This window comes from Anomalospiza imberbis, chromosome 8 (genome assembly GCF_031753505.1).
Source record: "Anomalospiza imberbis isolate Cuckoo-Finch-1a 21T00152 chromosome 8, ASM3175350v1, whole genome shotgun sequence".
NCBI classification, from domain to species: domain Eukaryota; kingdom Metazoa; phylum Chordata; class Aves; order Passeriformes; family Viduidae; genus Anomalospiza; species Anomalospiza imberbis.
The window spans coordinates 18345659-18417414 of NC_089688.1; the positions used below are offsets into that span (position 1 = coordinate 18345659).

At 44.3% G+C, this 71756-nt stretch overlaps 1 protein-coding gene and 1 long non-coding RNA gene across 3 annotated transcripts; both read right to left on the bottom strand.

The window, feature by feature from the left end:
- Positions 1–14219: 14219 nt before the first annotated feature.
- On the bottom strand, positions 14220–19953 carry LOC137478569 (uncharacterized). Its single transcript, XR_011001659.1, has 3 exons — positions 19385–19953; positions 15227–15308; positions 14220–14899 (listed from the first exon to the last, which is right to left on the bottom strand). It is a non-coding gene; the product is annotated as an uncharacterized lncRNA (long non-coding RNA).
- A 1188-nt stretch (positions 19954–21141) lies between these two features.
- CXCL12 (C-X-C motif chemokine ligand 12) lies at positions 21142–39094 on the bottom strand. Of its 2 annotated transcripts, XM_068197587.1 has the most exons (6): positions 38980–39094; positions 33879–33996; positions 30410–30496; positions 26886–26983; positions 22834–25109; positions 21142–22758 (listed from the first exon to the last, which is right to left on the bottom strand). In XM_068197587.1, the coding sequence occupies exons 1-5, from the start codon at positions 39038–39040 to the stop codon at positions 25078–25080; spliced, it is 396 nt and encodes a 131-aa protein (XP_068053688.1). In that variant the 5' UTR covers positions 39041–39094; the 3' UTR covers positions 21142–22758; positions 22834–25077. The 2 variants fall into 2 exon arrangements, with proteins under 2 accessions (XP_068053688.1, XP_068053689.1); XM_068197588.1 differs by lacking the exon at positions 26886–26983 and having other exon boundaries at positions 38980–39092.
- Positions 39095–71756: the final 32662 nt, after the last annotated feature.

The window sequence follows — 71756 nt, forward strand, 5'->3', positions numbered from 1 at the left end:
CCTCCAGCCAGTTTTTCATTTCTCTCTTGTCACCATCTCATGCACACACTTCACAGTGCTATTGGGAAGAGAAATTCAAGAGACCTACTTCAGTGGCTTACAAGTGTTTATCCCAGGCTATCTCTGCTCTTCAGAAGTCACGCTTCCTCAGCTCCCTATCTCTCCAGCTGGTCAGGAATTCAAGCTGACTCTGGCAAGCCCCTTGAAACATCAGCTGTGGGCACAAGCAGCAGCCCCAGCTGCCTGTGCTCTTATGCATGAAAAAACTTTTCTGAATCAACTTTGCTCTTCTGCATATTATCAGGAAATAGGAATGTTTGTGATTATGTCTGGTAAAAACTAGTGCTGGAGAAATAGTACTGAGTAGGCAGCCTGGGTTTGTGGCAGATAAGCACAAGGAGTTGTACTGATTAGCCAGTGTTTATCCAAGTTATTCCAACTTCTACAGTGAGCAAAATGAAGCTGCAAATCTCTCAAGCCCAATCTTCCTCCAGAGGTTTGTGACTGGTCTGGAAATGCTGCAAATGAAGCCCTGGCTAGAAACAAAAATCTGTATAAAAATACTCTCACTAACCTCAGACTTTGCAGTTTATAGGAGCATGGATAGAGGTTAGAGGACCCTGGTGTGCTAATGCCAGCCTTGTGTAAGGAAATCAGCAGTAGATAATGAGAAAATTCAGAGGAGAGAAGACAGAAAACTGAGCATTTTGAACCTTAGTTGACTTAAAGGAGTAATTTCAGAAGGGGAAAACCTCAGGCTTGCCAAATTGCCTGCGACATCTGCATCAATATCCCAACTCTGGTTATATTCAGAACCAGGTGCTCCTAAGGAAGAGGGAAACTGCCCGCTGGGGGACTTGCTTACTAATTTACTTTATTAGCAGTTGTCTGCCAACATTATAACTGTCCCTAAACTCTTGTTTATAAAAATGCATTAATATAATAGTAAATATTCCCATAGCTTTGAGGAGCATCCTATTTTACTCTGATCCTCTCTATCTCCAGGCACCAAATTCAACATATGGAGAAGCCATTCCTCTAGATACAATCAAATGTTGTGACTCAATTCCACAGTGTATTTGTGCACATCCAGGATGTTCCTGTGTTAAGAGACACAGCAACAGAAGCTCTGTGATGATCTGGCTTCTACACAGCTCTGATAGTCCTGTCTGCTTCTATAACATTCCTATTTTTTATCTCTGCTGTAAAGCAAGTCTCACTATTTTCAGTGTCTTCTTGCCCAACATGTTTTCCTAGGCTGTAATCTCTCTTCCTGCCTCTAATCACACTTCTGATTCCAGAGCTTCCTTTTGGGACAGTGTCCCCAGTGATGGATGCAATAGCTTCATGCTATTGACTGGATTATTGTCCATCCTATCAGCAGTGCTGAAAGGAGTAGTCCTGCAGGCTGTGCACATCAAGCAGCCCATTCTTGGCACAGTGTTGGTACTCTCAGCCTCACAGCTTTCCTTTCACTACAAGGAAATGCTCTTTGGCCTAATGTTTTTCTGTTGGAGCTATGTGAGATAGGAGTATGAGGCCAGTGCAGCAAGCACCCTGGTACTGATAGAATCATAAACTAAAAGAGCACTTTCTTCTTTGGTAGCCTTGCTGCATTCAGAAATGGTTTGAAGGGCTTGGAGGGGAGCCTGGAAACAGGGCCCTCCTGAAGGGGTCACTTTTTCTGTAGCAAGGCTAACTTGTTTTAAGGCCAGCTCTGTAACCCTACAACAGCTTTGGTCAGGTATGTGGGGTTTTTACTTATGGATGACACTTTTTAAAAAGCCCACTCACTTTTTTCTTTCCCTTTCCATGAATCTTATTGAAAAACAGAAGAAAAGAAGAAGACTACAATAATTGTTTCACAAAGCCAAGTGGTATTTTTATGAAACACTATTGACTTCTCCCTCCAGATCTGAAGGGATATTTCATAAACAAAGGCAAGGCAGAGATGAGGGACCTTTGAAATATTTTCTGATCATTTATTAAAGGAATAAGCAGGCCCCAGATCACCTCATCTATACATCCTCTTTGCACGAATCATCCCTGACCTGAACCTCGTCAAACACAGGGACCAGGGGGGGGGAGCACAGACCCTGCCAAAGCTGAGTGGTCTCACTTGAAAATCACTGTATAACTTAACCCATGCCTTCTGACCTGGCAGAAATATATGAATAAGTAAAATAAAATCATTTGCAAGGGAAGAAGGAATAGTCTTATATCCAAGCAGAATCTTACAGTAAGAAAAATAACAATTCTAGACTGCAAATTGCCATGCTGAAATCAGGCAAAAAAGGGATGTGGTTAAAGACTGGGAGCAGAATTTGTGTTCTAGCCTCGGCTCTAGGTTTTACTGTGGATGGTGAAAAACCAGTGAAGGCTGTTCCCAGTCCCTGGAAGGTGGGCAAGGCACACACTGAGGGCAGGGGTGCCCCTGCTGCGGGCGAGCGGCTCCTTCCCGGCAGCGCAGGAAGCCGGGGGTCCCTGCACGGACAGGGGGAGGAGGGGGCTGCAGCAAATGTTTGTATCACCCAGCCAGTCACTGCTACCTTTGTCTGCCTCTGCTGGAGGGGAAAGCTGCCCTTGGGCACCGTGGGGACCACAACTGCTTTAAAGTCTGGGTAGAGGTAACTGTGTCACCACCTGCTTGATTTCCCCAGGTTGTAAAATGATACGTAAACAGCGCAGATTATTTCCATCTGCTGGGGCTGTTGGGAGCAGGAGGCCTTTATGTTCTCTTTACAAGCCTGTGTACTGAGGGCAACTCTAACGGCTGGAGAAGTTCTCCATGAATGGAGGCGCTGCGCTGAGTTACAGCTCATTTTCAGACAGCTCCGTGTCCACTCTCACAAAGACTGCTTTTTTGCCTGAGAAGTTTTTCTATCAGAAAATGTCGTTTCAAGTGAAAGTAGTATTTGTGGGGAGGAAAAAGGGACCTGCTCATCGTGACAGATGTTTTTCAATATTCCAGAGAGATTAAATGAAGCAAAAAGAAAACTTGCCTCCACTTGAGCTTTGGACCAAAATAAAGTTATTTGGCTTCAAAGCATTAATTTGAGATGGAAAAAGCTGCTCTCATCAGTTTTGGGGGTTTGTTTTTTAATCTTTGTTGAGAATGCCTCAAAAATGTTGTTTCCATATCCCTAACTCAATTCTTTCTCTTTAAAATGGTTTAGTAATTTGGTCTGCTGGTTTTGTTCAAACAGGAAGCAAATTGTAAAGCAATTACATTTTCTGCAACAGAACTGGCCTTCCCCTTGGTCACTGCTAGCAGAAGGACACAGAGGTGGATGGCCCAGGCCAAGTGGCTTGCAGATCATCCACCTCAAGCTCTGCTGGAGTGCAGCTCTAAGACCTCAGACAGGAAAGCTAAAAAATACAGCCTGTGTTTCATTTAAAAGGTTCAAGACAGCCCAGCTCCAAAAGTGCTCATGGTGCTTAGCTCTGGCTCCTTTTCATGGTAAGAACCAAACCAAGCTTTAAGCCCAATTCAGTCCTGAGCTTCATTTCAGAACTGTTTGGAGTTGAAAGCTTGGTTTAGACCTGAATCTTATCTGTAACCTTGCCTGCTTCATCAGAAATGCCCACACGGCAGTCCACTCCTTTGTGCTGCCAGCTAGAAAATCAAACTCAGACCCAGCCCTTGTCAGGGCTTCATGAATGGGCTTGCTATGTGCAAGATGGAAAGAGATCTGGGAGCATGGCAGCTGATAGGCAGAGGGAAATAAATGCCTGGAGGATATAGGAAGAGCCCTTAGTAAAGGAGGACTTGTGTTACCTTCATTCCTGGATTGACAAAGAACAGCTTTTGGAAAAGGTGTTAGAGAGGGGAGCAGCTGACAGCCACGGTGGGGCAGAGGTGGAACAAACTGCAAGAGAATGGAGACATTGCTGGGGCTTCTCTGGAATGGAGCCCAGCCCAGCCCCAGCAGGGCAGAAACTGCCTTGGGCGAGAGAACTGCACTTGTGGGTAAAGGGAGAGATCACCTTGTGAGCCCAGAGGGATTTACCCAGTGGCACAAACTAACTCCCAGCTTTGCTTCTGCTCTCTTGCAAACATGTAATGAAGTCAGGAAGCTCAATGCACAGCTTAGCAGTGCAGGACCTTGGTGTTTTACTGGACACTGTGCAAGGGTGACATTAATGTCTGGTTACACTGCCAGCTGTGATGCTGATGAGAAGTGCTGCAAGTGACACTGGCCTTTCACCAGCCATGCAACAGCCTGGATTGCCTGTGTTCCTTACAGCTAAAAATCCATCTGCTTGGTAACCTCTGCCCCTGGGCTATGCACGGCCCTATGGGAGGCACGACAACATTGTGAGAGGGACTGAGGGAGGGGAGAGCAGTCAAGACTCCTGGTGCCATCTATCTGCATCTGCATCACTATCTGCATCTCCATCTGCATCCCCATCTCCATCTGCATCACTTACCTGCCTCAGGGAAGAGTGTAGCCTCCTCTACCCCTCTAATACAAAGACTTGAATAAATGAAGCAAAGGAAAGGAGCAGAAACAAACCTGGGAAGGACTCATATATGCTGCTTTACTGAGCTGCTTTCTCTGCCTAGTTGGTTTGAGCAGTTTGGATGTCTGTCCTATGCTATGGAAAACTCTGTGGTGGCAGATGGAGGATGCAGTGCTCTGAATTTGTGTTTCACACCATTCATCAGAAAGAAGCTGCTCTGGTCCAGATAGGTTTTATTGCTGGGGGTAAAGCCCAAACTATTTGTTCTTCCCATCTCACCTGTGACACTGGATTTTCCAGGTGAGGTGTACCTTTCAATAAGTCTGCAGCCTCATATATGTTCTTCTCTTACCTGAACCCCTCCCATTAATGACCAGTTTGAAACCCATTGCCAGAAGGGGTTTCCAGCATTTTACTTGACTGGTCCTCCAATGAGTATCAGCCAACCACCAGAGCTGGCTGCTAAAGAAATCAGCTTGTTTTCACCTGCCCCTACCACAACCAGAATAAAATGAGAAAATGATTGCTCTGAAAGAAGGAGGCAGTGAAAACAGATGCAAGGCTGAAGTGCTAACTCCTCTGTCAAGTTAATTGTCTGCCTCTTGCAACTCAGCGCAGCTCAGTTTTGAAAGCTCTTATAGAAATCCAATTATGTGTTGGCTGTGGAATTTTTATTGATAAATAACTTACCAGAGCAATGCAAACTGAGGAGAAAGGAGGGTGGTGAAGGGGTGTTATTCCTACAGAAAGAGTGGGGCCATGGGGGAAGCTTAAATTCATGATTGATTTTTAGGCTTTCAAAACTACTCCCATGTGAATTTCACTAGCAAACCCTGCACTGGCAATAAGCCATCAGGAATAAAACCGACCCAAGAAAAAGAAAGATATGTGCAGATGGAAGCTTTATGCAGAGCTCACAGAGAGAACCTGCTTCATTGTGCAGAGTTATTCACTTAACAGGTCTCTGGACACAGGATTTCTTTATGGAGGGCAGTGCTAGGCAAAGCTACTACAGCCTGGTATCTGCCAGCTGGGAGCACTATGGCCCAGTCCTCATTTTGTACACTTTTAAAAGTCAGCCCAGCTTCCAAACAGCAGAGCTGTAATCTGAACCTCATTTTAATTCTGAATTTTGCAGTGTAGTTTCAGTGAGGATGCTGAAGTCAGTAGGAGTTGTGGATGCTCTGGGAACATATGCTCATCTCTGGGTCAGCAATGGACCTCTCTAAGTGGGGAAAGAAAGAAATTATACTGGGAAGGAAAAGACAAGGATTTTGTCATAGAAAGTATTCAGGCTGCCTCAGAAGGGGAAAAGAAAGAAATCAAATGACATCAGCAACCAAAAACGAAAAGTAAGCTTAACCCTGGTACTTTTATAGCAAATAAAAAGTCACACAAGATATGCCATTTTTTTTTTTTTAACAGAAATTTTGAAAGTGAATACTTTGGCCAAAGTTTGTCACTAGGATCTTTCATGTCTAGAAAAACTGCATTGGACTGCCTTCCCCTGTCATCTTTGTTTCTCAATATTTCTTCTTTTTGTCTTATTTATTTTGGTTTTTGCTCCATTTCAGAATAAAGGGTAAATGTGTCTTCTGCTCACCTACCCAATACAAGAACCTGTGGACTGGCTGGAGGCAATGGCCACTCTGAATTCATTTCAGAGGCAATAAGCTACTTAAAGACCATGTGCACAGTTCTCTGTGAATATTTATTTCCATTCTCTTTTGTTTCAGCCCTAGGGACAGGGTGTCTTTTTTGTGATGGAGTAGACCTTGCTGAGACCAATTTGCATTAAAGACCTAGCAGATTGGATGATCACTGGGAATTAATCCAGATTTGAAGACTGTGCAAATGAATGCTGGAAATTTTTCAAATACATCTAGACTTTTTATCTGCTTTCCCTTCTGGTCTGACTGGTGGGAGCTGAAGAATGACCTCCTTTGCAGGATTTCTGCATTTCTTCTTTCATATCTGGCATTCAGACAGAAAATAAGTAGTGCATGAAAATTAAAAGTAAAAAATAACAAGGTTTTCCCAAGTTCAAGGCCTGGATTTAGTGTGAACCATAACTAGGTCATGCCCTGGGCTATTTGCTCCAAGTTTTAGCCTTGAATTCATTTGGTGCTGGGGCAAAGGTCTGGGCCGGCTCTGAGCACTGCATTTGCATTCAGCCGAATGATATTCTCCTGGCCTCACTGGCCTCATTAATCCTGAATGTGACATCGTGTCACCCATGAGCTGACACAAACCACGGAAACTCTTCAAAGGGCAGTGACAGAAAAAAGGGCTTGGATTTCACGTGCTGGTGGGAAACCAAGAGTCACTGTACATGAACCCCTCCCGGGTCATTCCTAAGCCCCCTCCTCCTTTCCTTTCAGAATCAGGTGAGGAGGAAAGTGGGGTCAGGGCAGAGATGTGCTGGGCTGTGGGGCTCAGGAGAGGGAAGAGCTCTTGTTTGGATGCCTGTGCAGCCACCCAGCCAGAGCTGTCCCACCACAGGGTCTGCCAGGGAGCCACCCAGGCCACCGGAGTGGAGTTCTTGTGGATCCCTGTGGAGTTCTTGTGACTAGCACTCGTCTGATAAAGCATCTTGATGGATGTTTATTTCTTGCTTTTATGGATTTTTGCCCTTCTCCCAAGAAAGTAATTATTCAAATTCTATTAAAAATACTACTTGCTTTGAAAATTCCTTTCCACAATTTCTTCATGTTGAAGAAGTGGACACTGAGGACTAATCCAGCAGGGTCTCCTCTCACTGCTTTTTACCCTATTCCAATAGCTTCTTTTTTAAACAAAATTATCAGAAGAAAAATTTGTTGAGATGGATTTTACCCATCAAAAATTAACTGGAAGAACAAAAGTAAAATATTAAGGACTGTTTTTTTGTATTTAAAAGAGACACTCATCATTTTCATGCCTTGCTTAGCTGTGTCTCAACAGGATTTGCATCTGTTTGAAACACTCAGATGCTTTAGCATTCTTACATTAAGGCATTTACTCTCCTAATACCTTTGTGAGGTGAGGACATGCTGTCATCCCTATTTTACCCTGGAGGTAAGGAGAAGGCCTGCAGGAAGGCCCTGGGAGGCAGGGCAGCAGTGGCTGTGGAGTGAGTGTGTGCTGGGCAGCAGTTGGCACAGCCGGGTGACCCCGTCACACCACGCCCTATAGACTCAGCAGCCGGCAGGGGAGCACAGTCCCCCAGGCCACAGGGTCACTCTGCAAAGCAAGATGCCATTCCTCAGGCCAGGCCAGGGCCAGGAGTTACTGCTGCAGCACCTCACAAGCCTCTGTTCCCCCCTAACGGGAGCACTGCTTATTCCTCTGCCGGAGTGCTTTGGGTTGCACAGGCCATGGAGTTCCTCACAGCCGTGGGAGGCTCAGGGCTTTATCGCTCTCCGATCCTTGAGTGCAGATGTGTTTAAGCAATAAGCATCCTCCTTCCAGAGAGGAGTTGTGTTTCTGAGCATCAGGGGAAACAGAGAGCCTATCACAGCTCATACATCATCTCTGGTCCTGGAGGTGAGTTCAAGGCATTCGTATGAGGGTATTTGCTCCTCAGGTTTGTAATGATTCCTGACAGCCCAGCAGTGAAATGCTTTCCAGAGTGGGAGTACAGATGTGGGGTGAGTGGATCTAATTTCTCACAGAGTCTCAGTCGTGTAAATATGTGGATTGAAATACGCAGGGTGATGAAGAGCAGATTACCCAAATACAAGGCTTGCAAGAGGTTTGCCTGTGAGAAAAGCAAGTCTAATAAAAGTGATAGACAGAATAAAGCTGGCTACACATCAGCCACAGGCAAAGCAATGCTCTCCTCTCCCCCTGTAGAGTATCCTATATTCTTTCTGGATGAACCACCCCTTCAGAGGCGTGTAAAACACCTCAGAGCCACGTGAAGGTATTGGGGCTGTTCCAGGCTACAGCAGCTGAGGACCTGGCCATTATCCTACCCACAAGTGAAAGCATCTCCTCTGAATGGCCATTCCTGAAGAACCACTCTGCCATAGCTTGATATCCAGATTAGAGCAGGGATACTAAAAACACTTCAGCCTCAGGAACAATCATTTGAGGAAACTGAGGAGGTTGGTGGTGAAGGGACACATAGATCACAGGAGGAGCAAAGTGATCCAGTCTCAATAAACAGTAAGTGGTGAGAACAGGAAGAGGATATTCACTGAGAGTATGGATGGAAAGTAACTGGAAAGAGACTGAGGCTTTGGCAGTTGATTTAAGAAACTTAGGGAAGGGATGAGATAATTGATTTGGACTGAACTGAACTGTAATAGAACAGTATAAAAATAAAAAATATAATCATCACAGAATTATTTGTTTTTTCTCAAATTATCTTACTGTTTCAATTACCTTTTAGACAAGGCTCCTTTAGAAGGAAAAAGGAAAGTATTTTAATTTTAAAATGGCAACCTGAAGAGCTAAAGTACTTTTGAAATTTGCTTTGTTTTTTTTTCATCTGAAACTTGGATCCAGCCAAACACGGGAATAATTTCCATCCCCTGTGCTATGGTAGTGTTCACTGCAAAAAGGACAAGTGACACCCTGAAGCAGTGAGGGACAGATGTGGAGTGGCTGTTGCCAACACATACTTACCCCAGAGGAGAAGAGCTTCCATCCAGTGGCTGGGAGTGACACAGCAGAGCCCTGGCAGTCACACCTCACGCCCCAGCCCAACGGCAGCATCTGTACAAGAGCAGGCTTGCAAGTGTGTGTCACATGCTGTAACTCTCTACAGCTCCTCTCTTCCTTTCTCTGCATGCCAGTCCACAGTCCAAAATGGAAGGGCAATGTCAGGGACATTAAGGGCCTTTACAGCAATTTTGTCAAACCTGTAATAGAGAAAGGATAAAGGAATGGTAGAAAAAAATGAGAAGGGTTGCTGGTTAGCACATGTGCAGGGCAGACCAGAACTGGAAATAGAACATCTCTTTGGCCTGGCTGTACTAGGTTGTACCTGAATCTAATTCTTCTGTGTGAACTTAATGAGGATGATAAGATTAACCTGAGAAACAACAGCTGAGTGCTGAGCTTAGCCAAAATGTTGCAATAACTCAGTAGTTCTCTGCCCACACAGGATTCTGCTAGTAGATGGTACTTGCTCCTTTTACACATGTAAACTATCTCAGAGCATAATTAGTCCAATTGCTAGCAGTTGTGCATATGGGTTTGTGAAAAAATGGTCTACTACATCATCTGTTTACTTCTAAGCTAAGTGAGCTTTTTAAAAAAAAATGTGGATAACACAATTCTTCAAATGCCTTATCAGCTAGAGCCTAAGAAATGCAGTCTCCCTCAGGCAGCTCTGGTATTTTCTACAGTTTCATGCATCACTGTGAGGAAAAACAGTGATGGAGAGTGAAAAATCAACTATGGAGCCCTTTTCAGCAATAGAGAGCTGTTTGCTGTTGGCTGACATGATGCTCTCTGCCTGTTCTGCAGCAAAACCTGCTGCAGTTCCCCAGTCCTGCGATACTGAATCCAGTCCCTGGTAGCCTCCCCATCTGAGTCTGCAGTGTAATTTCTGGCCACAGCCTTGATGAAATGTCTCTCAAGAAAGAAAACTGTGTGAGGCACTGAATGACTGGCATGAGTGAGACACGACTGACGATTCCAAGCAAACCATTTCACTTCACTTTTCCCAAAGGGAAGATGCTGCCAAAATCAATCTGTTTCCTGAAAAGGTTTTGATCTTCACACAGCTTCAATTTTCCAATGAGAAAACACTTAAATTTCCAGCAGACCTCTAGCATAGCTCTGCCTGGGTGTTTGTAGTGTCCCTTATGCCCCCACTGGAAGGGCTCATATATTTCTCATGTGTCACTTACAAGGACTAAATTATCTCCAATTCTTTGCAGTGCTGTTTCTTCATTAATATTATGGGTAGCACTGTGTAAGGGGTGATTTACATGCCAAGCTCAATAGCAGATTTAATAAAATTCCCTATGCTTTCTAGCTGGAACACCTGGGGTGTGATTTTATTGGCGTGTTAGGTTGCTGGATGCCTTTTACACACATCTTTATACTCATGTAAAATGGATTATATGTCATATATGCATACAAATATACAGATACAAGCACATTTATGTATGTATCAATACTCATGACTTTTATACACACATTTCACTTAGAAAAATTAAATTATAAATGAAGTGAATTAATTATAGTTTCCTGTTTCTTTACAACTGAATGGGCAGTGAGTGTTGACTTGTTCAGTGGCCCTGCTAAAATTTATCTATATATATATGCAAATTTCAGAGCAATAAACTCAGAATTGCTTCTTTATTTTGTTTGTTTTCTTAATGTTCATAGTAGTTGGCTCAGAACCAACTGAACTGAAGCTACAGGGTGACTTGAAAACCAATGTGCTAAACAAAAATTCAGTTCCTGTGCTACTTGCAGCCTGCTCAGCTCCTTGCTCTCCCCACCCTGTCTCACCACCTCCCACTCATGGTGCAGCACCTGCTGACTGCTACCCCTTTTTGCATGTGCCAGGGCTGCCATGGTCTCACTGCTGCATGGGCTGTGACTGTGCAGAAGGACAGACACAAGGAGAGTTCTGGGTGTCTCTTCATCCCAGCTTGGGTGTTTGGAGGGAGATGCTTGTTGCAAGAAACTGAGACACCTGGGTCTGTACTGAAATGGGAACAGAGACCTGGGCATGACCAGGGAGAACCACCAGCACCTGGAAGTTGGAGGCAAGTCTATTTTTCATATCTACAATGCTGCTCTCTTTGGGCTGCTGTGTCCTTTGCTCTGCAGTGTTTAGTTCAGGCACTCTGAAGGGACACTTGCATTTGTGAAAACAAAGAGAAGGGCTGGTCTCCATTTTTGTCCCCAGGACCCAATCCTCTTCCTTTCAGCAGGGGAAAGAGAAGCCATAGTAAATATTCCCTGGATTTCAGTGAATAGGGAATGGGCTGTCCCCAGCTGATGGTTTTGCTGTGTTAGTTCCTGTCTCATATCATACTTAACAGCCTCTTTATAACATGAGCATTTGGGTAGTCCTTCAAAGGGAATGAGAGGTAGTGTTCCAGCCCACTGGAAATACTTAAAGGAGATTTTAAGAGCTTAATATTTGTGTGATGATTTGATGCCTCGTGAGGGCTGACTTAGAACAGAGGCTAGACGAAGTTAAAGAATAAAGTAGGTATTTATTAAAAGGCCTCAATGGATACACCTTGGGCAGCACAAGAGCCCAGCAAGGGCTACACCCAAGATGAACCCAAAATGGACAATCAGTCACCAGGTCATCTGTGGCAAGAACATTTCTCTCTCTCTCTCAAGATTTTTCATAGAGGTACACAGAGAGAAAGAAAGAGAGAACTATTTCTACTCCTTGTTTTTCCTATGTGGAATGTGTTTGGAGAATTGTTAACCTGGGGTGATTGCTTAATTAGAGTCTAGTGAGAATTGTTTGAGCCTGATGGCCAAACAAATCCACCTGTGTCTAGACTCAAGTGAAAGTCACAAGTTGTGAGTTAGATATAGTAGTTAGAAAAAGTATGTAGTTTTAGTATCTTCCTTTATATAGTATATTAATGTATTATAGCATAGTTATAATAAAGAAATCATTCAGCCTTCTGAACTGGAGTCAGACATAATTTCTTCCCACCGGGTTCGCCTGCATTTTACAATAGTCATCCACTTTTATAAGTTCTGATCCATTTGCATATTGGAGTTAATTGTCCAATTATTGCTTTAGGTTATGAAGTCACATCCTTCTTATTTTTCTTTCTTCAGTCCACCATAATTTATGCTCTTGAGCCTGAAATTTGGATCATTTGTCCTTGGTCCCCAGCTAGAGGAGGAATTGTTTTGTCTACCTGCTCTGTGAAGAGAGTTTACTGTCCCCTAATACGAAGTGCAGAACTACACACTAAAGCAGTACAGAATCTCAAAAACATAAAAGCTAAAACCTGAGGCATCAGACTAGCAAAGCAAGGAGTCTGATCAGCTCACCTTGCCTTCCAACCATCTGAGCTGACTGCCTCTCCTGCAGCATCCCAGGTTTGCAAACATCACCTTGCAGTGGCAGGGGAGGTCCAGAAGGAGCTGCTGGGTACGTCTGCCATGGGAGATATCACTCAGTTCATGCCTGCAAACTGACCTGTCTGAAGCAGAGTGGTTTGGACTCTACCAAAGGGGCCTTTGGTGATTTATGCCTGCAGAACTGTGAAGAATTGGAAGAAACCTTTGCCAGACAGCCCTGGATGCTCCTATCTGCTTCTGGAACAGCTTCCAGGAGAAGACATCTCTGAGGGAGCACAGGTTTCCACTGCCCTGCAGCACTGTGGAATGCTGGTCACTGAAGGAATCACCCAGCACTTCATTTCTGTAGGAGTTTTCCTAAATTGCTTCCTCAAACAATTATTTAAAATTATTTGCTTATGCAAGTTTGGACAATGTATTAGAAAATCAGGTCCCAGCTTCCCTAGGAACTTGTGTGAGCAGAGCAACTAAGATTAATTAGAAATAATGGAACAATGCAGAAAGACATTTAGGACCTGATCTGACAGTCTGCTGAAGATGCAGCCCCTGAAAGAAGCAGGGTGGGGGCAAACTGTTCTTACACATCCCAGTTGGTTTTTGGCATCCACCTAAGCAAATCCCATCCTCTCTGAACTGAAAGTCTTCCCTAACTGCAGCCCACCAGCACCTACCTAGAAATGCCTCTTTTCTATAGCAAAACTCTCCTTTATAAATAAATAAAGATCTAAAACAAACAAACAAACAAACAAAACGGCAGAAAAAACAAACACCAAAGCCACACAACTCCTCCCTCAGAATCATTCATGCTCTGGGATATTTTGCTGCACAATCTGCTGAGAATGATTCAGTGCTGAGCACTGCTCCCAGTGCTGTGGAGAAGGGTGATGACACCCATCCACCCTGGAGATCAGGCACACCTCTGGGCTTGAGAAACAGCAAACCTCTCATTTTTGATGGTTTGTTTAGTTACTCATCGTGGTGAATTAATGTGGGCTTTGTCTCATCAGCCTTCTCTGCATTTTACCCTGCAGGGTCACAAAGGTTTCTCCTCTGTGGAAGGACATTTGCCAAAGTCTGAACAACTGGGACTGCAGGATGAAAGCTACTAATAATCTAATTTAATTCCTCTGAAGGCAAGTGTTCAAAGAGTTAGGATCCACAAGTCCTAAGTAACAAGTAAAACAAAGTGATGAAAAGTCCAGGGGGAGGATACTTGGCAAAGTTCTAGGCTTGGTTATAGAATATAATCCAAAATAAGTCCACAGGCTTTGTTCTCCGTGTCATTAAATCCACATACCTGAAACTATTTAGGCCTTTTTTTTAAGCTTTTTTTTTTTTTTCTAGATGGACAAAAAGACTAACTAACAGGCACTTGGATCTGATTTTGCTTTTATAGAGCCTGGTGTGTAAGATGAGAAAACACTAGAGATAAACTAGATAAACTCTCTGTGTTAGAAAACCCCAAGAATTTGATCCTGTATAAGATTTCTTATACAGATATAGTGCTTTCAAAGCAGTTTCACAGATACAGCAAATTCAGGAGACAGGCAAAATAAAATATATACTCTTCTCAGTTTGGAATAAAATTGCATTAAAAACTATTTATTCAGCATGCAATGAAATGGGAAAAACCCCACCACGGGTGACCCACATGTCCATCCTGCACAGAACATCTCCTGTGTTTCTGAGTCCTGACTTTACAGGCCAGTAAGGACTAGAGGTCATGGATGTACAGTGCCATCTGAACATGGGCTCCTTCCCCACTGGAAATCTGAAGACATCTCCACTATTTTTTGCCTGTAGATGCTCTTCCTTATCTCTAAAATGGACAAGATTTGTAATCTTAGGTTTTGCCTTTTTCCTCTGGTTAAATCTCTCCACTCTTTCATTTCACTCACCACTGAAACCCCAAATATTGTGATAGTAGAAGAACATCTCGTCCTTCCCCTATTCTCCTGACTCTCCTACCTTTTTTTCTGATGCTGTCAAGGCAGTGCACAGCTGCCAAAATGGTGAGAAAGAGACAAACAGAGAGAATGGGGGAGTCTGGAGGGAGGGGGCAAGGGGAAAGAAAAGGCTGCAGAAGTTTAATGCAAAACAGTCATAATGACAAAAAATACCACATTTATGGCTTCATAACTTCAGCCTAATTCAAACCCATTGCAGAACAGCCCCTGAAGGGGAATGTACATGAAAGACTCATCCAGGTTGGCTGCTGCACATATTGTGTTCCGTGGTTTCCAGGCACTGATGTTGCCAGAGCATCCTTTTGGGGCACTCTCATACCTCCACCTTCTAACCACTGAGGCTCCCTGCTGCTAGGACAGATTCCAGCAGCACTGCAGGGATCCCTCAGAGCTTTGCTATGGCTGCAGGGAAAAACTGGTCTTCTGTTCCTCTAAAGTTCCTCTCTTCCAAACCATGGCTGCTAGAAGTGATCAAAAAAGAAATATTTTTTCCTGAGTACTGCTGATATTTTGCCATTTGTTTCCATTACTAATTGACTCAGGGGAAGTCAGTCATCATAACTTATTGTAGGAAGACTATTTCCACGAAAAATATTTGATTTGGGAATATATTTAATTTCTAAAAGATAAAAACATCTACTTTTGATGTTGCATTGCTCTGTTATATTATTAGATCATATTTGAAATAGTGAAGTCAAAACAAGAAATTCTACCTCATCAGAACTAGAGGTTTCAATATTATGAAAATGAAACAATTGAGAACTATTGAGAGAAAATGAAAAAGTTACTTCAGAGCACTTGGACTTTCCCACTGAAGTTTAACCAACATGGACATGTTCCCATTGAATGTTTGGATTCCAAGAAAATCAGCTTGACACAAAAAAAATTGTATCCAGATCTGTTTGCGAGACAGCAGGCAAGAACAATCCTTCCTTTACTCTCTCTGCTACCTGCTCTCCCACAGGGTGGTGGGATTGCTGCTTGGGGTGAGCCTGTGCAGACCCCCAAAAAATCCCATGCAGGTGCTATGGGGCACAGGTGGAGGAGTGGGTCCGGCCCCAGGAGTGATTTGTTCACATCAAATATATACTTCACATGAAAGTTGGGAAGCCCTCCAAGGGAAACGAGGCATTTGAGAGCAAGAGGAAGAAATTATGCTGGCAAGATTTGGCATTGTTTATCTGCTGATCAATACCAGAGAATGATTCCCCAGCTGGGTCAAATATGCTGAAGAGTAGAAACAAAACAATAAACAGCAGATAATTGATAACTTTTCAGAAAATTTAGAAGTGATTGAGAATTTTTGGCTGGAGCATTCATGCAACTAAAAATAATTTTCATGAAATTGAATATTTTCAATGAAAGTTTGCAGAAAATTTTATACTCTCTGTTGGGCATCAAATCATAATATAAAGATATCAGATTAAATTGACCTACTCCCAGACTCTGCTTCATGCTCTCAGTGTCTTTCATGAGCTTGGTGCTATGGAGAAACTATAAACCCCTTGAAACACCTTAAGCTGACATGTTCCAATAAGTCATAGATGGGAAGAAGTGTAGTATAGGAGATGTAGGCTAGCCTGAGGAAGCCAGGGTTGGGTGGATTGCTGGAACTCCAACTCCTATCAGTCACTGTGACATGTAGGCAAAGCCAACTCTCTGTTGATTTGAGCAGAACAAATTACTTTGTCATTTCCTGTGAGAATCCTTTCCAAACTGTCCATTCTACTAGCAAACATGAAATTCAGACTTTTTCTGTCCTGCTTTGGAATACTAACAAATGTGAGAGTGTTGGGAATCTCTCCCTCTTCCTTCTGGATGAAAATCTAGTTTTGAAGCAGCTCTGGGCACTGGGCAGCACATGCCTGTGCACAGCATGGGAGCCACACACTTCCAGGTGCCCTGCTCCATGTACCTCTCTCTGGCAGTCATCACCATGGAGGGATGATCTCTTTGAGGCTTTCAAAGAGAGGTAGAAATGGAGTGGAAATGTTGTGCCATTTACTTTTGTGCTCTGTGAGGATTTTCTTAGTATACAGGTTGTTCATTGCAGTCAACTCCCCTTTACACATTGACATTAAGGAAAACCAGACATGAGAGATATTCATGTCACGAGCATTGTGTGGCTTTTATGCCTTCTCTGCCAAGCCAGCTAGATTGCTGAAGGCCAGATGGCAATGTGAGATACACTGCTGTAAATCATGAGCCTTTCACCAGTCCCACAGTGCAGAGTGAGCAGAATCAGGCCCTCCCACCCAAGACCCAGTATTGCTGGCGATGTAGCGATGTAGCGGGGGACTTCCATTTGTTTGCAATTAGGTGCTGGCACTGGGAAAGCCCTGAAGTCACCATGGTCTCTGGGCAACAGATAAAGCTTTTGTTTTTGCACAGACAAAAGGCAGAGCAGGCCAAACCAATGCAGAGTGTGTGAGCAATGGGAAGCCTGATGAAAGGCCATAAAGAATGTCCAAAGTCAGCAACAAATAACATGGCAGCAGGAAAGAGAAATCTTATAGTAGTTAGAAATGAGGAAGGAGGGAGGGCAAGAGAAGGGAGAGGAGGGAGGAGCCAGGATGGCTGGGTGCCCAAAGCAGTGATACACGGGGTGAGCACTGCTAAGACACACATGGGAACAAGGCACGTGGGGACTGTGTGGAGTGAGCTGCACAGCTCAGACCTACTCATCTCCTGCCTGCAGAGCATCCCTCTCCGGGCTTTATCTCGAGTAACTGAATGACTGGGAAGCTTTGTTTCTCCTTGTCATTTCTCCATTATCTTTTTACAATACTCCTCTAAGGAACTGAAAAACTTCCTGTTAACCAAATCTTGCATATGTTGAAAGAGGGGAATGTGAAATTAGATGATCTGTAGTTCTTTACTTGCCTGACAAGCCATCCCACGTCTGGTGTGATTCTTCTCCAACACCCAACGAAGAGATAGAGCCTTGTATTTTTTGCAACATGTATGCTTGATTAAGAGCCTGGCAGAGCAGATCTTCGACCATGAAATCTATCAGGTAGGGACTGTCTTTATCCTTCTGTGTTTGTGCAACTCCTGCATAACAGGGCCTTGTCTGAATTAAAACAATGATGGACTGAAAGAAAATCAGACTGGGAGATGGAAGAGTAGGAGTTTGCAAGCAAGAGTAGGAATTTGCAGGCTTGTACAACACATATATTCTGGAAATGCCCTTGGAATCTCCCTCCCCCATTCTTAGCAAGACCAGATGTCTGCTCTGGAGGTCCCAGCGGGTGGGGAGGATGGTACCAATCCCTCAGTAACTGGGTTGGGGTAGACTGCTTAACAGGCAATAATGCCAGTAGGAGAATCGTTGGAACAGCTAGGCTGCAGAAAGCACTGAAAGCTGCGACAAGGACCTTAATTTTGAATATGGACACTTAGCATGAATGGTAGTCATCCAGCTGCTTTTGTGGCTGTAGATCTGGCATAGAGAGTTGGATTTCTATTTGTATTCATAGTATTTATTTTTTGAAAGAAAGACCTATTTCCTCTCTTTTTTCTCCTTTTCCACATATTTTGTGCAGAATTATTTTGCTGGTGTTCTGCCCTGTGGAAAGGCTTTAATTTACAAAAGATGCATTAGGCTATGTAACAGGGCTTGGCATTTGCTTCCTTAATACTCTACCCTTTGTGTAGGAATAGTACAGTCTGCAGTGTTTTAAGTCTCTCTCTCTGGTGCTCAGAGGCAAAATAGATAGAGTGTGCTAGATATTAAACTTGTATTGGCTGTTTGCATTGCTGTGGTACTGTGTGGAAGGACTTGGCGATCTGGGTTTTGTTACACACTCTGAACCACATCCAGAAAGTCCTTTCTTCAGATTTGCTGTTTTATAGGCAACGTACAAACATGTTTCACCACAGCCAAAATCTTGCAGGCACGGCAATAAATCACGCAGCGTGCTAGGCAGCTGGAATTGATTGTGGATCTTTGGGGTGGAAGAATCACACACATTTTGAAGATTTCAGTGAGCTACAGCAGCATTTTAAACCTCTGTCCTTCTGTTCCTAGGTTGTGCTCTTCCACCTCTCAGCAGACTGGGCTAGACTTCACCTTCTGTTCCAGCCATGGTGGTCTGACGTGGGTCTGCTGAAAGCCTAAGACAGCACACTAGCTCTGCCAGCTCACAAAGCCAGTGTGCCCAGGTTTGGCTCTCAGTGTGATGGCAGTGTGAAGGCAGCAGTCACAGGTCATTTTTCCTTGGCAGCAGTCACAGGTCACCATTTTTCTTTGGCAGCTACTGTGAGGAATGGCTGGCGGTGGAAGCAGGACCTGGGAACCATATGAGCTAAGGATGTGCTGATGAGCCAAAGGGTGTTGCTGGTGCAGGCAGGGAAGACAGATTGGACTTCACAGCTGGGAATGAGCCCAAGAGCATAAAAGACAAACAGCTCCGCAGCAGCAGTCATGCAGCTCCTCTCCAAAAGGATCCTGGAGGACCCTGGATCCTGCTCTGATACAGTGGCTGCAAAGGACAGAATGGAAATGTCATCCTTCCACCTCTTTCAGAGACTAGAAACAGATGGCTGGCCCTAGCCAGGGAGCACGTGAGAGATGTGAAATGCAGTGATGAGAAAGCAGGAGGAAGGTGCTGAGAATGGCTTTAAATCACCAAGGCTTTACCCTTCAGCTGGGAAAATTGGGTTTGAGAGGAAAGAGAAGGTCCTCAAAAGAGACAGAGGAAAGAACAAAGGACAAATAAGGGCAAGAGGCAGAAAGGACAAAGACAGAAACTCAGGGAATTCCTACAAGAAAGATCACCAGTGTAAGCAGTGTGATCCAGATGGGCACCTGAGTAAACAAACCTCCCCTCCCAAAGTTGGTGGATGCATGGACCCAGGACAGGGCTGCAGACTTTTCTCACTACCATGCCTCTTCCCCTGCAGCTGGAGGGCAACCTTCATGACCAGAAATAGAAGCCTCTTACCCCAAATCTGTCTCCTGTGTAACAGCTGGAGTCATCCTGAGCCTTGGTCCAAGCTGATGATACGCAGGTGTTATTAATAACACAAGCTGAGGAATGCTCCCCTGGAACTGGGGCCTTCTGCATACAGATTTCTGAGGCCAGAGGGATCTTCAGCTCATCATGTTTGACCCCACTGGTAACAGAGGCAAGAGATCTTCACCCCGTGTCCCCTGAGAGCCCAGCAAGGTATGTATGGCTAACACCACAATGGCCTTCAGCCCTGCTAGGAAGGTATAGGAAGGATCAGAGCTTTCCTTCCCCCTCTCTTGGGGAATGTGTTCCAAAGGCTAATCAATTCCACACCTAAAAATCTGGTCTCAGTTTGAATTTCTCTGGCTTCAGCTTCTAGATCGTGGGAGTTTTGTTTTTGTTTTTTTTTTTCATTTTGCCCTTGCTAGTCCCAATGCTACCTATTTGTTTTGTCTGAAAGACTCTTGGGATAACTTGAGAGCAAGTAGCTTTATAAAAGAGGGAAATGCTCACAAGAATCTAGGTGTGACCCTTATCATGTAGCACCCAAGGTAACATCCTCAGTGATCCTAGGAAGCAGAGGCATTTACCATGCTGTCCTCTGACCAATACCATGCCAGGACCTAATCAATCCAGCCCATAATTAGTGTCAGGATGGCTGAGGCCATGAATGCAGCTGATTTCCTTCAGCTTGCTAATATTGGAAAGCTGCCTATGAAGAGAGCCAGATGTGCTAATAAGGTGGGCTCACCTCCAATTCCTAGGCAGTTCACAGACACATTGCTGTGGTGCTTTGCTGAGGGAGTAAGAACCAAAACTTTCACATTTGCGAGAAAAGACCTGATGAAAGGCACAGCAAAGTGCTCCACAGAACATGGGGACTATTCTTATTAATAATGTGCAATTTTGTAGCTAATTACCTCCAATGCATTTCACAGTGACCTGGGAATCTCTCACTGACCATCTGCACTCACAATTACCTACTAGTTTTTCATAAATATCTTAGTAAATAATTGATGGGTTTGCAAAGGGGTCATCAGTAATCTGAGTTTCCTTTTCCCTTTTTTGCATGCCTTTTGCCTTGCATCAATTTGAACAAAAAATATTTATTAATCAAGAAGCTCGAAAAAGCTCAAGCACTGTTTCACTGTTATATTAACCTACCCCTGAACTTTGCTCCAGACAGATCTGTACACAGTGCTGGGATTCACCTGTGTTGCAGTAGGTGTACAGAGCAGGACAGGCAGGGACCCCACTGTGCCCTGGGAAAAGCAGCCCCAAGGAGTGTTGTTCACATCTGCTCTTTTGTCAAATGCATCCCCTGTTACCCCTCATGCTTCTCAGAGAAGCCTTCATCCACCCCCTCAGCACAGATGATGATGGCATCTCTTGTTGCTGGAATAAAACCAGCTCACAGCTCTCAGTTCCATTGAAGTCAAACTGCTGCAGGAGACAAGTTTGGGGAAGAAAAGAGTAAAAAATAATAAAAATAAAGAAGTTGAAGTTTCTGTTTTGGGGGCAAATGGTTAAGGGTTTCCTTTTGAAGATGGCACATTTGAATCTGCCAAGCTGCTGCTCCCTGCCAGACCCATGGACACTTTACCTCAGGTTCCCTGCAGAGAGTCTGGGCATTGGGGCTATATGGAGGCATCCTTGAAACTGGACACAAAGTACATCTGAATGTTTTTCTGAGTGAAGATTGTAGCTGTTAGGTTGTGAGGAGAAAAAAAATAGAATCAAGCAAAAACTTTATTCAGACATATCTTTTTATTAAGAAAATTTTAAGTGCATACACATTTATGTGAGAAATTACAACAATATAAAAGTGTTTATTTTCAAAATTTTCTATGAAAGGAGTAATTTCAAAAGCATAATATAACTCCTCCATAAAAGCTGCCTTACAGGAACACAAATACTAAACCCTTTTCACATTATTTGGGAAGATACTTCTTTTTACTTAATAAAAATATAAAGTACAGTATTTACCACATTCTGACAACACAGAGTTCTTAAGGAATGAAAGATGGGAGGTTCATGCAGCCCTTTTATCATGATACGTGTTTTCTTCTCTGTGGCAACCAAAGTTTCATGTTTTCAGACAAGGATTATCTTGGTGGGATGTTGATTAAGAAAAAATAATCAAATTTTAGATGATGAGTTCACAAAAAACCTTGACTGCTATAAATCACATCACTCAAAACAAGTTGCCAGAGAAAAGGACCTTCTAGAGGCTAATAAAGGGAAATTGGCAACAAAAACTTCTCTAGGAATTGCATTTTCAACAAAATTTGTATATTTAACTTTGAAAAACACTTTCATTGCAAAATAAACAGTCACCTTTGCTCAAACACCTTAATCAAAAACACATCAAAGTCACCCTTCATTTCATTCTTCCTCAGGCAGAATTCAGATAAGATATTCATACATAAAAGTATAACGCTAGTATAAATAAAAAATTGACACAGCAATAAATACCATCTACTCTTAAAACTGGGATTTGACAGCTGCACATTGAAAATACCCACGTGATGATTTCACATTCATGGAAGCTGCTTTTTCAGCATGGTTCAGTGTTATCTCTTTTCCCCCCTGTTCACAAGTGGTCACTGCCTCACTCCCATCTCCTCACGCTTCCTTTCCCCAGCTCTGTCTTTGGTCAACAGTTAAAGGCAGGAGGGAAAACCAGGGGCTCTCCCCAGATGAGGTGCTGCCAGGGCTGCTTCTCAGCCTGCTCTGGTCGAGGCATGAACAGGACAATCATGTGGTGCGCTGGGGCAGCCCAGTGATTGATCCCTCTGCTGCAAAGAGCAGGGCTGCTCTCCACAGTGCATCATGCAAATATGTCAGGCTAACGGCAAAGCTTCCCACTCAAGGTTGAATTTGGTCCAAAGCAAGAGAAACCTTTTAAAAGGTTCTCACTTAAGTCTCTGGCCAGGTCTGTGTCACCTCTGCATTCATGCTGTGCTCAACCTTACCCAGAGAAGAGGGACGGTGACGCTGCTGGCCCCTGAGAGCAGCCCCTTGCCCTGAGTGGTCTCAGATGCCCGAGAAGTGAAGCATCACCAGCACAGAGGTGTCAGGGCCCAGTCTCTGTGTGGGCTGGGGCAGACAGCCCCCAAAGCACCGCACAAACACCTGGCTGTAAAAGGTCCCTTGCCTTCCATGGAGTGCATTTTCCTCCTGCTGCTACTCATGCATTTTTCCCAGGAACAAATGCCTTGCTTTAGCAGTCTAGCCCTGTAGCCCCTAGGGGAGAAAGCTGACAGGAGCCCCCCTTTCCTGCAGTACCTCCACCACCTGGCGATACCATCCAGAGCCGGGTGCCTGGGTTTGGCCAGGGTGCTTCAGCACTGCCCACCTCAGTGCTCCTGTCAAAGCAGTAATGGGGGGTTGGCATGTTCCCAGGGACCTGGCCCTGCTGGTGCTGCCCCCAGACACACTCCCTGTTAATGAGGACTGCAGCAGAGCACTGGCAAGGCTGTGCAGCCACATCTACCTACCCGACCTTCTCACCAGAATGCCAAGTTTTCCCTGGAAACAAAACGGTCATGGCCCCTATCATCATGAGCAGGGCATGCTGTTGAATCAAAATCAGATTTGCTGCAAATTTACTGCAATGGGAATCAATCAGATCTCAGGCTGTCCTTTGACAGAAGTTATGTGTGAAGGATGCACTTTCCTGGGTGACTTTTTCTGCAGTCATTCTTGGCTCGGACACTCACATGTCCACCACTGGCAAACCACTGGCAAATGTAGGTGCATGTGTGGGACAGGGAATGGAGCCTAGGATATCAAATACAGTCCAGGGAACATAGAAAAAACTCTGGTTTTCTCATAAAATGTCTTTCTTTCTTTCCCCTTCCAGGAGAGGATCTGATCCTACTAATATTAAATCAAAACTCCAATCTCATCAAGTACAGTGGTACCAGACCTTTCAAAACACAGACACAATATATTTAAAGCACCAGGCTGGTAACAAAAACAAAAGGAATGTCAAAATCACAAACACAAATATTTTAGGCACAGCAGTTTGTTTCTGCTTGAAAGCAAATGAGGTTAGGTGTTCCCAGCTGAAGGCCTCTCTGCAATAGCCCTGTTTTGCAGAGAGGAAAAGACAAGATTTTTACCTGAATCCACATGGAAATACTGGAGTCCCTGGATAGCCAAAGCGCCTCTTTGGCACTAAAGATGCCTACCACAAAAAGGAGCGTGAAACACTCCTATCAGTGTTCCTGACACAGGCTGCAGGGAAGAGGGAAGATTTCTTTTGAATCAACCAGCTCAAAAAAGACAATCTTACAACATTTTTTGTTTACAATACAAACACAGATACATACAAACACAAGCATTGTGCTGCACAAATGTGCTTCCTCCCAGATCTCAGTGCACAGCATGACATGATTATTGCAGTGCTGCAGATGTCTTTCCATACCATAGCAGATATTGTGTGTACAGGAAGGAATAAGGAGAAAGAAACTTGTGACTTAGGGGATCGGTGCAAGGAGTGGTGCCTGTCCCAGGCTGTGCTTTGCAAAGGGAATTCCAGAGGCTATCCTGTTCACCAGCAAACCCATGATAGCTGGTGAACTGTGAGTGTTGGCCTTCATTTCCACCTCTCCTTCCACAAACTGCACAGACCCTCTCTTGTGCCAAGCATCTCTTTTCTCCAAGATGTGGCCAGATATCCTCTTCTGGGTATCTCCAGAGCAATCAGGGATGTGATTGCCCTCAGGCAAGTACGACCTCGTTGATGAAGGGTGAATAAATCTCAGCCTACTTCAGTGCAAAGCCAGACAGGCAAGCTGAAGTCGCCTCCTGTGGATGGGTGGGAGATCCCTGGTGCATGGCAGCGTATCTGACTCCTCCAGCAACTTGCAACACGAGCATGTGGTTAGAGCTTTAATAACCCATTCCTTTTTTTTTTTGCTAAATTTATCATCAGAAACACAGGAACATAGGAAATGCCAGATGACATCAGAACTGTGTTGTGGCTCCTAATACACACAACTACACAAAGCAAGTATTAGCACCTTGCAATACCAGATGTGTATTGATCCAGCTGCTCACAGCTGTCAGCAAGGTATCTGATCTTCAGAGAGGGGCTTTAGCCCTGTAGCCCTGAGTTTAATCACTCACTCAAAATATCTGTAAATGCCACTCGGGGTAATGTTGTCCACTGTCATCAGTCTGATGCTTTTGAGCCTTCCTATGTTCTTGGCCTCTTGACTTCTGGAGGCAAGGAGTTCCACAACTACTTACACAACATCATTGCACTGTACAGTTCATGTCCTTCTAGGTTTAAAACTCCAGGAGACTTGCATGAACCAAAAGAAGTTAAATAAAGCAGGACCTCTACACAACAAAGGAAATAATACATTTTATAATAACAGGGTTAGTTTAATTTGGTATCTGCCCCCAGTGCTAGGTAATAAACCAACCTGTATAAATTCATATTTTTCTCAAATAGTTACATCTTACTATATAAAAATAGCACTATGAAAGCAAGCCAATTTGTGCAAGGGGAAAAAAACCAAACAAAAAACCCCCCACCAAAAATAACCAAGAAATAAACCTTTGGAAATGCGTGAAGCGTTACTTTTGTGCAGTTAGCAGTGAAATGTATTCATTCCCTAATACTGGTTATCTGCTCTCTGGGTCCTACAGTAAGAAATCCTGTAGACGGCTTACAATGCTTGCCTCTTACATCTTGAACCTCCTGTTGATGAAGAAGAAAGTGAAACACTATTAAGGTTTATTTCAGTTGCAAAACCTTTGCTATCAGGCCTAGTCAAACAGCAAATCTGTGTCTGGACTAACCCAAAGGCAGCCCCTCCAACCAGTAATTGCTGGGCATTCTGGGAGAAGTTCTCCACAAGGAGCTACTGGGACCCAACAGGGCAAACCCAGCAATGGGTGTTATTTTGGGCAGGTTGTGCTCATCACAGTTAGTAAGGTGTTCAGAACTAATACAGGAGGAAGGCTGGCTAGAAAGCTTATTCTGGACTTGAAAGCCAGAGCAGAGGATTGTCGGTGGGCAAAGAAACTCGGCAAAAAATACAGCAGGGAAAGGAGAGATTAATCATTTGTGAGCAGCCCCAGTAGCAGAGCAAGTGGCACTGGGAATGCCTCCTCCATCTGCTCCCATCCCACAACTCTGATGGAGATCATGGACTGCAGCTCCAGAGAGTGCCAGGTCTCTGTGAGGATGGAGGAATGCAGAGGGCAGCCCATGCTCTTCTCTTGTTTGGCTTCCACCATGGGGTGGCTGGAGAGTAGAGGCAGCCAGGAGCCACCCCTGAGCCTCCCTGCCCTGGAACCTCAGCTGGTGTGAGCAGCTGGGGACCACATCAGAGCTTGTGGCGACCAGCTGCCCAGTGAAGGTGAGGTGACAGGCAGGCAGGCACTGCACAGTAAGCCTGTGAGGCCTGAAGGGCTGAGGTAGGGAGCTCAGGTGGGGTGCAGACAAATGGAGTCTCCCATGCTCAGTCTGAGCATGGTACCCAGGAGAGTGTGGGTTAGGCATCACAGCAAAGTGCAAGTGTCTCATGTGTATGGTTCACCCAGAACAAGGAGCCAGTTTGTGCTGGTGGCCTCCAGGTTTTGTCTGAAGTGACCCATATTTCTGCTCCAGGCTGGTCTTAGTGACCTAGATGAGGTCACTGAGTTACAAGTGTCAGAGGGTAAACACCAGGTATTCAAAAACTGATGTCTCAGCATATCTTGACAAACACCTCTTCCAATGCCTAGGGCTCTGTGACCACAGCTAGAGACTGTGACTCCCAGTACAGGCAGTCTCAGAAAACTCATCTAGGCACAAAGACAATGACTAAACCACGAAGAAAATTTTTCCTCTGAAGATAACTTTTCCAATATCCCACAGCAGTAACCCTATTTCTCTTGGTGCAGAAAGGCAAGACAAACCACCCTTGTAAGGAAGAAAAACCTGGGACATCCAGAGCATTGGCATACATAACACCATTCTCTGGGACTTGCCTAGCATCTCCCAAAGGAAAGGCATCAACCAGTCACCCATGCACCACATCATGTTGTCACCACGTGGTGCTGCATTTCTCATTAAAAAACACCAGTGGCAAATTCACAGCTGTTATAGTTTCACTCTGTCAGTTTGATATTGGAGCTAAAATAAATAGGGCTCCCAAACCTTTACCCTGTTTTTGACTTTGTCTCTACTTCAGGTTTATATTGGTCTCTTGGTGTGTCCATTTTCCCATTTGTAAAATGGAATATTTTTTCCATTTGTAAAATGGGAAAATCATCCCACATCTGCTGCAGCTAAGGTTTCCCCTGTTTTGAGAGTTTGATCTATATAGTACTCTTTTGCTGGAAGTGGAGAGATGTTATCCTCAACAAATATGGGGTAAATGGAGGTCTGGATAGACTAATATATTTGCCCAAGGTCCCATAACATGGTCACTGGAAGAGCAGGGACTTCAACCTGAGGTATCCCAGCTCAGAAACTAATGCCTCCTACCATTCTTTCTCCCTGGAGACTTTAGTGGTGTTGCACGGGAAGGGCAGAGTGGGCCCCGTTTCTTCTGTTGCTTTTTTTTATGAGTGCGATGACGTGGTCTAAATTAAAAGAAAAATACAAAAAAAGACTGCCATAAATTATCCATATACAAAGGCCTCATTCACATGTATCTTATGGTCCCTTCACATCTTGCTGGCAGGGTGCAAATGTAACATCCCCTTCCATATAACCTTTGTCTGAGAGATATGCCAGACAAGTAAAAGTGTCCTGGTGAAAAAACATTTGCAAACTCTGAGGCCAGAACAACCTTTTTACCCAAAATGCCAAAGCCTCCTCAAATGCCTTCCAGAACTTCTCAGCCAGGAGCCTCACCATCCAAAAAGTTCCCCCTGAGGTACAGAGGAATCAGAGGGGGAAGCTGGATTTCTGGCTTCCCATCCAGCATTCCTGCTGACATCAGCAAGAACCAGTGGCTACTCTGAGGGGGTTTAAGGCATTTGGTGCCTTAAAACAAGGCTGTAAAAATAATCACCCACATTGTCCCCCTTCGTGTGGGGCCGTGACCCAGCACACGCTTGGTGGAATACTGGGAGGTTGTTCTGGCAACTTGTATTTCAACTGTTACTCACAAATCACGTTAGAAATTAGGAAGAGCTGCCACACCAGGGTTTGGAAGGCAGCAGCAGGGCTTGGCTGCCAACACAGCCAGCCCCTACACATTCAGAGTTTCTTTTCCTTTCTCCCAGCTGGCTTAACGGAAAGATTTCTCCCATGTGACTTTGTTATCTTCTCCAGATCCACCAAATCTCCTGCGAGTCTGCAGCAGCCACTGAGCTTAATGGACTCCGGCATCTTGAAATGAAGGAAGCTCTGAAGTGGGACTATATTAACATGACAGTGGATGAATGTTGAATGATGTTGGACACAGCAGCTGCACAATGATTTTTAAAGCCAGTTAAGGAATTTGGATTCCTGACAGCCTGAATGTTTTACTGATGTCTCATGTGTATATTACATGGAGATGTGATGAATATAAAGCAATAATAAATGCTAAGCAGAATTAGTGAGCAAAGTAATTCCCTAGTAAAAACCATTTCTGGTTTCATATTTAACTGTATTGGACTACTATTTTAAGAACTTTTCCTTGCCTTTACCTGCAGATTTTAACACTGAAGATATTTTCATATTGAAGTACTGGTATAGATTAAGATGTCTTCACAGTTTGGATTCTACTTAAGCAATTACAAGAGCCCTTTCTAAAAAACGTATTGATTTTATTCCAGAAAAATAAATTCCCATGTACAATTGGGTTTTCATAACATGAAACAATTAGCCATTTTATTGCTAGTGCATATAGGGTAACGTCACATTTCATACAGTTTCAGTACAAGTGAAAAAATATAATATATGGCTGATTGAAACTGATAGCTACATTAACATTTATAGATCTATATAGATTCATTTTACAAGCTGTTAGTAGTTTCGAGGGATATCGGTGTTTTAAACTACCAACATTCATATGGCTCCAATTCAAATATATGAATTGTTTGATGCGCTATAAATATATTCCAAAGTACATTTCATTGAAGAAGTCAAAGCTGTGCACTAAAATATATCAAAAACATGCCTGTGAAAATGCTACAGACAGAGCCCTGACTGTCTGTGGAGCATGAAAATGCCACTGGTGCTAGCATTACTAGTTGGAAAATGAACACAATGCCATGATTACAGGATTAGGTGATGGAGATATATGCTTTCTGTCATCTTATTTCATAGAGCTGGGACCAAATTCTCTCTTGTTACTGAATGTAAACCAGGATGAATCCACCAAATTGGCAGAATTGTTTCTGTATCAGCATTTGGTAAACAAAACCCAGAATCTGGCTGGAGATCAGGCAGACTCACTGGTTTCAGTAGAGCTGGTCTCAGATCTTCACTAGTGGTATTGAGAGCAGAACATGTTCCAGCTGAGTTGCTCTCCTAAGTCAGATAGGCACATAATCATATTTGCCCAACCTTGAAGATTTCTAAAACGCCTCCTAAGTCTCAGGTTGGGGATGATAGCAAACAGAAACTTAAGCAGGTTTTCCCAGTTTGTAAAACCAAGTGGCTCAGGTCCCTAGGATATTCAGCACAGGCCACATCCTGCTCTTAGGTTCAGTCGTGCCTAAACCCAAAGCCATTCTGGCAGCATTAACCTGGATTACCACTGCAGAGAATTTGTCCAGAGGACAAAAGGGATGAGTGCTGGCAGCAAAGAAGGCACTGAGCATCAGATGAGATGGGAGGAGCTGTCAGGGCTGGAATCACATTGACTTAGCTGGTTTCCTTCCTTCTTCCTCCTCACTTTTGGCCCCAGTGCAGTTCCCAGAAGGGACACTTGGAGGAATCTCTCTACTTCTGGTGGCATTTTTCCCCTTGCTTATTGTAAAAACACTGGGGGACAAAGAATTTTTTCTTTTTTTAACTCTGACCCTTGTTTGGCAGATGCATTTACAAAGGAAACAGTGGAGACCATTCAGGTACCTGTGCCCCACATCTGCCCTGGGGCCATAACTTCCCCAGTAATACTTTGTTTTTGCAAACGATTGGATTCCAGCCCTGCCTTCACCCTACAGATGCAGGGGGACAAGGTTCAGCAGGGTTACAGCGCAGTTACTGTGGGGTGGGAATGTGATGGTAAGGGTGGCAGGGATACTGAGTGCACAGGTAGGCTAGCTGGCCAAAATGTTGCTGCTGGATCAACCTCAGCCCAGGGCTCTGGGCAAGCAAGGGAATGCCTTGTACCATCATTTGGTATGTACCATCTTTCAGTGCTGAAAGGCTGGAGCCCTCCCCCGCAGTTCGGCACAAAAATATGCTCAGTGCTGCTCTTCTCAGCATAACATTGAACAGAGACGGGCCGAGTCCACCTCAAAGTAGACATGATCAACCATTTTCAAGGGGAAAAAAATAGATTTAAAAAGTCTGAATTTGCCAAGTGTGGCTGGTTTTCCCCTGGTATTGTGGGAAAGACTTACTCAAGGTAGCTCATCGTGCCTTGGCCAACATTAACAGCATTCCACACTGGGCAGCAGAGAAACAATTTTTAGCACCAAGAATCCCTAGGCCTCGGCTGCCTGTGCAAGCAGACACCCAGTGTAACATGGAGAAGGGGCTCCGAAGACACCGGAATGATATAGATTCTGAAGTAATTATAGTTTGGCTGGGGAAGAAAGGGCATTAAAGGAAGAATTTTCCTTGGGAGAACAGCTTTTTTTTTTTTGAAGAGGATGAGTTCAGGACCCCAGATCATACTCATTAGCACAATTTTTGCCTCAAACCCTGGCAAAATTCTTAGTTTAACATCTAGGATATATTAGAAACTGTTGTTTTAATACAAATTATGTCAGCTCCAAACCCTTCTTTGAAACAATATCTGATTCAACAAGTTCTTTGTCCACATGGTAAAAGCCAGCCCTTAATGTTCCACCCTTTAATAATTCAGGATGTTAGCTGTTAAGTCCATTTGTCTCTTGCCTTACTTGTTTAAAGCTTTCTCCAGATATTCCTGGATCCACTTTAACTTGGGATCAATGCACACTTGCTTGCTGTTGCTCTTGAGCCTTGCACTGCCAAAGGAGAAAAGTCAGAGTGAGTCTGTTGCGTAAAGTTCCTCAGCCCACACCCATCCCTCCCCTGCTGTGCCTTATTTTCCTTGGGTGCCAGTGCTGCTTTTGGTTAACCCATGAAGAGGATGAGTTATTTCTCCCACCCTTGACCTCCCTCACCTAATATAAATATCCCTGGCTTGGAAACCATCTGTCTCCTTTGACAGGCTCTTGTGGTCTGTACTGGGAATCATGTGAGAGTGGAACAGACACAAAATTTGAATCTAAGACTTCCAATTCATACCTGGACCGTGAACGAGTTCACTGCCAAAAGAAAATTTTCATTTGGAAATACTGACATGGTAAATTAATGTAATCTTTGCAAGTAATTGATTAAGAACAGCTTTTGAATTCAACCTAAAACTGAAGTTTCACATGTTTTGAGGACAGACACCTCACGGATGTTCTGAAAGAAAGGGTGGGGTCACTTGTTAGCTTTTTGTTTTATACAAGACTGAATTAACAGGTTGCAGGGATTGAAAGTGCCATAGTGCCAGAGGCAAGTTTCCCCTCATGTTTTCACTCAGCATTGGAAACAAAGGCAGAAACCCCCTAAGGGGTTTCTCCTGGATGTCCAAGCTGCACTTCCCAGAGCAAATTTTTTAGCTAATTTGAATTCTCTGAATTTGCCACTTGGGCTCTCCGAATCTTTCATTCAGAAAAAGTACAAATAGCTTTTCATCCACAGGTTTCACCCTCCAGGGATCTCAGGACCTTGAAAGAGCTGTTATCTCCCACAATCCCTGCAGCACCCTGCCTCTTCTGCCCCAGCTGCTCCAAAAATTCCCTCTTAACAGCCTGCCTGCCTCGGGAAAGTGCAGAGAACACCAATTTTATAGAAGTGCCCATACAAATAAGTTCAGTACTTGTTTAAACATTTGCTGGATGGAAACCATAATGTTCCTCCCTTTATAAAATGAAATCTGCAGAATATAAAATGATGGTGTGAGAAATAAGAGGTCAAAAAGGCTCCTTGGTCTGAAGTTATGCAACAACACAGTTGTAACATAAACACATCAAGGATCCGTCCTGCAACCCCTGCGCCAGTACAGAGATGAATGGGCCTAATTCATATTTCCCTTACAGCAGTGCCAAGCTGGAGCATTTCCAGTTAAGTGATACCAACAATGTGTAAGAATGGATTTGCTGATGTTAGCAATGCCTGGGAATTCTTAAGCTGACCTCACAGGGTACAGAAGCAAAAGCACACGTAACCAGTCTCCAGCCACATTCAACACAATTCCTCTCACCTAATACTGAGACACTGATTTCCTCACACATTCATTTCTGAGCCTGTCAGCCCCTGTTCCATGTGCATGGAAGAGACATAGGAAATTGTATGGACTGGTTTAGGTGTCTACTTGCTAAAAATGCTCATCTCCCTGTACTGAAAAGCAAGGAATTTAGTGTGGACTTTGTCGAAGTAGACATTGACAGAGGAGTTCACTGGATTTGGAGAGATGATTTCCAATAGAATGAAAGACAAAAGCCTGCTCTTAGGCTTTTTGTTCAAGTACAACTCCCCTTAACCAAAAAGGAAAATATACTTCTGAAAAAGCAAACAAACAAACAAAACCAAAACAAAAACCTAAACCAAAACAAAAAAATCCCAAACAATAAACCCACAAAATACCGTCTAGCAACTGTGTGTTTCATATAGTTCTCTATTCCTGAAAAGAGCAGCTTTTAATTTATTTACGCCTTTGTTGTTTAATGCTTAAAATGAATCAAGATGAGAAATTAATGTGTTAGTTTTGATTGGTTTCATCTCCTGTTTTGATAAAGACCTAGTTTAAAGTCATATTTCAAGGTATTTGGAGGGATGTATTAAGTACCTTACTTGCCAAATAACAAAAACAGGGTCAACAATAGGTTCATATGTTCTGTGTGTACCCCACACAAACACATTTGGGTCAGGAACGGCCAAGACGGTGAGATGTTTCTGTTTCTGCATTTCATGCTCTTATTTATCTCTAATTATAATCCTATGTTAAGAGATAAATATATACTCTATCCTGTTGTAAATGCTGTCATTTTCTTGAAACTACTCCAGAAAATTCAAAATCATCTAAAAAGCCTTAGCACTAGGATTCTTATGACATCACTGACAATCCCAGAGCACAAATCCATGCACTAGTGCATGCTTGCTACCAAAATTGTTTGTAGGTAGAGATCGGAGTTAGTCACAGCTGGTTTTGCCATTTTTCTGAAAGGAAATTATTTCTCAACTGAGGCTTACATTTATCTCACTGTCCTCCACCAAATCCTAAGGCAGAAGCACATGATAAAATGTGTACAATATACACAGAGTGGTTTAAGACAGAAAAAACCCATACTAATAAAAATTGGTTCATGAATGGATACATGCACACATGCATTCCTGAGCAATCTCATGAAACCACATCAGTTTTCTGAGTGCAAAAGTTTTGGATGACAAAAATTGATTTTTACAGCATTTGAGTTGCAAGAGGAAGGGCTCAACATATGGGTCAAAGACAGAACCAGTAATGGGATCACTGCACAGAAACCAAACCCAGTCCCTGACACCCTCTTATAGAGGTTAACAGAAGTTGAGAGTAGTAAGGTTCCCTTGCAATGAAAAGATGAATGCTGGGTTGTTTTTTTTGGTTTGTTTTTTTTTTTTTTTTCAGAAGGATTTCAATTTTGAGAAGGGGTCACCCATGAAGAAGTGAACAAAAAAGACCTTCCTAAAACATACACACACAAATCTACAAAGACAAACAAACAAGCAAAATCTCAATGTTTCCTGAAAATGAGGGTTGCTTTTCCAGCAAAAATAAAGAGGCTATTTTCCATTGGGAGCCCGTTTTTCTGTTCTGCTGCAGTTTACTGAGTCAGTCCCTGCCTGGCAAGCATCCCTAGATTAAGCCATCACATTTCTAGGGTCTGTACCTCCTGCAGAGGACACGTGAAACACAGGAATTTCTTTTGCTTGTTTAGCTCCATTCCATGGACAAGTGACCCATTGGAAGGCTCAGACCGTTATGAAGTTTTTACCCCAAGGTGTGAAGCTCCGCGTCCAAGGCAATGGACAGCCTGTCTGACATTCCTGCTCACATACCCACGGGGGGAACAGGACACGGGATCACACAGCTGATCACAGAGGGAGATCACAGAGAACACAGCTGGGAAACAACAGCTGGGCTCCTTTACGGGGGGTAAAGCAGGGTCCAGCTCTCTCTGACACAGGGGGTGAAGAGATGAATTGGGAGTCACGGCATGAGGCAGGCTGAAATTCAACCACCAGAGCAGGCACCGGCTCTGTGACCTTTCTTTTTGACACCCCAGATTTGCACCCAGCAGAAAAGATCAAGAGACTTACACAATCTGAAGTGAGCAGTTGGGTGTGGAGAGGATTTTGAGGTGCTTAATATTGGCTCTTGCCACGTTGCTCTCGTAGAATCGACAGGGACATCGGTAAGTCAGGCTGACGGGTTTCTCTGCGGGACAAAGGGAGGGAAAGGACACGTTACCTCTTGCTCCCGGTCAGCAGCACAGATACACCGGTCAGGGCTCACAGCATCAGGGCTCACAGAAAGAAACGCCCTCCAAATACGCAGGTGGAAAAAAAAAAAAAAAGCAGCAGAAAAGCTGTAGCTTTGGGAGAGCATTTGCCCACAGCTCAGAGCACAATTCATTCAGCTCAATGCCCAGCCTTTCAACAAGGGTGCGTGGGATTTTGGAAGACAAAGAAGAGGGAGAGAAAATGGAGATAAGTAAAATCGAAGAGATTAGAATACGGAGCCGCGCCATTGTACAGGGATGCTCCCCGTAATTAGACAAGATAAAGGCCAAAAGAGGAGGCACTTGTCCTCGGTGTTGTTCTACTCAAACGATTTTGACCCGAGGCCAAATTAGAAGGTAGCCAGAAGAAAGAGATGAATTCCAGGGAGTTCAGATCAAAACGGCTCGGCTCAGGTGCAGGCTTTTCACAGAGGACTTAGTGGCTACAGAAAAGCTCTGGTTTTGCAGGCGTTCCCAGGGCCCAGCTGACCTTTCCCCACCGCAGCCAGCCCTGACTCCCAACAGAGGTACCCGCACAAGAAGGTGCGGCTCAGAGATGCGAGATCCCAGCGGTTTCACATAAGACACTTGGAGTCTTTTGAATTTCTAGCCTGCGGCTAAGTAGGGCAATCGAGGAGACAGTTATCAGCCAGGCCGTCCTCAATACACTATTCAGGGGCCACCAGACTGGATGAGAGTTCTGTCACTGGCATCACTAGGGACAGAATTAAGTTTAACCCCTTAGGCTAAAAATCTGCCATGTATATGCAGGCAGGACTGAGAAAAGCAGCCTGGCGCCCACCACAGCCTCTGCTACCCGGTTTCTCAATGGGACAACTCAATTACTGGCAATCAAGTGCACCTATGTAAAGTCTTCATCAGGACTGTAAGTTTGAAAGCTCCATGCACAATAAAATACAAGCACAGAAGCCTTGCCGGGAAGTCTAAGAGATGCCTAAGATTTTAAAGAATTTCCCAATGGAGCAGTTTTCAGCCTCTGGGAGGAATTAAATTCATACACCTAACCCTCAAAATCTGGCTCAAGCTGTAGATGGTCAGATCTGTATCTGGCAGAGCTTGAGATCCCACATGGCAATCTGCCATCCTGTTCGTTTAACCACACAGGAATACTTACAGCATCCAAACCCAGTTCCCTTTCAAGGCAAATGGGGAGATAAAGAGCCGGGAAGGGCTTGGAATTCCTAAACAGCTGTCTAGGAAGGTGAGAAAAGAGACAGGTTTTCAAGTGCAGCTTATCTACATATATTGCACATTTATCGATGCCTGTCTCTAGCACGCATAACCACAGACAACAGGGTGAAATTGGCCCGTCCTGAGGAGGGAATCCCCTTTTTTTCCGGTGTCTCTACCAAGAGATGAGGCAGAATTAGATCCCACAGGAGAGGAATTAATCGGTTGGAATAAAGCTTCTCCTGATTCATACCAGAATTTAGACTATAAATTGAAAAAAATGAAGGACTTCTGCCACTCTAAACAGTGGTTCCATCTATGAATTAATAATATGCCAGGGGAGGAGGAAGGAGGGCTACAGAGTGAGCCTCAAGAACATGGACTAGACTGGCTAGAGCTAATATGGAAAGGAGTGAGGAAGGCATTAGGATTTCCCACTGCAAATCTGTGCCTGATAGGTACACATCTGTGAATTTGTATTGGAAAGGGAGGTTGAAACTGAATACAGTCACACAACTCTCAGCACAGCTGCAGTGATAGTGTCTCTGCAAGCTTGTGCCAACCAAGTTTAAGCCAGCTTTAACTTAAACAATGTGCAAGAGATGAACTGTTCAGATCCATGATTTGATAATGCAATCCGGTCCTCTCTCAGACTTGAGGTGGGATTTTCAGTCCCATACCATTTGAAATCAGGAGCAGAGAAAGTTTAACCATGACTAAACACGTCTGTAAGTCCCAAGGTTGTTTCCTGCCCTAGAAAAGGCATCACAGTGTGCCCGGTTACCCCAACGTGCAGTGGAATGACAAACCCCCTCCCAGCACAAGAATCCCTTTGGTATTTTTTGTGTGCCTTTCTTGGTGGTCAGGAGCAGGCACTGAGCACCAGGGAGTGGCACTCACTGGGTCAGCTCTCTATCCACAACTGGGAATCAGTGACTCCTGCCGCTGCTCCTTGTCTGGCTGTGCTACCAACAAGGCTCAAAGCCAGGGAAAACTTGTGCATGTGGCATCTTCAACACATGAACCCCTATCTTCCAAAAGTAGGAGAGGGAAGAGGCCGTTTTGAGGCTGTAATTTAGGAAGAGAACATTTCTGGTCTTACTCTGAGGCTGACAAACACATTCCTTATCTCTTTTCAAAATTTGAAACATGTTGCATGTACATTAGAGCTGATTAAGCTGATTAATTTATCTACCAATTTGTACTGTGAGTTCTCCGATATCTACCAAACACTGAGCACAAGCTGAAGCCATTCTCTCAGTACAGCAAATTAGTACAATCTATTAATTGCCTTATTGCATAAAAACTTATAACTGATGGCACACAAAGCTTTTGAGACCTTTATCTGTTTGGCACAGATTGGTTCAAATGGACAAATGTAGTCAAAAGTTACAGAACAGCCAGATGCTAGTGTGACATCTTAATGTCATTCCTTCAAACTAATTTTACTTAGACAAAAAGAGAACATCTCCTTTGGCCTCAACTAGAAGTTTGTGTTTTGGAATTTTTAAAAGAATAAACTGTTTTTGTTTTCCAACTCAAGCTGAGTTTTGTTGGCTCTGAACACCTACTTTTGCTGACAAATTCTCTCTAGAGACAAAGCACACACAAAATGCTCTCACGAAGTGGCCACTTGTCAGTGCTGGACAATACCTATTTCGTCCCACAGGGATCTGCTTTTCTTTACCTACACTGAGACTGGACAGCAGGGGAAGAAGTCAGTTGCCAGTTCTGCTGCAAAGTTATCAGTAACATGCTGCGTGGACTAGGAAGCTGTGGATGCTTGAATAGAGAGGGAAGCTATATTCAGGAGGAGCTGGCTGGACATGAACAGACAAAACATTCGAGGAAATAATTTTACTTATGTTCAGCCTAGAGTGCATTTGTCATTACCAGGAGATGGTTGATAATTTTTTAAGTGTAGAACAGCTCCATTTCCCTGGAAAGCGAGGCTGGGATAGACAGACAGAGCTTTACCAGGTAACTAAGAAGAATTCAGAGCTCACCTGCTCCCTAGCACAAGGCAGCCCTGCGAGCCCTCATCTGGATTAGGGCTGAGAGTACTTCATGACATGCAAAGTAGGCAAAACCCTCCACTCTTAACACCGCAAGACGGTGGGGTCACTTTCCTTACACTAGTTTCTCTCCAGCCCCTGTGGGACATTTCCTTTCTCAGGTAGCCAGGTCCCCACACGCTTTTCCCGACACACGCTTATCCCGCTGCCAGCAAAGGAGGGCAGCCGCGCTGGGGGCGAACCGAGCTGCAGCTGGGCAGCTCTGCCGGCCTCCCAGCCCTGAGCAAAGGCTGCCAGCGGGAGATAGGGGGAGGAGAGCCCCGGTCCCCTCCTCCCTCCAGACCTGCGCTCGCCTCCAGAGACGAGGGAAGCCCGCTCAGGTACCCAGGCACCGGCGGCCCCAGCCCCTCGGCAGCTGGTGTCGTTGGCAGCCAGGGGCTGGAGCTGGCACTGCCACCCGTGGTCCCCTGCTCTGCCTTCGCTACCCGCCGCTCTCGCTTCCCAGCCCGCAGCCCCGGGGTGGTGGATACGGCGGGCGCTGGAGCCCATCTGCCCGGCACGTTGGAGCCTCTCCAGGGCAGTGCCGGATCCGTGTTCCAGCGGGACGGGGCTGTTGTGCGGAAAGGCATCGGGAAATTTTCGGGGAAAATTAACTCTCTCCGGCTAAACAAGGAGGGCACCGGAGGGCATCCTCTGCCTCCCTGGGTGGGGAACACCCAAGTTTGGTTGGCCAGAATGGGAGCGGAGGTTTGAAAACCCAGACAGAGGACATTCGACAGGGGACAAGAGATGGCAAATCTCTGCCAGCCTCAGGAGGAGAGTCCGGAGGATGTCCAGAGGTTGCGGGTAGAACTCTCGCCCCGCCCGGAGCCCTGGGGCACAGGGCTCCCCGCAACATGCGGGGCAAGACGCGCGGGTGTCCGCCGTCTCCGGGGCTGTCCGAACAGCCACGGAGCACAGCTGGCAAAGTAAGCCGTGCAGCTGTAGCTGCCACCGGGCTCCGGGCGCGACACACGGGACGGCGGGGACCGGCGTGGGGCGGGCGGGCAGTGAGACGGCGCTGCGGCGCGGATGTGACTGCGCTCCCAACGCCGCCAGCCCGCGGTGCCCCAGACCTCCCGTCACGGCAGCTCCCTGCGCCCCCGAAACCTCCCGTGCACCGCGCCGGGGGGCGGTAAATTCCTGCCGAGTGACCGCTTTGGCTCAGCTCTGCCCTGATTGAGGAAAGATAGATCACGATAGGGGACAGCAGAGGAACCGAGCAACCGCCTGTTTCTAATTTCTTGTAACTTTTAGGGTAGGGCTCTTTTTTTTTTTTTTTTTTTTTTTTTTTTTTTTTGTTAGAGGCAAAGTCGATATATATATTTAGCAGCCAAACCACCTCCCTGCAGACCGAACGCTGTTGAAAGTCTTCCCCCAGACGACTTCAATCTGGGGCGAGTTTGGCAGAGAGGACCGCTTTGGCCAGCTTTTTGAAAAAAGCCAGGGAGGGATGTAGGAGAGAGAGGAATGGGAGCCTGCCTGCTTCCAGCTTTGCACAGCCATCTCTCTTCTGGCTCACCAGACACATCTGAGCCGCGGCCGGAGCCGCGCCGGGGGAGCGGTGCAGCTGCGAGGAGAGGGGAGAAGAGCGGGGATTTCAGCGGGACCATCGCTCCCGGCCGGGCTCCCGGCAGGAGCGGTGCGAGCGGCGCGGCTCCGCAGCTCACTTACCCTCCGAGAGGGAGATGACGGCGAGGGCGAAGGCGAGCAGCGCCAGGGCGCGGAGGTCCATGCTGGAGCGCTGGAGGACGCAGGCAGGCGCTGCGCTGCTCTGCTCGTCCCGGCGGCCGCGGCGCTCTGCTGGCGGCCTCTCCGCCCCTCCCGCTATAGAGGGGCCGGGGGCGGGGGGAGGAGAGCCAGGGGGAGTAGCTAGACTGTGATTTATTGCCCGTGGCATGTTATTACATCCTTCCTCCGCTAAAAATGGTTGGAAAGAAACCAAAAGAGCGAGGGCTTCTCGCTTCGCTCCGTCAGCCTCCCCCCAGGCACAGCGTCTGTCCCCCCAGCTCCGCGTTTCGAGCCCCCTGCGGGACCGGCGGCTCGGGGCTGCGGCGGTGACCGGTGCCACCGCCACCCCATCCAGCCCCAGCCGGGGGAAGAAAGTTGTTTCCTCACCAAACTGTGCCACCCCGGCACGGCGGCTCCTGAACCAGAGCTGCTGGGACCGGGATAGCGGTATGGGACACATCCCTTAAGTGTTCACACCGGGGAGAGAAGAAAACTTCCCCTTCACTCTCGTGGGCGTGAATCTAGATTTACACTGGCGCCCTGGGCATCGCGTACAGCGCCTCGTACGAAGAATCTTCGCAGAAGTTTATGTGGGCATTTGAGGAGAGAAAATGCAGAGGGAGAGAGAGAGAGTGAGAGGCTTTCATTTTTTGCCTCTTCGTGTTTGGCCCTAAACACCACCTCTTCCCTGTATTAAATCGACCCAGTAGTACATTTGCTGCCGACATTCCACTTCCTTTGTATTGCAGATGCCACTGGACTCCCTGGCACCTCGGCTGAAAGCCCTGGTAGCCCTGCAGAGCTCAGAGGCCCAGGGGTGTCACTTGCCCTCAGCTATTACAGTATTGTCAAGTGCAAATGACTTAAGCATATCCTTGCTGTCTGCAGCCCAAGCCCACAGGGCCCTGTTTGTTGCCATTAAAAACTTAAAATAAACATCGAAGCTTTGACTGAATTTGGATTCCTCTGTCTGCATTTATTACAGGCATCTTCGGCTGGGCCAGTGCGGGGTCGAGCGGGTACAGCTAATCCTTGTGTGGAGATGTTTAAAGGACAAGGTCATGATGTCACCAAAAGGGCCTGCATGGTTGTTTTGTACACCAGGTAAGTTCTAATTCTCTCAGCCACAGACCACCAGGTTGGACACAGGAGTCCAAACGTCGCATCTTGCTAACCTGTGACAGTTTCACTGAGAAAAGATTGTTTCTAAAGGCCAGGAGAAATGCTTGCAATGATGCTTGGTGATGAACAGGATCCCTACCTGACAAAGACACACATCCAACTCCCTAAATCTAGTTATTTGTATTTCTTAGCGCCTTCTTACCAAAGAGCACTGAATTTGTTTAGGCTGATTTTGCTCCTAGATCCCCTCCTTTCTTTTAGGTGAGGAAGCACAGTAGTGCAGGAACTTGATGCACTGAAAGGACCAATAACTGTAACCAGTGCTGTGAGCCTGGCTACGGCTGCCGTGACAGTTGTGACACTCTGCAGGGATGGGAGAAGTTGGGTAATTGCAAACACCTCTATGAGTGCTGCTGTCCCGCCAAGTGCTCCCACTGGCACACGAGGACATCCACACTGCACTTAGCAGAGACACTGTTATGTCCACACCACACTTAGAGTCACAATTACTTGCAGTAATAACACTTAAAGCAACAGCTTGTCTTTGCTGTTGCAATTGCCGCGGAGAGAAACATCTCAAGGATCAAAGAGACTGGATAAATGTGGAATGAAATCAAAGCCAAATCTTTGTAGGAGTCTCCCCCTTGGCATCCCGAGACATGCAGGTGTGTTGTAAATGATGGTGAAAACTAGATGGGTTTTAGGAAATGTCTGGACAGACCTTCGGAGCTGAGTCGAAGAGTCACAGCACGCAGATGAAAGGGCTCCCTCTACACTTCGGGATAGCTGAGTGAACTAGCAACAAGGTAGGAGGATGCCTCGGTCCCCCTGCGCCTCGCCTGTCCTCCCCCTCCGCCACAGGCGCCTCTGCATGGGAGATCAAGCCTCCCGAGGAGAGGAGGCTGGAGAACCGGGTCACCGCACCCGGCACCATCCCTCCATAGCCCCCCCGACTCCCCCCAGCCAGCCCGGGAGGGGGATCCCGGCGGGGCAGGGAAGGGGTCCGGGCACTTGGTAAAGTCCCCGGGAGCTTGGCGGAGAGGCGACCCGCCGTGCTGAGCCGCCAGTCCGACGGCTGCCGGGCGACCCGCGGGGGCTCCGCGCCGTGCCCAGCCCAGTGCGCTCCCCACCGCGCAGAGAGCGGGCACCGAGGCGGCCTGCGGGGTTATTTTGGCAGGGCGATTTCCCCGAGCAGCACAGGACGTGCCCCGGCGGGATCCCCAGGAGAGGTGTTGGGTCGGAGCGCAGCCGAGCCCGCAGAGCGGGGCGCGGGGACAGCGAGGGACGGAGCCCGCACCGCCCCGCAGCCCTGCAGCGGGGCTGCCCCCGGCTTCACGCTGTCACCCTGCTCCTGGGTGCAGAAGGGGTCTCCAGGCAACAATCGAGCTCTTCTGAATGAGCGATTTTCCGAGCGGTTTTCATGAACGACGATTTTTGGTTTTTCCTCCCATCAAGCACAAACTGCTGCCTATGATACAACAACTATGAGCTTAAGATTTAAACAGCATAAAGTAACAAAACAAAACATCAAAACCCCTTCTCAATGTGAGTCTAGTGGTTTACCTCCCCGCCCCAAACTAGAACTAGGAACTCAGTGAGATCTGAACGAATTGAACATTTAAAAGGAAAGTCAAATGACTCGCCAAGTGTTAAATTCCTTGAAAAGTTCGTTTCAACTTATGTTAACTCCCACAGAATTGACCAGTGTTTATCTGAATGCTCAAAAAAACCAGCCTACACCCCTTGATGATCTGGGTGGCTGAATATCTCCCTCTCCCCCTTCTCCCCCCAAACAGCTGCAGCCAGAACTCCTTAATAGCCAGTAAATTCAATCTTTTATCTGAATGCTAACAAAGAAAGGATGAATTCAGAAACCTTAAATAGACCTACTGTTGACTTCAACACAGCTTGAGACAGCCTTTTTTAATAATAAAATATTCCAAATTTTTAGTGTGTTTGTATCAAATTACATTTCCTCTTAAATGAGGAGATGGCAACAATTCTGTTACTTAGAATTTTAGACTGGCAAAACACAGCAATTAAATCATTATTATCTGAAGCTGTTTTAAACTCCCATAGTTTATATCTAAAACAAGCCATTTCTGGCCAGCACAACTACGGGAAATTTTGTGTGAGTCAAGAATTAAACTGAATGTCCTCAGGTTGGAAAATAGTAACCTTGTTTTCACCTTGTTCTCACTAATACTATTTCACTGAAATCTTCCACAAAGTTTCCAGGACTTATTATCTGTAACTAAATGCACCACTTTTTTGGATGGTCAAAGTGTTCACACAGAATCTATATTTAATTGGAATTAAGGAAAACAGTGCATCTCAACAATTTCAAGTAAAATACATTACAATACATTACCTTGGGTTCTAGAGTTAAGGAAAATGACATTTAGAAATCTGTATTTATTAGGCTGTTGGATTGCACAATAAAGATACAAAATCAACCTTATCTCTCTGTTTGGATATCTACTAGTCCACACAATAATGACTACAGCAGTTTTGTATCATCTCTAGATGCAGATTTTTTTTTCAAGATTATGTTTTTTAAAGCATGTTTATACAGCTTATTTCCTTATTGTATGATACTGTGACAGGAAGGAAATGAAAGATGCTAAAATGTTAAAATTTATATTAGCTACTGAATTCTATCCTTAGTGTGCAGAATTAAGAGTACTTGGATATTTTAAGTGCTTCAATATTTCTATGTATCTATATTATTTCATAACTTAACTCTGAAATTCTTTATCATATTAAAAAAAAAAAAAACAACAAAAAAGCAACCCAACCAAACCAATGCATCCAAATAAAATTCTTCCTCTAGTTACTATATGACCTCTACTTACTTCCATCTTACTGTCATTTTTGTTTTGCTTAAGAATTCTTTTTTTAATTAGCAGTCTTACTCTTGCAACATTCCTACAGAATGTTTTTCCCCCCAAGACCATTAATCAGGTGAAAGCTTGAAGACTTTGTCATCTTGCTGCACATTCAAGCAACAGATAGAAAAGGACAATTGTAGTGTGGCTTGAAGATCTTTCTTGACTCCTGTCTTTGACCTTCTCATTTCAAGTGCTACAACTATTTTCCCTTCTTATTGCCATGGCAGGATTCCAAAATCATCCTTTACAAAGGTCCTGTGGCAAACAGGACTTATAGCAATTAAGTATTTTCAGCAGACCAGTATAAACCAAGAGAAGTCACTTGTTGGATTTGTCTGTAGAAAGAAAAAACAATTTCCCCAAACAACCAGATTTCAGATAGACTTGCAAGAGATCTGTTCTCATAGTAGTAAAATAGCCTCCAACATTCATGTACACAGACATATCCATAATGTATGTTGGCTCTGAAAGATTCCTTGGAGGGCAGAGGGAGAGATCAAATAGGGGTCAAGTGAGTAACTGTTTATAGATGGTTAACTAGAATGACAGAGAACTGTGGTAGCTGCTTTTGTAGCAGTATTTAAAAGTTTAGGCTTGCTTCCCTGGGAGTTTTGCATGCGATTTCTGTGGATATGAAATTGGCCCTTAAGGGCAGACTCCATCTCTTCTTTTATCCCAGCAGAGTACATCCCAACTTGGTCTAACCTTTCATGAAGAAACTCAAAACGTGATAAATTTTGCTTGGGTTTATGTTTTGTTATGAACATAGCTCTTGGCCTCGCTGCAAGGAGTTTCCTGAAAGCTTGGGGTAAAACAGAGCCAAGTTTGCTGTGTTCTGCCTCTCCCTCTGAGCACCAAGCTGACACCACGGAGGAGGTTTTATTCCAAGAGTGTTTCAAACTGTGTGGCTTTGCTTGGGTTTCGCTTGGACTGTTCAGGTTCACTGAGCTTGCAGGCCACTGCAAGGAACCTGGACCTCAGCAGTAAAGGTCCTCTATTCCCAGCAAGGGGAGGTACCTGGGAGGTCTGGCCAGGGCCAAGCTCAGCTCTGCCTTCATACTCTCTCCATGGGAAAGTGATGCACAGACAACCAGAGCATTAGAGGTGAAATGGTTTAAGAGTCTGCAGGGAAAAGACTTAGCCCAGTGTTCAGGTCAGAATGGTTAGGGGTCCTTACAACACCCATCTCTTTCTTTCAGGCTTTCATTTGACTAATCAAATATGAGTCACATGCCTCTTGGGATTTTTTTTTCTTCTGTTACTATTTGCTTTTAATCTAAGATAGGCATGAACAAAGCACCATAAACCAAATATCTATAGACTTTGGGGATTTTCAGACTCTGAAACAAACTTCCCAGCTGCATCATTCCTCAACAAAGACCAGGGTTTTGTCTATATTAACAACTTGAGAGGTGAATAAAAGAACAGATCAACAGATCTACAGAGCAAAGCAGTAATTCCATTTCATTTTAACGGTTTTTTTTTTTCACTCTAGCTGTAGTCTTGTCCTAAGAACGGAATTGCTATTTAGCGAGAGGATTATGTGCCCTTCTGGAGTTAATTTTATTACTTTTTTTTTATCCTAAAACAATCTCCTTCACACATTCAGAGACAGCTCTGCGATGCAAAGCAAAACAGGGATGGGGCTTCAGAAAGTCCACGCCGAAAGCAGACCCCGGATCCCTATTAAAACCGACCGGTAGGTGCGAGCCCCGAGCCGCGGGAGCCGCGGCAGCCGCGTCCCGGGTACCGCCGCCTCCTCCGGGCAGCGGGCGCCGCCGGCTGCGTGTCCTGGGGGGCCCTCTAGTGCCGGGAGAGCGCGCTCGGTTCGGGGAGACACCGCCACAAGCCTCCCCTCGCACGGCGCTCCTTGCGCTTCCGCCTTTTAAAAGTCTGCTTCTTTCTCCTTTTCTCTCTCCTTATATTTTTCTTCTTTTTCTTCTTTTCCCCCTTCTTTTTCTTTCTCCTTTTCTTTTTTCCCCTCTTTCCCCCCATTTTCTTAAATTCTTCCTTTCTGCAAATATTCAGGAAAAATCTGAAAATCGGAATTTTTATAATTGCCTTTTTATAATAATAATAATAATAATAATAATAATAATAATAATAATAATAATAATAATAATAGAATCCATTCTTTTAGTGTTGCTTTGAAAAACTCATAGATCCAATTAAAACCCTGAATATAGTCATTTTGGGCAAGAGGAACCACAGAGTTACGTCACATAAAAGACAAGAAAAACCACAGAGCCACATCACATAAAAGCCCAGAGTAATAGGTAACATAAAAATGAGAAAGGAGAAAAAAGGATGTGTGAGGGAAAGGCTGGTGTGCTATGTGCCCAGAGCCAGGCATTAGGGCCTGGGCAGCATATTCAGGAAATACCTGCCTGCTGATGAGGCAGATAAATTAAATCTAGTTTAGAGATTTGTTTCTGTGCTATGCGCAGCTTTATTATTCTCACATTGAAGCAAGATCCAGCAAATGGATTGTTTGTGGTGATGGAAACATTTCATTTGCTGGAACTGCTCTGACATTCATTGTGTAAAGTTGCCAGATGGCAAAAATGTTTAGTTTGCAATAAACAATCATTAACATCACTTAAGATACATGTCACTCACATGACAGGAACATGTGCCTTACAGGTCCTGGCCTAACTGGGATGTGGAGATTGGGACACACCAAATGCAATAATTTGCTCACTCACTGGAGTGGTGTTTTACTCAGAACTTTCCTGGAACTTACAACCTGACTGCATAACTGAGGCTTTCAAAGACAGCTCCTAAACCTTTTCTCACTTAGAGGGAAGCACTCAGCCAGAAATGAGGCCCTGAAGGACATACCCATGACCTGACACTCCCCCAGCATGTTAGCAGAAATATCAGCTAGTCATTTCTCCTCCTTTGAGCAGCTCTGGTCTTGTGGCTGTAGCTACTCTTCCTCTTTCTGCTCCAGCATTTTGGGTTTGCATACATGTTTCAGGAGATTATCACCATTCTTACCAAAACACAGAGGGAGTAAGACCAGTTGGTACTCTGACAGTATCATTCAACATAATGGATCCCCAGCTACTTATAAAACTTCAACCTTCCACAAAGAGCATCAGAGTCATTCAGTTACAAGACATGGAGAAGTACAGTAAAGCCATCTAACCCTTTTTTCTCACAGTGCAGGGTTGTTTCTGATTGAGGATTTATGGCCATTGTGTTCAACTGGTGCTTAAAAGTTTTTAGAGATTCAGCTTCTATTTCTTCCCTCAGGAGGTCTTTCTATAGTCCAATATGACTTACCATCAGAAGTCTTTCCTTCCTAATGTCTCTACTTTTAAATCCTCCCTTCTGGAGTGTAAAAAATCTATTTATGCTAATTTACTACTTTACAATATTCCTCTCTGGAGATGGTTTCTGTTTCCTCTTTGACCCACACAACCAAATGATAAATGTCCATATTATTTCATTGTCCTATATCATGAGTCCTAAAAATGTTGCTCTCGTTGTACCTCAGTTCACAAAAAGGCACTGAGATTTGCTGCTGTGTAGGTGGTTTTATACTTTTAAGCTTTTGTGGCTTTGTTAGCTCACCAAAAGCAGTTTGCATGCCATTTTTAACCTGGCAAAGACCATATAGGTAAGGGATTCATACAGACTGAATTTCATGTCAACAAGTTTAGCCATGATTTTAATTGACCAGACTGGAACCCAAATGTGCAAACAGTACACATTTGAAAAAAGCATCTGTGTAGGGTTTGTAATCTCATTTTTAGGAGTTACTCAAAATTACTAACCTCAGAAAAATCAGTATATTCATAACTATATGGCTGCAGGAATTGGTTCCTCAGAACTTGCTTCATTCCATAAAAAATACCGAGATCTAAACAAGGCAGTTTAGAAGAAAATTTGTCAGATAGTTTTGCATTTATTCTAATATGCAGTGACTGCTCACATTTTCAGGAAAAAGAACTGGTTCAAAATGTGTGTATATGTATTTAAACCCCTGCACCACCTTCTTGTTTTGTGACATGTCCATTAAGCTAAGCCCTAAGAACATGACATATACATTAAGCTAAGCTCTAAGAAAGTCGGTCTCCCACAAGGGAATAAAGTAGGTGTTTAAACTTGGCATAGTCACCCCCTTCACACATGCATACAATCAATTCCCCAGCATCTGCAGCACAGTTTACTACAACTTTTTTTGGTGTGTGTTAATTTAGCGTGTACACAAAGCTCTGACAGTGTATCCCAGGTGGAGGGACTGATCCTTGGCCCCACTCCCATTTCGTAGAGCAAACACAGCACGGAGGTGTCAACATCTGTTAGAGCTTCACAGCTGGACATTCCCCACTTGCAGTGAGGTGCCCAACACAAGTCTGCCCGGTGCTCTCACCCTGCCCTGGTGCAGCTCCCTCAGTGGTGTTTGGGGGCAGGTCTGGCGTGGGACCTGAGCTTGGTGTGTTACAGAGCAGGGAGGCTTCACTGACAGAGCACAACCAGCTGACAGCCACCGAGCCAGTCACAGATGCAGAGGAAGATGCATGAGAGCAGTACAAAGGCCACATTATTTCAGATCAAAGGTCTGTGTAGCTCAGAATCCTCTCTCCAGCCACGCTCAAGAGCAGATGCTCAGGAGTGGAGGGCAAGCATGGCTGAAGCTCCCTGCAGCAAGCCCTCCCAGCACATGGCCCAGAGTCTGGGCTCAGCTCCAAGAAGGATGTGAAGCTCCTAACATCCCACTGATTCCAGCAGTTTCAAGCAGGTTTCGCATCATTTGATTTTAGCAGGGAATCAGAAACTTCAGTAGGAAGAAAGAACTGTGGATATAGACTCTGGGTTTTGAAAAATTTTGCACTCTTCTCCCTGAAAAAACAAAATCCAACTTCCTCCCCCACCCTACCCTGATTATAAACAGCCTTTTTTAGCTTCTGCAAAATCCGAAAAACTGCAGTTGGAATTTATAGAATTATAAATGTCTGCCCTGAAGATAAAGTCAAGAACACCTGGAAACAAGAATAGTATTGTCTTTTCCTTGCCCAGCAGGAGCTCATGGCAATATCCCTGTGCAATAAAGTACCTATCAATAACCTCATTGGAAAAGTCCAAATGGTAGAGCTACTAAGACAGCAGGCACCAGAAAGGGAACTCAGAGCAAAGAGAGACTTTAGGCTTGAAAGATCAGTCTTAGAAGGCTACATCTGTGAGGTTACCATGGTCTTTCTCCCTTTGTCCAGCTAGCAAATTATAGCTAGTAGCTTTTCTTGTGAAGAAGAACAAAATTAATTTCTGCAGTGTGCCCATCTAAGGACATAAATCCTGGTTTTTTGCAATCCCTTTTCCCAGAATAACACCACAGCAAACATCCTCTTCTCTTGTAACTGAGGAAATGAGGAGAAGGAATGTGCCTGGACCAAGACACTCTGCACAAGAGGCCAGTATCTGATGTGCTAGCTTGTAAATGACACAAGAAGATTTTCTCTAGATTTACAGCCTCATTGGTTCCGTGGGGGCTGTAGTTTTCCCTTTTACATTTCTTGGAGGTGTTGCATGCACTCTCAAACAGGAGATCTGATGTGGAAACAAAAGCTTTTCAGATCTCCCACAGAAGGTAGCTTTTTCCTCCCAAGCAAACACCCTGACCAGGTGGACTGCCTGCAGCTGCAATGCAGGAGCAAGTGTAAGTTGTTTAAAGGTCATAAAAACCCTTGGGCTTAGCTTTTATTTGTGAAGAAAAACCCAGGTGGCAGATGCTTCTCTGCACTCCTCCTAACATGTGCCATGAGAGTGAGTTTGCCTGAGAGCTGTCTACAATACAGGTGAAGAAGAAAGCAGCTGGGTTGGCTGTATGAAATATATCTGTGTAGACATTGCTGTGCAATGTTCATTGTAGGTCTGTGGGGTACCTCCTGGCCTCCAGCTGCCATCTCAGAAATACTTGGGTCTCAAGCTTCTTATCTTCTGATAGGCAGGCTGCACATGTGAACTGTTCCAAACAGCATTAGAAGCCTACGTCTAGGCATCCAAATCCCACACAGAGGATTCTATCCTGGTGTTTTTTTCCCATTTTAAGGATGGGAGAACCAAGGCAGAGTGTTACCCTGAATAATGGCTGCAAGAGTGTCCTTTCATTTGTGGTGAAGCAGTGTCTGGAAGGCCAAATCTTGCTTGCTGCAGATGAGTGCTGCCAGGTCCAGCTGGCTGGTATGAGTATTCCAGCCTTTGGAAAACAGCTGCTCAAGGAGTACTATGGCACTAAGAGCTATTTATGGAATTTGGGATTACTCAGAAGACTGCACTAAAGGCAAGGCTGAGCCCAGGTTCTCAAGTGGCGCACATTACTGTCATAGCTGCAGTGATCCTCAGCTACAATGGCTCCCTGTGAAAGCTGAGAGATTTTCAGATGTTGCCAGAGATAATTAATTCCCTGTCTTCCATTTACCTACTCCGAGCCATGGAACTGACCCCAAGTCCCTCATGGGACACAAGACAAACATCCATCCAGCTTAGCTCTTGCACACTGGAGTGATTTGCCCTGGCATGCTGGTGCTGCTTGCAACCCCCAGGAACACACCCCCACTGAACATGAGCTCAGCCAGCACCACTCACTGCTCTGTGCCTTCAGCTCAGCCCATGCCCAGCCTGATTCAGTCCCACAAGTGGGGCAAAGGGGTCAGGGATGCTGCAGTGACCTATGCAGCTTACAGCCCATGGCCCTGGGAAGAGAACCTGGTGTATCTGTAGGGAAATGTGGAGTTCCTGGCACGTACGTGCAAGGCAGTGGCAACTGACACAAAAGTGGCTGAAGCACATGGCACAGCATTTCTGTCCTGACTGACACAATGACAGCTGCACCACAGCACTGACTGAGAGAATGAAGACTGATGTGGCTGATCTGCCCCTGCTTTGCCTCCTGGGTCCTTGGGGGAAAGTTGCTGGGAAGAGATCAGCACTAAAAAGCAGCAAGCGCAGTTCCAGGCCTGGAGAGTTCAAGGCTATCAGATCCTTGGTGGCCTGGGACTGCTGCTTCTAGAAGGGTCAATACAGAAAGGATTAACTCACTGGCAAAGGGCCCAGTGAGTGTGGGGCTTCCTTCCAAAACCTCCCAGCCTGAAGGGCTTTATTCAGCCCTAACTCCAGATGCTACAAAACAAGAGGAATAGGAATTTCCCAAACATTTACTCTGCTTGGGCCGTGAGGCTGGAAGAGAGAGGATCACGCTCATCAGGGAAAACAGCCCAGAGCATCAAGGTAGAGCACTGCTGTGAGGCAGTGGCACAGACAGATGAGCAGAAGCTACCTGGTAATTGCACTAGGACCTGACTCAGAGAAGTCAGCTTCCATAATTTCCACTGTCTGCAAGCCCAGAGGTTGCTTATGGCATGCTCCACAGCTGGCCCATCTAATCTCCCTATTTTTTTTATTTCTACCACCCTCTCATCCTTCCCTTTGCTCACCTTGCACATTTACTCTTAGTTCATTTCCACATTTTTCTAATTTTTTTCCTCCAGCTCCCTACTTCTCCCTTCTTTTTCCCTCCTTTTCTCTCATCATTGTCCTGCTCTGCCTCTGTTCTACCTCTCTTTTTTCTCATCCCACTCTTCCCACATGCTCCACTTCCCTGGAAGCACCTGCTAGAAGACTGGGTCCCACACAGCCTTTAGAGATGTGTAAGCACTAGCAGTGTCCTTGGGCATGTGGAACCTGCACCTTTACAAGATGCTGCCCAAGACATCTCGTCTTCAGGATGGAGAGCTTAGAAATATCTGCTGTCTGTGTCCTTTGCTCTGTGGGATATATCATACTGCTCTTTCAGCACTCCTGTGTGGCCAATACTAGGTCCTCTCTCTCACTGTCATAGAAAACATTTAATTTCTAAAAGCTATAAAGCTGTGTAGGTTAAAAAGTACATCAAGGTTTGTGGACTCCAAGGTTATACAAAACAAGGAAAGATCTGGTCTGAGTCCAGATCCCATAATCACACAAATAACCCTCTTATTCCACACCTCTTTAATCCAGACTCTGCTGACAAGAGTCTTCCAAAGCCCACTTGAAATGTTAAGGACTTTCTCTTAATTGCAGCCTCAATTTATTCTTCATCCATTTATCAATAACTTGCTCTTGCATGACACAGTCTGTGGCATGATGAATCTCTTCTCCCTCACTTATAGACAAAACTTTTAGCTAGTCTTTTGGAAAGTTTTTCTAGATCTGGTAATGACAAACCTTTTGGTGTTTACATGTCCAGTGCAGTTAGCACAGAAGTCACAAGCAGGACTATCAGCTACAGCCCCATCATGCAATCTTCAGTGCCATCCTTCATCTATTTCCACTTGAACAGGGTTATCGAGCTGGTGCCATCTAACTCTGGAAGGTTACACTTCATTTAGATGTATTGAGTAAATTCTCAGCTCCATTGGTACTCCATCTTCTAACAGCAGGGGTAAAAGGGCAGACAATTGTTTACATTGGTTTCAGGCTCAATCATAATGTAGGGTTTTGTCTGAGTGGAAGTGCAGAATTGAAGCAGCTGGCAAAATTCAGGAAAACTATAGGATTCCCTTCAGATCAAAGGCAGTCACTTTCTTCTTTATTCCCACAACTGAACTTAAGGAACTCTCTTGTGTGCTTTAAAAGGAAAAAAAAAAGTCATCATTTCCTCCTCCATCTCTTTTTTCATTGAATCTGATTGAAAATTTCTCATCAAAGCTTTTTCAGTAGATATTTGAGCTCTTGGTGAAGAGAAAAAAGTCTCAGTACCCTTGGAAACATTCAATTTTTCACTAAATAAACAAACCAAATTCTTTTAGATAAGAAGAGCAGAGTCAGGAGAGAAGAGCAGGAGGATACTGGGTCTCAGTGGAAAGGCAGTATGTTTTGTGTCAAAATGGAATATATTTCAACAAGCAGTACAAGCTCATCAAAAGGTCCTTAAATTCAACTTCTGAAAACATCCAATGTCAAGCCAAAAAACTGTTGAAAAGTAAGTCTGTCTCCGCTTGCCATTCTCGTTGACTCCATTGCTTTGAACCCTAAGACAGACTTCTGAGTGGACTGGTGTCTGAAGCTGAGATATGTGCTTGTACATATGTTCCAAAATTAACATTTTGTTTTGAGGAATCTCAGTTTGACCCCACTTCTTGACATGGTACGGGTTTTGGGAAGCTGTCAGATGGCCGTTTGTGCACTATTTGTCAGAGTGGGTTAGGAGAAAGCTCCTTTCTCTTCAAAAAGCTCCCAATCCAAGGAGAAACCTTCCTTTTCATGGAAAACACCAGAATGTTGCACTTAGAAGCAATCTTTTCAGTGCATAAGCTGCTTCTTCAAACACCTGGAAATCACCTGGACAATCTGTTTTCAGAAGTAAGGGGTCTCGAGCCCTCATAAACAGACACAGAAGTGTCACTGGAGCAGAAGCAAGAGTGATCTGCAGCTGAGCAGATTCAGCAACAGGGAGGCACCAAGCACACCTCAGCAATCCTGGCATCCAGCAGCAGGCAGTGCTCATGGCTGGGCTCCCAGGTACTGGAGATATGGATACATTCATGCTGCAGGCTGGAGGAGCACAGGAATACCAAAACTTGTGATTTTTTATAAAAGTCACCCAAAGGCCACCAAATCCCAGTGACTAGAGTAAGAGCTGCAGTTCAGCTTCCCACCCTAGATTCAGCCTGGTACAAGTTTTGAAGAGGGGAATAATGTGAACCAAGCCAGGTGAAGTCTGTATGGAAATGCAATGCAGGTCTGTTGCCAGGGCAGACAGCACTCTTGGAGGAGTTTAATTTTGGTGTCAGGCTGCCCTTCTTTGCAAAAGCCAGTGATGAATTTTGCACTGCTGAGTTATGCTGTCCTATGTGACTGTAGCTCTGTTTATTTTGAAAACTTGCTGTGCTGGAGGGAATTTACGAGCCAGCAATATTTCTACTTTATAGCACTTCCTTCATCCACATTCCTTCGTCTGGTCATTTACACGGGCTGGGCCCACGAGGAGAGGTCAGGGGGGCACTCGAGTGGTATCTAGAGGCTCAGAATGGAAACATGTTTTCTCATGCAAAAATAAATAAGGGAGAAATGTTTCCATTGCAGAAGAGGAGCAAAGGCTGGGATCCCAGCAGAGACCTACCAGGGAACAGCAGGCTGCCCAGCCAAGGCAATTAACAGCATTTAACAAGAGACACACGCTGCACCATAACATGTCTATTCCAGTGACACCTCTCTGGCTTTGGCACACTTCAGTTTGGTTGCTTAAAATATTCAGCAGCCGAAATGCAAAATACAGATGTAGTTGTATCTGAATGAACAACCAAGTTGTCTATGGAGCAGGCACGTGTCTCCCCTGTTCTGCACCTGAACACAAAGCACCTACTCCCCTTGGATCACAGCTGAGGATTTTACATTTGAAGAGGCAAAAAAAAAAAAAAAAAAAAAAATCCCAACTGTCCACACTAATTTTCTATACATACATATATACACCCTCACTCTACTGAGAAGTGATAGATGACCCTCCCTTGATGGAAACATTCAGGGTCAGGTTGGATGGGATTCTGAGCAACCTGATCTAATTGAAGGTGTCCCTGCTTATTTCAGGGAGTTTGGACTAGGACCTTTAAAGGTCGCTTTCAAACAAAATCATTCTAACATCCTATGATGCCCCATCCCCGCCCTTCTCAGGAGCTGACTGAGATCCCAGCTTGGAATACTGTTCATGTAAAGTTGCCTGAAATCTGTATCTCATAAAATCTCTTATCTGCAGCAAAATGAAAAAGAGATCTTTGAATTTTAAGTATATAGTCCCCCAGCCAATCCCACCAAAAGATCAACCACCCAAGCCTGAAAGATCTACAAGATCAGCACAGTCTTACTAAAATACCCAAAAGACCAGTGTGACCATCACCAACGCTGGGGTAGTTCTGGTTAGGCTCCAGTTTCCAGCTGGGTCAGCAAGGTGCCACACAGTGGTGTGAAGCTGTAGGAAGCTGTTTCACCATGCCCCTCACCCTGCAGAAAGCACCGAGCCCAGCTGATGTGATCTGGCCATGTACACCTGCACTGTATATCCAACATTCCATACAGAGGACTTCTCCCCCGCATGTGCACGCAGACCACCACCTGCAGTGAAAGGTCTTGGCTACTTTAATACTTTTCACATATTTGTTATGAGTCTTATTGGTCTCACCCCTGCCTTCCCACCCCAAAGATGTCTGTATTTCTGCTTTAGATTAAACAAGCAATTCCCACACAGGCAGTTTGTTAAATGTCCTTGCAGTGACAGACAATACCTTAGAAAGACACAAAGTGTTGATTTATCTGAGGTTACTAGCTACAGCACGTGGTTTAGATCAGATCCTGGCCCATGACAGTGATATAAGGGAGAACTCAACTTAATGGTAGTGAAGGGAGCACATCTCCCTTCCTTAATCACACACAGATTTCCAGTTGGATAGAGGCAGGGTTGTCTATTTGTCCTTCATTATACAAACCATAAACACACACTGGTATACCCAGAGCTTGTCCGCTCTAATCATCTATCAAGAATTCCAGATTCCTCCTGTGTTATCCAAGTATTTTTCTATTATAACATCCTTTCCTAAAAATTTATACAAACCAACTTCTGTTCTCATCCTATTCTCATCTTTTCCCAACTAAACTGAAATGACCAACTTCCCAAAGAAGCTGGTTCTCCATGTAGATGTTCTTTTCTGGGTAAGTACAGAAGTGTCACTTGCAGAGATTCTAACATTCAGCAGCCTTGATTCTGTGACATTCTCTTTTATTTTAGTCTCAATTTTATTCATCAATTCCAGTTGCAAAGCCTACCAGATCAGCTTATGCCATGCCTGAGCAGCAGCTTGGTGCTGCAGCTCAATCATGCTAAGTGATCATCCAGCTCTGTTTCACAGCTGGATAATTGTGAGAGAATCTCTTCTCACTGAAAGAGATTCACTGACCAATGGTTGGACAACAGTGTTACCTTAAACTGCCATGGCCTTTTTACAGGTATGTCAAAACCTAAATCAGATGGGACATTTCCAAAGGTACAAAGCAGAATTCAGTGCCTGTTTCTAAGTGGCTCTCATGGCAAGTTGAACACCACATAGATATTTGTGGCTTTGAAGAGAGAATCCAAATACTGGACATTTGGCTCCTGCCTTAAATATCCTTGCAAAGTTTTTTTTGGCAAAGACAATTCTACCAGAAAGGTTGGGGGAAAGCTTTTAAAATTCCATTTGCCATTGGATGTAACTCAGACATGACATTTGTAATGTCATCAGAGCAGAATTGCTGATGTGAACAAGAGTGTTGGCAGCGACTTCCATGGGACCAGGACTGGGTCCAGTTTTCACATTTTCTGGGCATTTTTTGCTAAATGTTATTTTGTATAAAGAAGCATTTGTTTAGACTCCAGATGTTCAAGTAACCTCTTATCATATTTTGTATGCATCTCAGTGCTCCCATCTGTGATCTGAAGTGGTATGATGTAAAAGTGGAAGGATTTATTTTGATCTCACTTCCATCTGTTTAACACTTCACTGTTTCCCTTCTTGATTTGTACCAGTGTTTGAGAGCAGGGCTAAAGTGCAGTGGGTATAGTTCTGCACTGCTCTTACCACTGTAAATTCAGAAAACAGGACATTCACTATGAACTGACCTCTGACAATTATTTGCAGAATTATTTGGGATAAACAGTTGTGATCCAGGAAATCAGCAAAGTCTGCGCAGGCACTTGTTCGGGGAGAACATCTGCTATGAAACACTTCAGTTGTTACCAGTGCTTAACAGATGGGCACTGCTGAGGCTAATGATTGTGAAATATGAACTTTATGATGTTTCTGAGCAACCCACAGCAATGTTACTACAGCATATCCAGTGTTGACATCTCTTTATCTACTCTCAGAGTGCTCTGAAGGCAGCCCTGACTTCAAAGCTCTGGGGCTTATACATCAGTGCCAGCCTTGGTTACAAGAATAGGAAATTTATGAACACTTCCCTTAATGGCTGTAATTATAATCAAACTGACAACCTGATTTGGGCCAGAATGGCCCATGGTCATGGATGGCAAAAGCTCCTCGTGAGTGTCAAAACAGCTGTGTATGCTGGGGGTTGGAGATGTTCCCCGTCCAATTCCTAAGACACATGCCTCTGTTCCAGGGCTTGTCTGCACAGTTCTCCATGACTGGTGAGACAGATGATTTCTGAGGGCAGAGAACCATTCTCACTACTTTAGAACCAGACAAAAATCAGTGTCAGGGAGGTCTGTGTAGGCACTTAAGATCAATTTAGAGTTTGCACCAGCTTACATAGTTCAGACATCTGTCTAGTGCTGCTGAGAGGGTGAAGATGCATCTGCAGGCAATTAAAGGCTCCTGGTTCCAGTATTTAATTCTGTAAATAGTTTGTATTGCAGAATCCCAGCTGGAGGCAGCAGGATCACCAGCATAGGAAACAGGGATACTTGAATTCCAAATGGGTAAAAGGTATCCTACAACAATACAGAGATTAGCAAAACAAAACTAAAAAACCACTGTCCAAGAAATTCAGAATGACAAAAACCTTCTGCTTCCATCTTCACTCTGTCTCAGCAGAAACTGGCAACAGATCCAAGGCAGTGGAGGGAGTGATTTTTTTCTCTCTTTATGCTGCAAGAAAAAATTCTCAGAGCACTTTGTTGGAAAGAAATCATTAACACAGGAAATATGAATTAAAAGAGACTGCAATTATCTTTGTTACCAGTGAGATGGACCAGGTTTGCCTCCCAGCTGCATCACTGGAAATCCACCAAGGGAAGCTTTTTGGACAAAAAGATTCTCCAGAGCCTGGAGCACAAACTGTGTCACAAAGATTATAGGAAATCTTCTGCAATGTAGTGCTAACAGATTTTACAGGGGACCCGAAAATTTCCATGCCTGGTCCAGAACAGAATCCCCCGATGCTCAGCTATCCTGTTCCTCCCCAGGCCTGGCTGCTGAACCAATCCTAACATAGCCAGCAGCCCAAGGTGATATCACTTGCTAAGTATGAAGTTTGGGATTGAAATGCCTCGTCCTTTCTCATTTTGCTTGCCAGCACAATCCCTTAGCTCTACTCAGGGCCTCTTATTTGCCTGAGAACTGAATTTAACCAGAATAATAATAGTTTGCATGCTCATCTGACACTAAAAGAGAAGAATCAGTGGACAGATTATTGGCATGTGGAATTATCTCTTTTCAGATTTTCTGTAATAGCATGGCTATTAAACCAAAGATCATTAATAATACACCATTTACCTTGTTTTTGAAGGGTGGAGGAAGGACTGAGAATGTATGGATGAAGAGAGTGAGGAGAAGAAGCTGGAACTTCTCCTGGCAGCAGGCAGGGAGACAAACCCCAGCTGTGCTTGTAGGACTCTTTGATGTATTCGTAAGGCATTGAGATAGCACAGCCATTTCCAAATGTATTCACTCACAGTGGTAGCCCAGCCAGCTGGCGTGTCTGTGTTCCAAGCTGGGAAGGATCCCTGGTCAGCAAAATAAGATAATACTGAAACTGGGGCTGTGAAGAAGCCTGGCTGCCTGTCTCTGCCACAGCTAGTGTCTCCTGGTGGAAATGTGAGTGTTCACTTTTAAATTTTGCTTTTATGACAGCAGAACCTGGTATGGGTTTCAGGTATGTAATAGTCTGCTGCTGGTTTTTTACCCCTTGCACTAAGAGAGGGGATTATGAAAGCTGACATGCTTTGGGCTCACTTAAGCAGAAAATGCCAGTCTTCAGATTTCTCTTTTTCTCTCTTTTTGGGCTGTTTTTTGTTATCACACGAAAGACACCCCCTCACCTCTGAACTGAAACTGCATATCAAAGGGAAGAGATGTTTAATAATAGCAAACACAAGATAGAGTTCAATCTTCCTCCGTCCCACTGAGCGAGGAATTAATTCTGGGAAAGCACCTCTCAAACCCTTCCAAATCTTCCAAACCCCTCCAAGTCTGCAATATTGGGCTACAGAAATGCTGAGCAAATGAGAGCTGTGCAAAGCCTGTGTTCTCCACTCTGTTACTCGATGACAAGCCATTTAGTCGACACCATTTCTCTGCTGCCTGACAGTGCACATCAGCTGAAGCAGGACTGGCAGTGACCCCAGCTGACCCCAGTAACAAAGGAGGGATGTTTGTCTAACAGGAGACCCATGAAGGCACCCAAGATGTTGCCATTCCATAAAGGTGCTCACTTCTTTGCATAGCTCTTGATTTCTCTGGCTAATTGATTGTATTCATTGCCTGTCTTATACAATGTTGTGCTAAGTCACACAAGGATTTGTAAAAAAATTTGACACTGCTCAGCCCTGAGACAGGTGAAATTGCTGGTTCTCACCTGAGATACAAGTCTCTACCACTTTCACAATCTTCACATCTTCCCTCAATTGCATCTCTCTGATGCAATTGAAAGGTATGTATGAAGCGAGCTATAATTTTATAACGCTTTATAACAAAATGCTCTTTGATTTTGATCAAGATGTATCAGCCCCAGACAGATATGGCTTCCAGTTATGCCAGGGAGATTTAGATATGAGACAATTTCTTCAGCAAAGGGGCTGTCAAGCATTGGAACAGACTGCCCAGGGAAGAAGTGGCTACACATCTTTAGAGCATTAGGAACTCTGTAAGGATCAGCCCAGTCACACTGTCCTGGTGCTCAGCTGCAGCTTTGCTCACCATGCCCATTACAGAGTGGCCACTCCAAATTCAGCCAGTAATCTCATACCCAGCTAGAAGAGAGCACCAGGGAGCTTTGGTAATTATCTGCTAAAACTTGAAGCTTCCAGCAGGAGCCATCTGCTCTGCAAACCTTGCTATGTACAAAAAAAGGCCACTTTGCTCCCCCTCACCTTTGATGCACTTCCTGTAATCCAGTGCTCATCCCAGGTGCTGCAGCTGGTGTCACTGCAGGTTATAGGGGGGAAGACTTGCAGTGGGAATGGATGCTGATTTTTTAAAAAAATCTATTCTATGAAAGATTCCCCATGACAGGAAGTTTTGCCTTTGGCTCAAGATCGCCTATGCCTGGACAAGTCATCTCAGCAGACAGAATGTGCCCTGAAAAAGAAATAATGGCATAGTGACAGGGCCTTCATCTAGCAGGCAGGACTGATGCTGCCAGAGTGGCAGGCTCTTCCCCTGCAGCCTGAGAACATGGCACATCCCACGGGAAACTGCAGACCTGTAACCCCGATGTGCGAGTGCCCAGCCTTACGGATGGGTTGTGATGGGCTGACACAGCTTCACAGCTTCTCTCCTGACTGCTGCCCTTTCACACCTCATTAGTCATATTTATTCTGAGGCATATGTTTTGGCTGGGTGGGAGAACATGGGTTTTTCCTTTAAATTTATTTTATTTATTTTCTTTTTAGTAATCAGTAATTGGAGTTCCTATACCTCCTGTAGGCCAAATTCAAAGACTGATGTACAAGCTAGTATAAGACCAACTTCTCATGATTTTCTTATCACCTATCTACAGCCCTAGGCACATATGGAAACCACTCATTATATATTTAGAGCAAAGCAAAGCATCATTTCAGATAGAGAACCTGTCTCTGACAGGTATCTTTTGCATGCTTCACTTATTTTTTTTATTTTTACTCTCTACTCTCACACTCAGGTGATGAATTACACTGAGCTATGAATGATACCACTCGTATCCTTAACGTCACACATAATTCAGGTCAAATTCAGAGGTAATGCAAAGGAATCAAAGGGACATCAAACCACGTCATAAACAATCAGGAGCCAGAAGTAAGGTGTGACACACACAAACCTGAGCTCCCTCTAGGACCTTCCTTTACCAGTGTAAATCTTCTCAATAAACAAAGTGTGACAATGCTTTTTCATGCAAAGGCTTTGAGATAGTTATAGTGCTGCTATAAACTACTGATGAAATTATTCAGAATGGAGCAATCATTTGGTTTGCTGCCTTCAGACACATGAAGACAAAAAACCCTGGCAATAAGGCAATATCATACAGGAAAAAAGTAGTAAGACAGCCCTCTCATGACAAGGAGCATGGCTGTAGCATTGCTGATTCTGCACTGTTTCCATTGTATTCACCCCAAAGACTTCCCGAATGGTCCTGCTAAATCCTGCACCCACAAACAGAGTAGGCGCTTTCTAACTGTATAGTACAGCCAAGATAAGGTCAATTTTAATTTCTGCAGCTCTTCCTCATGCCACCCATAAGAATTCCTGCTGCTTAAGGTCAGTCAAATACTGCCCTTTTTTGAGAAGTAGGGCTGCATAGATTTGTAAGCAGTTTATAGCTCTGCAGGTAATAGAGGGTTAAACAAGTTTTATGTTCAGAGCACCTAAAAGGGTCAAGGGGTCATTTCCTTCATGTGTAACCATTTGACCAGGTGCAACTGTGGAATTTTCCCTTCCTCAAAAGCCTCAAGGTATAGATTACTTCCCAGAGGTGTGTAATTAATTTAATTGCCCAATCCTCTTTGGATATGGCAAAACTTAAAAATATTGAGCACACAGTGGCTGGAGAGACTGCAGAAATTTGTTTGACAAATACCACCATCAGCTCTAGCCTCACTTTTACATGAATCATCATTTAGGATTAGGGAGGAAACGGAAATGGAAATGTCTCTGTCTGAATCCCAGTGACGTGAGTTCAGCACTTATTTCCATGAGTTATTTCTGCATTACCCTTTAAAAATCACTGCTCTTTCCCTTGGCACTTCAATGAGCCAATGACCCAGAGTAGATGACAAAAGGACTCCAGCTTTCAGAGTTCTGAATCTTTTCTTTAGACTCTTATCAGTAGCAGCTAATGTTTTTAAGGCATGCAAATGAAGCCTACTGCTTACAAATAACTGGGGAAAAACAAACACACAAATTAACCATGTAATAGCTATTCTCTTTTTTTTTTCCTGTTCCTTTATTATGGATACATTAGACTCAAAATATTTTTTGACTTAGAGTTATTTCTCCAGTGTGTTTCTGTGTAAGAAATGTCATATACACCTCACTGGAGCCAAAGGAAAAATACCTCTTTTCTTCAAGATGACCAGGATGGTACACCAGAAATATGAATTTTGGAAATGAAGAATTTCAAGATCAGGCAAGCAGAGCACACCAGCCCAGAGGTTTAAAGTCTCCACTAGACACTGCAAGAGCTAACACACACTTTTCTAAGTGCTACAGTCCTAGGTCCTGAGTGGTACTGAGCTATTGTGGACAGTCAATACTTCCTAAACTCCACCGAAAACAAATAGACTCCAAGTCATTTGACTTAGATTGTCTCTTGGCCATGTCAGTCTCTCTCTGAAATTAGGGTGGACTTAGGTTTTGGCATACGGTTTTACTTCGTGTTTGGTTTTGTTTGCTTTTTATTAGTAGAGGTTTAACTCAACACCTGAGAAACCCTGCATGAAACAAAGGTCTTCATTAAAATTTTAACACTCTTGTTGCCTCAGTTTAGAGTCAGGAGAGCTCCCACTATGCATGTAATTGTTTTTCCATAGTAAAATGCTCTTTGCTGAAGGATAATTGATATGAGGCTTAAAATTCTAGCACCAAAATACCCAAAAAAAGTTATTAACTTCTCTAAGTATATGTATGGGCCTCTGATTCCATCCTCTGGAGTCCCATCATGTTCTTCAGGGGTGGGCTAGTAAATTGTCTTCTTGGCTGCCTCACTGGCCAAGTTCACCCACACACATCTCGTATTCCAAGGAGTCTGATCCCATAGGTCCGTGTAATGTAGCCAGTTTCTTTCCTGCAAATGTGCAGTGAGAACATGATACCATTTTATTTCTGATGTTAGATCACAGGCAAAGGCAGTTTACTGGCTTCTGAACTGATGGGGAAAAGCCACCAGGCACTCAGTCCATACGCAGAGAACATTAATCAGTATGTAAATGTGTGTCTGTGTACACAGACCAGGCTGTGGCTGTCTCAGTCAAAAGCTGAAAAACATGCCAAGACATAATATTACTGTTTACCAGCACCACCAGCTGAAACTGCCCATACATGCAGGATTTTGCTTATTAAGAATTTCTTTCCTGATTAGTCCATTCCTCAAACCCACCAAAAATATGACGGCGCTTCTACCTATCAATTTACCAGCAAATGTCTTCATTCTGTTCACAAACTAACAGCTCAGCCTTCATCCTACCGATCCCCTGCCTTTGCTTGCTGAGGGAAAAGCAAGCATAGAACATGCTCAAATTATTACAGCTTCCCTCATCCTCTGTCTTATGGGCTGCATTACTGTCGCCTCAGCTGGTCACAAGAACACAGCCCCTTTTTAGCCCATAAAGTCCAAACAGACACACACTTCTACTGTGTTCTTGCTTATACAATCAGGCTAAGCCCCAAAACTCCTTGCTCCTGCAACAGAGACTTCTCAGATGAATTTGGTGATATTAGAAATGTGTGCTGGGCAGCAATAGCTCCTTAAATGTCCTCGGCCAGCCATGGCTTTACAATGTTTGTAGCCTTTTGTCCTAATCAAAAGATCTAAGGGGAGTTCAGTGGAATAAAGCAGCAAACCTGCAAATGGGGGAGAGAGAAGATTGAGGAAGATCATATTAATTAATACCAATTTTAGCCAGGTTACAGTATGGTGAATTTTATACTGATATTTTACAGTATCTGCCCAAAGCAGGAATAACTCAGATCTTTCTTCCTGTGCTGACCTCCACATCCTACAAAGGATCACAGCAGTATGACTGGGCCAATAACCATCCCAGTGGTGGAGGCCTGTGGTCCCAGGACACCTGCTGCCTCCAGGATCTGCCACAGAGGGGTTCAGGCAGGGGATGACAGACAAATTCTGGTGTGCAACTTCTGTGTACAATGTCGAGATGATTCTGAGCTACATGCTAGTCTGGAAGACGTGTTCAGCCAGGCTGCCTCAAATTTGGCCTGGGCTGTAGCACAGTTTTCTCTAGCTCCTGGAATAGTCTGAGGTTGGGAAGGCACAAATGTGGTTTAGTCACTGTCCCGCAACTCTTCCCAAGGATGGGAGATGTGGGCTGTATCATCTGGAGACACATCACATAGCCTCACCCTGTCAGCTCAGAGCTGAACACAGCTCCCTAAAGTCTCTGTCTGTGCAGTCTGTCCAAAGCTGTGGGAGCAAGGACAATGCATGGCCACACACAGCTCGGTGCACTTGACCAATGCTTTCCTCTGAAGGACAGACCTAAACTTCAGTAAAAGCAATCCAGAACTGCAGGAAGTAAAAGAGGTTAACTAGTAAAGCCACTCATCTCGTAATCCTTCAGGGGTGGTTGTGGTGGAGCTGCAAGATTGATTGAGGCTGGAGCTGCTTAGCTTGACAAAGTGATCTAGGGAAGGTGAGGAGTCATTTGCAGATATTGAATGCCTTTGTGCAAGTACCATGGAGGACAGGCAAATTCACTGAGGTGCCAGGAAAATGAATAAGAAGGGATAAAGAAAGGAAATTAACAAGACATCATGGATGTCAGAAGGAATTTGCTGATATTACTCAGAGGAATAATCTCCCTGCTTCAAACACATAAAACTAAACCAGATAAAATACTTAAAAAAAAAGAAAAAAAAAAAAAAAAGAGAGAAATATATAGTAGAAAAAAACAATAAAAGCATTCTGGACTCAGCTTCCAAGGGTGGAAAAACAAAAATCCCAGGAAGACTTTGCTGTCTATCATCTCCAGGTTTCTCTGAAACTTCAGGCTCTCCTGGGAGTGCTCATTCAAATTTATGCAAAGTTGAATTAAATAACATTGAACTACTACTGTGTATTCCACCATAAATTCCATTCCGAATAAAATGAAAAGATATTTCTGGAGACCTGTAAGATCTTGTTAAATGAACAAAACCAAGTGGGATTTCCTGCCTAGATATCTTTTTCTTAAGATTATCCAAAGACTCTTTCTTGACAGAGATTCCCCAGATTATTATCATTGTTGTTTCCTGTAATAAAAAAAAAATCCTTAAAAGTTAGTTTGAATGCATGCTGAATCTGTGCTTCTCCAGCCAAGAAGCCCTTCCCCAAAACCACTGGAGGCTGTTTGCCACTGTTTTATGTTAGTCTGTCACTAACAGATTGACTGAATGCCCAACCTGTCTGCCTGCCAAAGATCAATGGCTTCCTCCAGAAAAAAGTAGCCTGGAGGGGAAGAGGAATGCCTGGACCAAACAGCTTCCTGGTCTCCCATGCAGTTTATGGGCCTGATAATCTTCTTGCTTATCTCAGGACAACACGAGGGTTCATCCCCTTCCATAGGGAGGAGAGATATGCAAGATAGTGACACTATCAATGCAGAGGGCAGTGGTAGCTTGAAAAAAATCACATAGATCTATCTTTTTTAGGTTTCCTCAACATTTTATTATCAGGAGAACATAAGGTCAAATAAAACAAGGAAGACAATAGTGTGGCAGACTTCCTCATGCAGCTAGTGATGGGCAAACTTTGCAAAATTCAGGTGTCATTTGGTCTGGATCAATAGCAGATATATGTTGAAGTTCACTTGTGTGCCACCCTCTATGAGAGATACTGACAACTGTAGGGAGTCCCAGGAAAAGCTGATAAGACAGTTGGGAGTCTAGAGCACGTGAAATATGAGATGCTGAACTGGGTTTTTCTAACATGGGGAAGAGAAGGCTGGCCTGGGAAGGAACCAATTGCATCTCCTCCTTCCTGAAGGAACTTGTAGTCAAGACAGCTCTAAATAGAAGAAAAGGCTTAGTTTGGATTCTAGAAATTGAGGAGCTTAATGTATACATTGATTTGCCAATAGCTGTGTCCAACAAATAATACAAGATCAAGTAGATTTATTGTAGCATTTTATTCTTCACCGAGTTCAGAACACCTGAAGCAGCAGCAAATTATGATCTAAACTCTGAAAAAACCCCAAACCTGTAGGCCCTGAAAACATGATCAGACTGGATCTTGTTTCTTGTTAGGAATTAATTTAGACCTGCAGTAGTGGTCTTTTGTTTGGCCTTTACAGACTGGCTTTAACTCAGCACTCTCCCATTGAATCCAGTGAGTTTGCTACCAATAAAGCTGAGGATAAATAAGAGATGCATTTACACACCTCTTCAACAACAACATGAAGAGTTCTGGCTGCTTCTTTGTGCTTCTCCATCCTCCTATCTTATCCCACTGTGGGCAGCTCTACTGTTTTCTTCCTCCTCCATAAAAAGAGGCAGGAGATGCAAAGAAACAGTGGGAGAGTGCTTCACTTACACTGGGACCTAGTCCTACCTCAAAGACTGTCCTATATATCCATCTGTGGTTAACTATGAAGTCACAGAGACTAGAAGACAAACATTTCTTAATTTTTTTTGTCTTCCATGACAATGGGGCAGATTGTTCCTATGAATAATTTCTTGCCTTCTCACAACCCCTTCTCTTATGCCCACCAATTTCTTCAATCTTTTATTCAGGCAAATCCTTTATATTCCCATTGGTGAACCTAATACATGCTGCAGGAAGGGAAACAAAACCAGATACAAGAACAGAAACACTCCAGGACAGAGAGGAGAAACAGTGGCTGGTAACTAAAACTGAATCACTAATCATATTTCTGTAGCTAAAGGGCCAGTCTCAATCTTTTAGATATTCCAGTGTGGAAAACGGCACTTCTATTTTTTCCCTCTGCCCTATTTTAGCTGGAGCTATGATTTTCCTCTTCTCAGTTGTGCCATCAACTACAAAATGGTTAGAGTGACCAGCCTGGGGACAACTGCCCCTTCCTATCACCCAAATTATTCCTAGTCTTCACAGAGCACTGCTCTTCTGCTGCTGGAGCCTTCAAGGTTAAGAAGAGCACCAAAAGGCAGGAGGTCATATAACTTGTTGAGTAAAACTGCTGGAATGAATTTGGGCCATTAGCTCTAAATACTGTGTTTGCACATGATCTCTGCAGAGCTGTACATTTGAATGGCACTGCCAGACAAGCAGCCAGGCATCAAGGCAGCACAACTCAGACTGACTGACTTCAATTGAGTGATGCTGGATGACACCAGAGGAGGATGCAATGGCCTCACAATATTTGACATCTGCCCCTCTATAAAGGAAAAGGATTTCTTGGCAGATATCCTACCCTCAATATTTAAAATTTGAAGAGAGTTTTTATTGCTTTTTAATTGGGATGAAGGCAGGAGTATGTTTTCTTTGGATCTTACTTCAAAGCAAATGATCAGTGTTGCTGAAAATAAAGAGCCTTGTTTAGGCCTCTTCTGATCTTACCCGCTAAGCAAAATAAACTCACATGGGAGCATCCCCCTCCATTCACGCTCTCAGTGCATGTCACTTCCCTTGTAGGTTTATTTGAAAATTAAGAAATGCTAGGCTTCAGTCTGCAGAGAGCAATTGCCCATTTTAGGAGATTCAGGTATCAGCACCCCTCTCCAAACAGTCCTTTCGGCCCCACACAGCCAAAACAGAAAGACAATAGTCAAGAGTTCTTGTTTTTGAGCTGTTTCTTTCTACACCTTCATGCTTACAAGAAGCCACCTTGGGAGGTCACTAGTTAAATACAGGACATAACAAACAAAAGCTCTCATATGAATCCTCCCCCTATTGCAACCCAATGTTTCTCCTATCTATGGGAGAAAAGAAATTAATTGATGGGAAGCTAAAATGTTTACATTTTCCTGGCCTGTATATCTGCATCAACTTGATCTAATGCAAGTAGATTGAAAATGGGAATAATATTGTGTTATAACACTGATAGGGAGCTTTCAAATTCATTGTTCCTCAGTTGTTGTCTGTGATTACAAATACAGAATTTAAGCTGATAGGACATGAAGTAGTCTTTTTTCCTTCCCCTGAATGTGAAAAACTGAATCTTCCAGGGCATGTTGTGTTTCCTCCAAATTAAAATTCAGGATCAAGTGACTGACAGTGTCCCAAAGGTTCTGCACATCTAGACACTGAATAACAGGAGCACATCTGATGACCAGAATGTGTGCTGTACTTCTGAAGACCCCTCTAACTGCTTGCTCAGCAGAATTGGTCCCCTACAGCATTGGTTTTCTTTTTCAATGACAGGGCAACTTGCTTCAAGAATTTCCTGGATTCATCAAGTGAAGATGTACAGGACTTAAGGATAAATTTCAACCTGATATTCTACCACAGGACTGCAATCACTGGGCCCTCAGATACAGCCAGAAATTATCAGTAAATGTATGCACATCAGCAGTTTCATGGCAAGGAAAATGTTGGACACAGCTCTGTTGCCTCCTGTTGCAGTGCAGCTGAGTCTCAGTAAAGGCTTCTGTGTGTATTTCATTTCACCAGACACCAAGCACCCTGTGCATTACAGTGCTAATCAGCTTCTCAGTTCAGTACAGGGTATGTTGGTAAATAACAACATAGGGCCTAGGAATGCACTACAGCCACTTAAAAAATGGTATTGATGCACTTTTTTTATATGCTAAAATTTCAAAACCTGAAAGTATTTGGCTGGAAACCATAACAGCTCTGTCACAGAGGCCCTGCATGACCTTCTGGGAGCTGTATTTCATGTGTTTCACACTCCTGTTTTCCCCTGGGCATGATCCTGGTTTGGGCTAGATCAGCTGTGATGTGTGATCCTCTCTCCTCTTGGTCTCATCTCAGGCCTTGAGGCTGATGCAAGAAACGATGGATGACTTATCTTGAGCTAAGCAAGGCTTATGACATTGTCCCAGGGGACATTTTCAGAAGAGTGAGGAAAACACAGTCTAAAGGAAGCTTCTCAAGACTTGATGCCAAAATGATTTAAAAAAAAAAATTAGAGATCAGTTTTAAATTGCTTAGACTGACCCTAGAAAGATATATGGAACTGGATTATTCAAGGGTCTGTTCTGGCTCTGGCACTACTCTTTGTTCTGTTAATGATTTTGGCAATGGAATAGGGATTACCTTTTAAAGCCTAAGAATGATACCAAAGTAGTCAGGTGGAACAGAGGGAATAAAGGTTGGATGCTGTAATGAAGTTAAAAAACCCCAAACCACCAATTGCCAAAACTCAACCAGTTCAAACGATTATTAGAAAGAAAATTTGTGGCTTGCCTGGTTGCAACTCTTTATTGACAAAGGTCAAATACTATAATTAGGCAGAAATAACCAACTGAACAAAAAAATCAAGAGATGGTGAATGACCAAGAACACAAAAGGTCTGTAGCAAATGTTCTGGGGACTGCACTGGATAAAAATCTGAAAGTCAGCCAACACTCTCACCCTGCTGTGAGAAAAGCCAACTTGAAAAAGAAAGGAAGTGCCCTATGATAGACTTTGCAAGAAAGTCCTCCAGTCTGTTCAGTAGTGGCAAGGTCTTAACTGGAATAGGGGCTGCAGTTTCAGGCACTGATCTAAGGATAGAGATAATTCTGGGAGATTTCTCCAAAAGCAGTGGTAATAATCAGAAGACTAAAAAGCAAACAAACAAACAAAGAACTCACCCTTTACATGAGGAAAAGGATTTTAAAACTAGTATTTAATATTTGGAAGAAAAGCCTGAAGGCCTCAAGTTTTCAAAATAAATGAGGGAAGCAAAAATCTTAAACAGCCATAATTAAACAAATACTGGCATATATAGCCTAAGAATGTTTGAAGCTTTCATTGGTGCAGATTCCTATAAATAGATTGATAAATACATGTGAGGAAGAAGAAGGTTGCAATTCATCTTGCTTTAGGGCAGTGGGATGGGCTAAGTGACCCATTAGATGAAAATTTCTTCTCCTGTTATTTCTACAAACCTATGATTCCATGTGTGGTGAACACAGCACCTACACCAGAGCTGCACAGGCACATGAAGCCAGCAGCTCCCATAAGACACTAGGGAGCATTTCAAAATGGAATACTGTCTTTAAGCAAGGATGTTATGGCTAAGATACCTCAGTTTTCAAGCATCCTAGATTTTGACACAAACAGTTGGAAATTTCTAAAGGAAGCAGACTATTTTTTCTCCAGCTGCAAACTTTCTTTCTGTTTAAGGCACAAATTTGACACAGAAAAGTATTTTTGAGGCGCACTTTCTTTGTATTGGGTAAGCATACTGGAAAGGTGGATTGTTAACTCTATAGTCATCACAGTTCAGATAGAAAGTAGAGGAAATAAAAAATGTTATTTTTCACACTGGAGAGGGTACCTAGCTGTGAAAAGTTATTACTTGTTTAACATTATTGCCAGAGGTCCAGAGCTTGAGAACAGCCCAGGAAGGAAGTGGGTAACACAGCAGAGAGAAACAGGATGCAAGGTTTTCACTTCAGCATCCTCTTTCCTCTCCTGAGCACAAGGTTGGGAGCAGGACTCAGCCCCCAAGAATTCCCTGAGAGTCAGTTCAGTTAAATGTATAGCTGCTTTAGGCCTCTTAAGTAAAAGCACCGATCTAGCAAATAAAATCCCACCTCCTGTGATTTCTGGCACCTGTGTGATCCTTCACTACTGCACTGCTGCTCTCCTGTCAAACAGGCTCAGCTCAGTGGCTCAGTTGGCACTTGGCAGTGAATTATCACAAAACTTTGCTGTTTTAGCTACCTTTTCATCTAGTCCAATCCACAAAGAGCCTCAGCCTTTGGAGTCTGATACTCAAATGGCAGGGTGGCATCCCCCTCTCCATCTCAGTGTTAATGGTGACCACACCTCTCTCTGCCCCTTGGAATCTGCTGCTTGCACTGCAGTCTGCCCTGACAACTCATGTCGCCCTTCCCAGATGGCACTCAGCACTGGGTGCAGTGCAAGGACCTCTGTAGTCCCCAAGAAAATTTCCAAATGGTCTTATTTTTAATTTGGGAGTGTTGGGGGGGAATAACCAACCCAACAACAAAATACAAGCAAGGAGCTTTGGTCTCATTCTGCTCTTCTTTCCCTCCTCCTCCGTGCACTGGCACTCCAAATTCCACTTTTTCCATGCTCAGGGATGACAGCTAACAGCAGACCTGTCTAACAGGTCAGGAACATGGCAGAGGTACTACAGCACAGAGGGACATACACCAACTCCCCAACCCGAAAGAGAAAGCTGGCAATCGTGAAAACTCCCCAGACCCTGGAGGCTTAGTGATGCAGCAGCTTTTCTACAAAACCAACAACTCCTGCAGGCAGCGTTGTAGTGAAAACTCAAAAGATAAAGGAAGAAAACCTCAGAGGTATTTGCATTCTTCATGTAAATGTGCCAATTTTAATGGGCAGCAAGTACTCAACAGCCAAATTAGTGAATATATTCAAGGTGTCTAACTCAGTGAAGCTCCTTGTGATGCAGGAGTACAGGGGATGCAAGTGTGGCTGAAGAGTTAAGCCTGAGGTCTTCTGTGCACAGGAAAGAAACAGCTAAGGTACCTGCACAGTTGCTTTTACCCAGCCTCCCAAGGAGGAAATAAACCTCAACCTTTATATTTAACTTTTGTAAAGCCTATTTCTTTCTGTGCCATCTTCTAAAGACACATAGAGGCTCTGCAGAAGAGTAATTCCCTTTTGCAACAAGATTGACCCCACCACACTGCTTGACAGAGCTCTAAGGTGGTAGTGAAGCTGACTTATAGCTGGAGCGGGTGAAGCAACAGACTTTTGTTGCTTATACATCACACAAGGTGTTACTCTAATTATTGGTGGAGCCCACAGGGGGTTGAACAGCAGCTCCCAGCCTAATGCAAAATGGCAGCTCCTTGATTTGGAGATTAAATTAGTGATTGGGTGTAGAGCAGAAGGGAAATGGGCTGGAGGGGGAGGCAGGACAACATGCTGGTGGGAAAGAAGCCCTTCCTTTTCCCGTATGAACCTAGCATCTTGGCCTTGGCTCTGCAGCCCTGCCAGCCCCAGAAAATTTCACTTTATCCCCTCCTGGCTAGAAAAGGCTTTTAGTTGCATGTGGCAGTGTTTTTTTCTAAAAATGTCTCAAGCAAAGGCAAAAACAAACAAACAAAACAACCCCTGAAAAATCAAAAACACCACAACCCCAGACAAACTTATGAGCTTTATAAGCAGTTCAAATCCTGGGTTTTCCTTCACTAATGGGGTTTGTCTGGAGTTACTGAGATCAGAGCCTGGCCACTGGTTACAGGGAACACAATGGAATTTGAAGCCTAATTAACAAAAGAAATGCCTCCACCTGTCTTTAACCAGCCCACATGTTTCCAATTGGGCTTACAGCCACAAATGGATAAAATTGTGCTAAGCAACTCTGAGCACATGACAGAAAAATAGCCTCCTGAGTTATGAGCCAAATCCAGATGCTCAAGGGACCACAAGAATCAAAACAAGACCATGTACAGGGATGTAGATGAGGGGGAAAGGGAAGGATAATTTTGCTGAGAGAAAACCTTAATACTTAGCAGCCCAGTTAGGTGTAAATGGCAGTGGTTATGAGGCTTGTGGTAAGATACTGGTGACTACCTCAGCATGAAGGATCAGGGGAACGGGCTTCTCCACAGCCCCTTATCTCTAACATCTGCAGTTAGGACTCTCATACAACTTATTACATGAAACCTGTGCACTCCAGGCAGAGTGTCTTGTCCCTGCACACAGCTAGGCATTTCAAAGGAAAACATCCAGGAAATGTCCAGTAAGTAACAACAGAGCCAAGTCAGGAACATTTTGCTCCTCAAAAGAAAAAGTTGCCTCTCACTTTGGAGAAAGATAAAAATCCACCAGCCATCTGCTTTTATCCAAGGGCTGTGGTATGCACAATAGCACTGTATATTGACTGCCCAAGCACAGCCCTTTAGACAGCTTTGGTGACAGATTGTAACAGGCCTGCTGATACCTCCTGTGACC

Excerpts from the sequence above, each read along its gene's own strand:
- CXCL12 (XM_068197587.1), bottom strand. The coding sequence starts at position 39,040 with ATGGACCTCCGCGCCCTGGCGCTGCTCGCCTTCGCCCTCGCCGTCATC. Across the intron at positions 33,997-38,979 it reads CGTCATCTCCCTCTCGGAGG|AGAAACCCGTCAGCCTGACT; the intron begins GTAAGTGAGCTG and ends TTTGTCCCGCAG. Across the intron at positions 30,497-33,878 it reads AACTGCTCACTTCAGATTGT|TGCAAGGCTCAAGAGCAACA; the intron begins GTAAGTCTCTTG and ends CTCCTTTGGCAG.